This window comes from Lactuca virosa, chromosome 2 (genome assembly GCF_052849685.1).
Source record: "Lactuca virosa cultivar CGN04683 chromosome 2, Lactuca_virosa_CGN04683_v6, whole genome shotgun sequence".
Taxonomy (NCBI): domain Eukaryota; kingdom Viridiplantae; phylum Streptophyta; class Magnoliopsida; order Asterales; family Asteraceae; genus Lactuca; species Lactuca virosa.
This window is the reverse complement of record NC_136427.1, coordinates 228,797,832-228,869,920: the sequence shown is the minus strand read 5'-3', so window position 1 is coordinate 228,869,920 and position 72,089 is coordinate 228,797,832. Positions and strand designations below refer to the sequence as shown.

Below are 72,089 nucleotides of genomic sequence, written 5' to 3'. Positions count from 1 at the left end.
ATCTATATTGGTTCAAGGACTTTCAACCAATTGATGATGGATCTGTTGTGAAGATGGGAAATGTTGCAACTGAACCAATCAAGGGGCTAGGATCTGTTTTACTTACCTTTACTTCTGGGAAATGTTTGTGTTTGAACAATTTTTTATATGTTCCGGGGATTCGTAAGAATCTTTTGTCTGAAATTGTATTAAATAATTGTGGTTACAAACAACTATTAGAAAGTGACAAGTATATCTTGTCAAGACATGGTTCTTTTATGGGATTTGGATATGTATGTAATGGAATGATTAGGCTTAATATTAATTATCCTTCTATTGATAATTCTATTTGCATGGCTTCTACTAGTACTAGCAATAATTTTAATAAATATGAATTATGGCATGCTAGACTAGGACACATTCATTATAAGAGATTAAAAGACATGTCTAAAATGAGTTTAATTCCTGCTTTTGATATGCAAAATAATGGAAAATGTAAAACATGCATGCTAACTAAAATCACTAGACAACCTTTCAAAGATGTTGTTAGGGAAAGCAAGGTATTGGATCTTATACATAGTGATTTATGTGATTTCCATGCAACACCTTCCCTTGGAAACAAAAAGTATGTTGTTACTTTTATTGATGATGCATCTAGATATTGTTATGTCTATTTGCTACATTCTAAGGATGAAGCACTTGATAAATTTAAAATTTATAAACAACAAGTTGAGCTTCATAAAAATGAATTAATAAAAGTATCGCGTACTGATAGAGGTGGTGAGTTTTATGATCCAATTTATTTTGAATCAACTGTAATAATACATCAAACCACAGCTCCATATACACCACAACAAAATGGTGTAGCTGAAAGGAAGAATAGGACTTTGAAAGAAATGGTTAATTCCATGTTGTCATATTCTGGTTTAAGTGAAGGGTTTTGGGGTCAGGCAATGTTAACTGCATGTTACATCTTGAACAGAACTCCAAATAAAAGGAGTAAGAATACTGCTTATGAACTTTGGTGTAAAAAGGTACCAAATATGAGTTATCTCAAAGTTTGGAGTTGTAGAGCAGTTGTAAGGCTCACTGAACCCAAAAGGAAAACATTGGGTGAGAGAGGTGTAGATTGTATCTTTATTAAAATATGCTGAGCATTCCAAAGCATATAGATTCTATGTTTTAGAATCTAATGACTATGTGTCTGTAAACAAAGTGATAGAGTCAATAGATGCTATCTTTGATGAAGAAAGATTTACATCTATACCTAGACCAAGGGACATGATTCATCAATCTTCCAACAACAGTACTACTCAAGCTGAAGATGTTTCTGGTGGTGCAAGTTCTGTACCTGAACCTAGGAAAAGCACAAGAGCTAGAAAAGCTAAGTCTTTTGGATCCGATTTTCAACTTTATCTGGTTGAAGGAACAAGGAATGAGACTATATGTCAACATCAATATTGTTTTAATATTGAGGAGGATCAAAAGACTTTTAGTGAAGCTATGGCCTCTAGGGATGTTCATTTCTGGAAAGAAGCGATTCAGGATGAATTGATTCTATCATGCATAACAATACTTGGGTATTGTCTGATTTACCTCCTGGTTGCAAGGCATTGGGAAATAAGTGGATCCTCAAAAGGAAAATGAAGATGGATGGCACAATTGATAATTATAAAGCCAGATTGGTTATCCAAGGCTTTAGGCAAAAGGAAGGCATTGACTTCTTTGATACTTATGCTCCTGTTGCTAGAATTTCCACAATTAGATTATTGTTAGTGTTGGGTTTTAAGCACTATAACACTCCTATGGTGCACATGCAACCCTAGATGCTTTGGAACTATGTTTTCTCTAATTATACATGCATTTTCAAATTTCCAAAGCATATAACTTAACTAGAATACAATTCAAAGTAACAACTAGTTAGATATCTTACCTTTTGTGTGGTTCTTGACCTTGGAAGCTTGAGCACCTCAAATGTTGTGCCTCTAATGTGTCACAAACACCAATATGCAAAGGAGGCTTAAGATAATAAGACTTGTAGCTTCAAAATCGGTTCTATGCTCTTGTGTACATGTGTGTAGCCGATTTTGTCACAAAGGGGAGGCTTTTATAGTGTTTCTCAAGGCTAGGGTTTCATCCATGAAACCCTAATGCACCATGACCTTCCATATCCCTTAGGATCCATGGGTTAAAGCTCCATGGACTATCCATGAACCATTTAGCCCACCCTAATGGATCTTTGCCCACACTATAGGAATGTATGATTTACATAATCAACCCCCTAGATTTAATTAGTCACTTTTGATCACAAAATTCATTCCAAATTAATTCTTAACCAACACTAATTAAATAATATGATTTCTCAATTAATATACTATACTTATAATATATTAATAAATCACCAATAATTTTATTCTCAAAAGTCCATCCTATCAAATTGCATTGGTGAAGGCAACCCCAAAAGGACCATGCTACAATCGGGTCAAGTACATACCAGATATAGTTATGGGCTTAGACACCAAATCCAACAGTCTCCCACTTGGATAAGTCTAATAACTATATAACTGCCAATGTAACTTCAAGATCCGATTAGCAATCGTAGCTTCCAAAAGCCGTTGTCAAACTCTGATCCAGTCAGTGACTGTCCTTAGATAAGTGATCATATACTCCTCTGTTCTACAAGATATCAGCGGACAAATACAAGGAACACAGTCATACTTATTGTCTTGCAATTAGTTTCGCGATTTCCAATTAGTTTGACATAGAACATAACTAAACATATCAATTTCGTTATGACCGGGCCTGGTACATAGGTCAAAACAAATCATCGAGGGGCCCAAATATCGCTTTTAATCCTTATTAGGATAAAAGGAACAAATAAACTTCAACTCTATATGCTTGTACTAACTACTCGTTGAGTCATGCACAACGATACGTTTTATGACATCAAGTTACTGATGCATTTACGCATCATCAATGCACAACCAATTTGTAGTCAACAACTCATATATCTTGGTTTGAAGATTATATGATTTTATCATCTCACAATCCCTCGTGATATATTCCATGAAGTGATTCTGATGAGTGCGGGTTGATCCAATGCTCAAATTCTTATTTCACAAGCACTCATGAATGGCACAACAGACTCTTGCCATGTCTAACTCCTTAGAAATCTACTACCAACTCATGACAGTCTAGCCTCATACCTACTTCTAATGTATGATCGACTGTGGAGGGTTCGAATAATTATATTATTCAGGAAGTCAAAACATGCAAAATGAAACAATAGTAAATAATTGACACAAGACAGTAACTTTACTTATAAATAAAACTCCTTTTATTCAATCATCAAAATGTCAATTACAATTTAGCTATTACAAGTTTCTAATTTATCTAATTACTAAAACTAATATCGTCTCTTAGCCCAATGCCTCTTGCATGCTGCAAGAGTTTAACCCTATTCAATCCCTTTGTAAGGGGATCTGATGGGTTGTCTTGTGACGATATCCTCTTCACCACGAGGTGTCTTTCTTCTACCTGATGTCTTATGAAGTGGTACTTTCTGTCGATATGCCTTGATCTACCATGATCTCTCGGTTCCTTGGTTAAAGCAACTGCCCCTTCATTATCGCAGAAAACTTCTATGTGCTCCTTTACGGATGGCATAACTCCAAGGTCTCCGATGAAGTTCTTCAACCATATCGCCTCTTTCGATGCTTTGCTTGCTGCAATGTGTTCTGATTCTCACGTTGAATCAGCCACAGTCTCCTGCTTGGAACTTTTCCATGTTATTGCTCCTCCATTTAGGGTAAACACCCAGCCCGACTGAGAACGCATATTGGCTCTGTCAGTTTGAAACCCGACGTCACAATACCCTAATATTCTCAAGGCATCACTCCCACCAAGGGTAAGGATCCAATCCTTAGTCCTCCGCAGGTACTTAAGAATGTTATTAACTACAGTCCAGTGAGCTTTACCCGGGTTCCCTTGATATCTACTGACCATGCTCAAAGCAAAGGCCACATCAGGGGGAGTACAAGTCATAACATACATGATTGAGCCAACTGCGGAAGCATATGGTATCCGACTCATCTATGCTATATCAGCTTCTGTACTCGGACTCTAAGTCTTACTCAGATTGGTATTGCACTAGATAGGCAAGTCACCTTTCTTGGAGTTCTCCATGCTGAAACGCTTCAGCACCTTGTCCAAATAGGCACTTTGACTAAGTCCTATTAGTCTCTTACTCCTGTCTCTCAAAATCCTTATCCCTAAGATATAGGTAGCTTCTCCAAGGTCCTTCATATCAAAACACTTCCCAAGCCAGGACTTAACCTCCTACAAGGTCGGGATGTCATTTCCTATGAGTAGTATGTCATCCACATACAACATGAGAAAACTAACTATACTCCCACTAGCCTTGACATACACACAGGACTCATCCTCGATTCTCGAAAATCCAAACTCCTTGACTTTCTCATCGAAACAAAGATTCCAACTGCGAGATGCTTGTTTCAATCCATATATGGACTCTCAAGCTTACACACTCTATTAGGGTATCTTGCATTGACAAAACCCTCTGGCTGACTCATGTATACATATTCAACCAACTTTCCATTAAGGAAAGCGGTTTTGACATCCATCTGCCATATTTCATAATCATGAAATGCAGTTATGGCCAACATAACCCTTATAGATTTAATCTTCGCTACTGGTGAAAAGGTCTCATCATAGTCAACTCCCTGAGTTTGAGTAAAGCCCTTTGCAACCAGTCGCGCCTTATATGTGTGTACCTTTCCATCCATGCCGGTCTTCTTCTTAAAGATCCATTTGCACCCAACTGTTTTTCGACCTGGTTCATGGACTGAATCTCGCTATCCATAGCCTCTTTCCATTTAGCAGACTCAGGGCCTGCCATGGCTTCCGCGTAGTTATTAGGCTCATGCAAATTTACCAATGTACTATCACTGATAAATGTATCACCTTCTGTAGTAATATGGAAACCATAATAAAACTCAGGTGTAGTCCTAACTCTGGTGGAACGCCTCAGAGGTACAGATTCGTCAATAAGTTCAACAGGAGTTTCCTCCTTGGGTTGATTGCTAGTGTTTGAGGTTCCTTCACAGCTTGACTCTTGAAGCTCTTCAAGGTCAATTTGCCTCCCACTCTCCCCTTGGCATATTAGCTCTCTCTCATGAAAGACCCATCTTCTCGCGATGAAGACAACATTGTCACTTGGTCGATAGAAGAGATATCCAAAGGATTTCTGTGGGTAGCCGATGAAAATACATCTCTCACTCCGAGATTCGAGCTTGTCGTGAGTCTCGCGCCTCACAAAAGCCTCGCAACCCTAAAATTTGATGTGGTCTAAAGTGGGAACCTTCCCATTCCACATCTCGTGAGTTGTTTTGGTAACGTTTTTGGTATGGACTAGATTAAGAATATGGGCGGCAGTCTCTAAGGCATACCCCTAAAATGAGATTGGTAACGAAGCCCGACTCATCATGGATCGAACCATGTCCAACAACGTTCGATTGCGCCTCTCAGCCATACCATTCAGCTGTGGTGTCCTAGGAGGTGTCAATTGTGAAACAATTCCACATTCCTTAAGATAGTTGTGGAACTCGATATTAAGATATTCTCCTCCTCGATCGGATCGGAGTACCTTTATCTTCCTGCCCAATTGATTCTCCATTTCTACCTTAAACTCTTTGAACTTTTCAAAGGTTTTTGACTTATGCTTGATTAAGTAGATATAACCATACCTACTATAATCATCAGTAAAAGTCACATAGAAGCGGCTAGCATCTCTTGTGACAGATCAGAAGGGCCCACACACATCAGTGTGTATGAGATCCAACAAACCCTCACCCCTTTCACAAGTACCAGTAAAGGGTGACTTAGTCATCTTTCCAAGTAAACAAGATTTGCAAGGATCATCAGATTTCAAGCCGAATGATTCCAAGACTCCAACCTTTTGGAGTTGGCCTATGCGCTTCTTGTTGACATGTCCAAGACGACAATGCCATAAGCATGCTTTATCTAAATCATTGGATGAATCAATTGATGGGTTTTGAGCATTCTAACACTCCTATGGTGTACATGCAACCCTATAAACCTTGGATCTATGTTTTCTCTATTATACATGCAAATATTCAATATTCCAAGGTTTTATCCTAACTAGCATAATATGAAGCAACTATACTACAAAAGCCTAGTTAGATGACATACCTTTTAATTGAGCTTGAAGTCTTGAACTTTAAGAGCTTAGCCCCAATAGTGTGGAAGCCTCAAGTGGAATCATAAATCACCAAAAACACTCTTGTATACTCACACACTAGTGTCATTTCATGTGCCAAATACCTCTTTATATAGTATGGAGGATTAGGGTTACATTCATGTAAACCCTAATACCCATGACCTTTCATTTCCATAGGATCCATGGGTTAAAACTCCATGGACTATCCATGAAAGCTTAGCCGAACCTAAATGAACTTGGCCCATGCTATATATATATATATATATATATATATATATATATATATATATATATATATATATATATATATATATATATATATATATATATAAATATAAGAGTCCATATTTAATTAGTTTCTTTTGATCACTAAATTAATTCTAAATTAATTCTTGATCAATACTAATTAAATAATATGATTCCATATTAATATATTAGAACTTATAATATATTACTATAAATCATAAACATACTATTCTCAAAAGACTATCCATATAAATTGTTCCGGTGAAGTACAACCCAAATGGACCATGCTACTCTCGGGTCGAATACATACCAATAATAGTTATGGGCTTAGACATCTAATCCAACAGTCCCCCACATGGATAAGTCTAAAACTATTATTGCATATGACTCCAAGATCCCGACTAGCAATCGTAGCTCTTAAAGCCGCTGCCGCACTCTGACCTAGTCAAATGACGTGTCCATTAGATAAGGGATCATATATTCCTCCATTCTAGATATCATATGGACTGAGACATGGATTATAATCATTCTCTCTGTGCATTTGTTGTTTCCCAATTTCCGATTTATGATGACTGACTAATTGAACAAATCAAATCAGTCCAGGCTTGGCCAAGCACTTAGGGGTGTCATCACTAAATCATTGAGGGGCCCACAGATATCGCTTTTATCCTTCCAAGGGTAAAAGGAATGGATAAACTTCGACTCATATGCTTGTCCTACTACTTGTTGAATCATACACAAAGGCACGTTTTATAACATCAAGTTACTGATGCGTTTTCGTGCAATCAATGTATAACCAACTCATAGTCAACAAGTCATATCTCTAGGTTTGAAGAATATAAGATATTATCGTCTCATGATCACTCGTGATAAAATCCATGAAGTGATTCAAATGAGCGTGGGTTTCATCCAATACTCAGAACTTATGAGCACTCATGAATGTTGTAGCAACTCTTGCTATGTCCAACACCTTAGACATCTACAAGCCAACTTCATGACAGTCTTGATTCATACCTACTTCCAACATATGACCGACTGTGGAGATTTTGAATAACCGAGTTATTCGGGAAGTCAAAACATGCAAAGTGAAACACAAGAATAATACTAATTTAATATGGCCCCAAGCACCTTTGATAGTAAATAGAACACCTTTTATTTAAACACCATATTGATTACACATTATTCATTATATAATGTTTCAATTAATCAACTTTATACTTGAATCAAAACAATAGTCATGCCATGCTCTAAGCATGCACACTATGTTTGTCCAAACAATAGTTATGCCATACACCAAGTATGCACACTATGTTTGTCTATGATCCTTACTTTGTGGAATAGATCAATTGCACATAATTCCAATGATTCTCATTTCACAATCCCAAATCCTTACCGTAAATGTAAGAATTCCAAATTCCTTCCATTTACCGAAATCTGTTAGATTCTAAACTTATATGCATTGATCCTCTTGTAATGACTATGCACAAAAGTCACAAAGACTTGTCATCAGACATTACAGAGTATTCCAATGGAGATCAATTCCATGGAAACGAAGTCTCAAATTCAAAGTACATTGCTTTGAACATCCTTCTTGCATTAAGTTTTCTAATCTTACACAGATTTAATGAATAACTTCCACCTATGGAAACATTTCCATATTCCCATTTTGACTATCACTTCTTGTCACACCCCCAAACTAGAACGGCGGAAACGTTTGGGGGCGGAGGACGTCATGTAAGTATCACAACACATGCAATCTAGTAATCAAAGTACAAACAACCATTGCATTAATAAGTATAAGTTTTACATAAGTGTTTAAACATTACATATTCAAACATCAAAGTAGATACAGTAGAAGACAAGAGTCGTAGTACGGTACAAGGTAGTCTTCTCAAAAGCTTCGGGAGTGTACCTGTCTACTGGATTCCTAAGAATACAAGTTATTTTGAAAGAGTAGATCAGCATTTAAGCTGGTGAGTTCATAAGTATTTTAGTTCTATAAAGTATACTCTAAAGTTCTTGGAAAAGTTCGCTGATTCCTCCAAAAAATCCTATATTTCCTGATGTGATAAAATGATAACCTCAATAGTTCCCTCTGCAATTACTTAGTTTATACCAGTTATATATAACCTAATATCGAATGGACAGTTAAATGGGTGAATCTGCCCTAAGCCCACAACCAAACAAGGAACAAGAAGTAAGGCGGATGTCACACAGTTCACTGTCAATCGGATATTACTTATATATAACTCTGATGTATAAACTAAGGAATTATAGAATTAGCCACTAAAGTTCCTTTATGTTATACTAGTTTAAAGAGTGAATGACTAAGTTCCATCTGATAATTAGTTTTTAATCCCCATAAAACCGTTCTGATAAGTAGTTTTAAATCCCCATAAAACCGTTTCTGAATAGTAGTTTTAAATCCCCATAAAACCGTTTCTGAATAGTACTTTTAAATCCCCATAAAATCGTTCAGTTTTATTTATGGAAGGAGATAAATACAGTAGTATTTCTTAAAAATAAACTACCGATGAACAACTACCCTAATATTAACCTGGTTAATTAGGGTTTAAAATGTGATAAAGTTGTAACCATGCTGGACTAGAATGTACACGACGACCTACTGGTGTCGAAACTGAATATGTGACATTTGTCACCCCATGGCTGGTCTGTCGGATTGTAGCTAGCACTTGGGATGTGGGATTGTCGATCCCGTATAGATCTATACACACAATGCCCGCTCTCCCTCCAGGAGATTCTGGTTACAAGGATATAACATAGCAAGTATTGCTATGTCCTGAAGACGTACCATCACATTTTAGTTTGAGTAAAGATTGAATTATAACCTTTTCTTGACAAAGCAATTTAAATCTCGTATACTTATCTAGAAAATAGATTTCCCGTTGTTTTCATAAATTATACTTATTATCATTTATACGTTCTATCTGATTAGCATGATCTATCATGAAAGTACCCATTTGCTCAGCATGATACAAAGGTAATGATTCCGACTGAAGTCATCTTTTATATTTCCGTATGTATAATATATATAATTAAGAAGGAAACGACCTTCAGACAAATAACCTCGCCTCAAATCCACATCCAAACAAGGAACAGGAGATAAGGCAACTCATTAGTCCTAAGCCATTTAAGTCCTATTTATATACTTATAGAAATATTACATGCTTTTGACAATTATAAATTTAAAGATTTATAAACATATTTAAAAGAGTTTATCGGTATTTTAAAAAGGGTCTATGTGATTTTGAAAAGAGTATGCATGACTTTAAAGATTTTACATGACTTTAAGTCATTTTGGAAGCATTTGGTAATTAAAAGCATAAGGAAATCGTTTATGTGATTGATATCACATGTAATTATTAACACAATTAGCTTGTGTTCAACTTGTATTCCCCCTAAAAAGCATTTAAAACCATTAAAAGGGTAGATTAAATGGGTATGAACTCACCTGATAAGTGGTGATTTGGGCAACGTTTCGTTTCTATAAATGATCTTTCTCGAAGAAACCGCGAGTTTTTGATTAAAACCGGGCTTTACGCGGGCAGCACTTCGACTGGAAAGAGGTTAGCTTCTCGAGAATTTTGGGGCTTCGGGGCTTGCTTAGGGTTTTAGATTTGATACCGGGGCTTTGGGGGTTGTAGGTGAGGTTGTGGTAGTGAAAGAGATGAAAGTGTGTGAAATTTGGTGTAAAAATGAAGTTAAAACCGGAGAGTCTCACAAGCCTTTTATAGGCCGAAGTTCGGATCCGAAGGGAGGAGTCGGTAGGCGAGGTGGCAGCGAGGGAAGGGGGACGCGTGGCTCGGCTCGCAGGCGGACACGGGTCCGAGCTCAGAGGCGCCACCGTGCGAGGGGTGTCGGATGCGCACTGGACCACAAATTTGGTCCAATCAGAAGCTGACACGTGGCGACACGCGGAAGCCTTGCATGCGAGGGGACGTGGCCGATTCTCACCCTTGCGATTTTTCACGGTTTTCAATATTTTTCGATTTTTGTGCCCAAAACTTGAGAAATTCATAACTTTTGCATACGAGCTCCGTTTTCGATGTTCTTTATATGCACGCGTAGGTAAAATTATACTCTACGACTTTCGTTTAGACTTAGTCAGCTAATTTTGCATTTATTTTTAATATTATTATTTTTAACAGACCGGGACAGGAAAATCCGTTAAAAATTCATAACTTCTTCATCCGACGTCCGTTTTGTCTGTCTTTTTACCGTTGTACTACTATTGACGAGACCTTCAATTATCGTTTAGGTTGTGTTGGCTAAAAATCACTCGATCTTTATTTCGAGTTTTTAGCTGTATACTGCTATACTGAAACTTAGAAAAATCATAACTTCCTCATACGAAGTCATATTTTGACGTTCTTTTTATGAAAGTTCTCGGTTTATCATAATCTACAACTTTCATTTAGATTGTTATGGATAAAAAGCCTTTTATTGAAAATTCTTTTTTTACACTGAACAGTGTTTTGCCGGTTTTGTCGCGGATCTTCGATTGGTCATAACTTCTTCGTTATAACTCGGATTTCAGTGTTCTTTATGTTTTTGGAAACCCTGTTACAATCTCTACCACTTTGTTCGTACCAATTAAGATTATTGAACAATTTATTTTTGACACTAAATTTGACCGATGTTACATTATCCCCCCGTTAGAGGGAATTTCCTCCCGAAATTAAGTCTAAGTGATACTCATGGACTAGGGAAAAGATGTGGATATTTTCGTTTCATCTAATCTTCTCGTTCCCAAGTGAATTCAGGTCCCCGATTTGCAATCCAGCGAACCTTCACTATCGGGATAAGACTTTGCTTGGTTCTTTTGATTTCCCTATCCATGATTTCTATTGGTTCTTCTAGAAAGTGTAGACTTTTATTTAACTTGATTTCATCGAGTGAAATAACAAGTGTTTCATCAGATAGACACTTCTTTAGATTAGATATGTGAAAGGTGGGATGAATGTTATTAGGTTTTTGTGGTAGTTTAAGTTTATAAGTAACTGAACCGATTCTAGCAAGAATCTCGAATGGTCCTATGTACCTTGGATTTAGTATTCCACGCTTTCTGAAGCGTATCTTGCCCTTTCAGGGTGAGACATTCATATGACAAGGTCATCAACCTGGAATTCCAAGGGTTTTCTTTTATCGAAGCTGTAGCTTCTCTGATTAACTTTGGAAGCTTTATGTCGCTTCCTGATTCGTATTCTCTTTTCGATAGTTTCTCGGATGAATTCCGGACCAGCGAAGGTGTTGTGTGGAAATTGGACTTCTAGCTAGTTGCGTGTCACTTAATTTAGTCCAATGCAGATAGGATCTGCACTTGCGACCACAGAAGGTTTCGAATGGAGCAACTTAAATGCTAGCATGATAAAGGACTTGACTAATTGGTAAATGGGTATCCCAAACTTTACCAAAGTCGATCACATATGCTCATGACTACTCTAGTTCCCATAGATTTATGAAGTGACTGCCTGAACTGGGAGATGATTCTATTATCTCAACGGAGATAACAGATATTGGAACACCGTCACTCCGACTAATCTCTCTAACACACGTTCTAGTTATCTTCTCTATTTTCCCGTTTCTTCAAAATTGTAGGAAGTGTGTGGACTTGGCTAATCTGTCGACGATCACCCAAAATGGCATCAAGTCCACCTGTTGCCTTGGTAACTTGATTATAAAGCCCATTGTAATCCGCTACCACTTCCACTCAGGTATCTCCGGTTGCTGTAGTAAGCCTGCGAGATTTTTCTTTGATAAGACTCATACTTGGCTCATCTATCATCACCTCGTGTATACGAGTCATATATAATTTAGATTAACAAAACGTTCGGTTGGGTGGCTCTGCCCCAAGTCCACAACCAAACAAAGAACATGAAATAGGGCGGAATCACACATCCTAAATCTTGTTGAGTCTAAATTATATGTCACTCTTGCGTATACATTTAGCAGCGATAGATTAGTCTAATGAGTTCTTTATACTTTATTCTTGAACTTTAGTCTTCTTCAGAGGTCTATTCGGTATACTACGAGTGGTTACTGACTTCTGGAACTTCTTTGGTGCTTTTCGATTCAAGTTTTCTTGTTATAGCATCCTAAAATACTCCTATAGTATTTTTAACCTTTATGTTTGGTTCTAGAATTCTTCTGGTAACTAGGTAAGTTTTAGATTTGTTGCAACACTAAAATCACTCCCAAACACATGTTGGTCATGTCTCAAATACATATAGTTGATCAGGCTATATTGATCACATATATGATTACATAACTGTCTAGGTTTAACTGTAATGTCCAACATCCAAATACTTTTGTTTTGTTCTTCTTGTGATACTCGTTCTAGTATATATATTTTGCATGTACTTATACTTTTATAAAATATTGTTATATTTTTAAAGTATAATTCTTGGTCAGAGTGTTTTATCCCAATGTGTTTATAGTTGTATATCTTTTATGACTGATATACTGAGTTCACTATAAACAATGCTTTGATACCAATCTGTCACACCCCCAAACCAGAACGGCGGAAACGTTCGGGGGCGGAGGACGTCATGTAAGTATCACAACACATGCAATATAGTAATCAAAGTACAAACAACCATTGCATTAATAAGTATAAGTTTTACATAAGTGTTTAACATTACATATTCAAACATCAAAGTAGATACAGTAGAAGACAAGAGTCGCAGTACGGTACAAGGTAGTCTTCTCAAAAGCTTCGGTAGTGTACCTGTCTACTGGATTCCTGAGAATACAAGTTATTTTGAAAGAGTAGATCAGCATTTAAGCTGGTGTGTTCATAAGTATTTTAGTTCTATCAAGTATACTCTAAAGTTCTTGGAAAAGTTCGCTGGTTCCTCCAGAAAATCCTATATTTCCTGATGTGATAAAATGATAACCTCAATAGTTCCCTCTGCAATTACTTAGTTTATACCAGTTATATATAACCTAATATCGAATGGACAGTTAAATGGGTGAATCTGCCCTAAGCCCACAACCAAACAGGGAACAGAAAGTAAGGCGAAAGTCACACATTTCACTGTCAATCGGATATTACTTATATATAACTCTGATGTATAAACTAAGGAATTATAGGATTAGCCACTAAAGGTCCTTTATGTTATACTAGTTTAAAGAGAGTGAATGACTAAGTTCCATCTGATAAGTAGTTTTAAATCCCCATAAAAACGTTCTGATAAGTAGTTTTAAATCCCCATAAAACCGTTTCTGAATAGTTGTTTTAAATCCCCATAAAACCGTTTCTGAATAGTAGTTTTAAATCGTCATAAAACCATGTCTGAATAGTAGTTTTAAATCCCCATAAAACCGTTCAGTTTTATTTATGGAAGGAGATTAATACAATAGTATTTCTTAAAAATAAACTACTCATGAATAACTACCCTAATATTAACCTGGTTAATTAGGGCTTAAAATGTGATAAAGTTGTAACCATGCTGTACTAGAATGTACATGACGACCTACTGGTGTCGAAACTGAATATGTGACATTTGTCACCTCATGACTGTACTACCGGATTGTAGCTAACACTCGGGGTGTAGGATTGTCGATCCCGTATAGATCTAGACACACAATGCCCGCTCTCCCTCCAGGAGATTCCGGTTACAAGGATATAACATAGCAAGTATTGCTATGTCCTGAAGACGTACCATCACATTTTAGTTTGAGTAAAGATTGAATTATAACCTTTTCTTGACAAAGTAATTTAAATCTCGTATACTTATCTAGAAAATAGATTTCCCGTTGTTTTCATAAATTATACTTATTATCATTTATACGTTCTATCTGATTAGCATGATCTATCATGAAAGTACCCATTTGCTCAGCATGATACAAAGGTAATGATTCCGACCGAAGTCATCTTTTATATTTCCATATGTATAATATATATAATTAAGAAGGAAACGACCTTCGGACAAATAACCTCGCCTCAAATCCACATCCAAACAAGGAACATGAGATAAGGCAACTCATTAGTCCTAAGCCATTTAAGTCCTATTTATATACTTATAGAAATATGAACATGCTTTTGACAATTATAAATTTAAAGATTTATAAACATATTTAAAAGAGTTTATCGGTATTTTAAAAAGGGTCTATGTGATTTTGAAAAGAGTATGCATGACTTTAAAGATTTTACATGACTTTAAGTCATTTTGGAAGCATTTGGTAATTAAAAGCATAAGGAAATCGTTTATGTGATTGATATCACATGTAATTATTAACACAATTAGCTTGTGTTCAACTTGTATTCCCCCTAAAAAGCATTTAAAACCATTAAAAAGGTAGATTATAGGGGTATGAACTCACCTGATAAGTGGTGATTTGGGCAGCCTTTCGTTTCTATAAATGATCTTTCTCGAAGAAACCGTGAGTTTTTGATTAAAACTGGGCTTTACGCGGGCAGCACTTCGACTGGAAAGAGGTTAGCTTCTCGAGAATTTTGGGGCTTCGGGGCTTGCTTAGGGTTTTAGATTTGATACCGGGGCTTTGGGGGTTGTAGGTGAGGTTGTGGAAGTCAAAGAGATGAAAGTGTGTGAAATTTGGTGTAAAAATGAAGTTAAAACCGGAGAGTCTCGCAGGCCTTTTATAGGCCGAAGTTCGGATCCGAAGGGAGGAGTCAACAGGCGAGGTGGCAGCGACGGAAGTGGGACGCGTGGCTCGGCTCCTATACGGACACGGGTCCGAGCTCGGAGGCGCCACCGTGCTAGGGGTGTCAGATGCGCACTGGACCGCGACTTTGGTCCAATCAGAAGCTGACACGAGCCGACACGCGGCAACCTCGCATGCGAGGGGACGTGGCCGATTCCCAGCTTTGCGATTTTTCCCGGTTTTCAATATTTTTCGATTTTTGTGCCCAAAACTTGCAAAATTCATAACTTTCGCATACGAGCTTCGTTTTAGACGTTCTTTATATGTAAGCGTAGGTAAAATTATACTCTACGACTTTTGTTTAGACTTCGTCAGCTAAATTTGGCTTTATTTTTAATATTATTATTTTTAACAGACCGGGACCGGAAAATCTGTTAAAAATTCATAACTTCTTCATCCGACGTCCGTTTTTGTCTGTCTTTTTACCGTTGTACTAGTAGTGACGAGACCTTCAATTCTCGTTTAGGTTGTGTTGGCTAAAAATCACTCGATCTTTATTTCGAGTTTTTAGTTGTATATTGTTATATTGAAACTTAGAAAAATCATAACTTTCTCATACGAAGTCAGATTTTGACGTTTTTTTTATGAAAGTTCTCGGTTTAACATAATCTAAAACTTTCATTTAGATTGTTATGGATAAAAAGCCTTTTATTGAAAATTCACTTTTTACACTGAACAGTGTTTTGACGGTTTTGTCACGGATCTTCGATTGGTCATAACTTCTTCGTTATAACTCGGATTTCAGCGTTCTTTATATTTTTGGAAACATTGTTACAATCTCTACCACTTTGTTCGTCCCAATTAAGATTATTGAACAATTTATTTTTGACACTAAATTTGACTGGTGTTACACTTCTGAACAAGAGTTGCCTCTTTTCAGAATATGTGAATATGGTCCTTCCAAAATTAACACTATATTTCCAACTGTCCATGAGCAACCAATCTTTGGTAAACCTTAGATTGTCCTCGACAATTGCTTAATCACTTTAGTCATATCTAATTCTATACCATTTCCTCTCTTAATGCCCTATGCATTTGGAAAATTTAGAAATGATAAATATTATAGCACATGTAATCGATCCTATATCCGAAGCATATGGGACACGATTCATGATGTCTCACATAAAGACATGATCATGGACCAGTCTTTTGCTACAATATTTTTTATTTGCCATGTTTTCATAATTTGACTATGAAGAGGGATGTCGTAATCATAATCGAATTTGAGAACGCAATATATATAGAATTTCCTCATGTTGAACCATTCCAACAAAATTCATATATATATATATATATATATATATATATATATATATATATATATATATATCCTTGACTAAAGATGATTAAAATCTCAATCTACGCTTTTAGAATTGAAACGAAGTATAATTTCCTCTCCCTTAATTATAGCAAAACAACTTTTCCCAATTGAAACTTTGTTTTCTATAATTAACATTGCTAACTTGCAAGACTTATCATAATTATCATGCTCCCACTAACATGATAATTGTTAGCATAATACTTATGCTCCCACTAGCTTTGACATGTATCCAGAAATCAACTGGACTTCTAGAAATCAATACTTTATTGACTTTCTTTCCAAAGTTCAGATTTCTGATACGAGATGCTTTGATAAAACTTTATCAAAATCATACACCTTTCCTTAGATAGCTCACATGAGTGTCTAAACAATTTTAGAACTATGAAGAGGGATGCCGTAATCATAGTCTCAACTGTTTAGACCTTTACCATTTCTCATAAGTCTATGTTAGTGTGCCGGTTACCCACACACGCTCCACTAATGACTTTGAGAATGCAAATATCACAATTGGTATCTACTTAAAATCTACTTAGTGAAAGAGTTTCCTCACCATGATTTTCATGAATGGAGAGAAACCTTATGACACTTAGATTTTATGGTGTATGTGTTCCTATCCATGTGAATTTGTCAAAACCATAATCACAAGACAAGGTTAGTGACTAGTTCAAATTCATATGGGCTGAACTTGTTCAATCTTAATTTTTTGCCATCTGCCAGCCCAAGGGCCTACCATGTCTTCCAAGTTGTTATGCAAGCAACCGATAACTCATATAACTCACATGCATAGTCAACTTTAAATGGAATGTGCATAGAAACAAGAATATGTCAACACGATAGGTTACAAACCTCAAGTCGTGTGCTAGGGATAAACTACAAGTTTTATTCTTGATTAGTTCTTGAAACTCTTTCAGGATCTTTAAGACTCCCACTGTACTCTTGACATATAAGATTCTCTTGTCAAGAACCATTCCTTGACAAAAAAAATATTCAACAAATAGTGCGGATTCTTATCAAGACAAACACTTCACACAATTGGCCTTAGTTGGTCTTTGTTTTATCCAAAACATCACAGCTTACCAATTTCAAATGAACAAGAGTAGAACACATTTTACTCTTACATTTGACAAGTGTTATAAACCTTCTTAAAGATATGTCACTCAAGTTACAATCTTGGAGTATGACTCTAAGAATTGTTTTGGAACGAAGTATGACTTATCTTCTTGATTTAACCAGTTCAACAATTCATGATTCCTCTTCTTAGTCATAAGAATGCAGTAAGATGCCCTTAGAGGATGAGTTGTGATATGGTTTCATAATCATTAAGATGATCATAAAACATGATACTAAAGTACTCTTCCATCTTTTCAGATTTGAGAAACTTTTATCTTTCTGCCTAATTTGATTCTTCTCATTCGTTCTGCCATACACTGAAACTTTCCAATGTTTCAGAATTATACTTAAGCTTGTAAGTATAACCATATTTACTTTAGTAAATCATGACGAATAGTCTTATCGATCTTTGTCGTGGACTTTGACCAGTGCAAAAGAAGGTGTACTCGATCCCTTAGTCCTTCACTTGACTCATATATACATGTGAACAAGGAATTAGTCTTAATTTTCCAAAGATGAAAATTCTCATTTATCATACAATATAACTTGCATGATTCCAAGTTTCGGTCCAATTGAAACTTGGGTGAAGAGAATCTTTCCTTATTTGGTAAATTTAGACACTACCACAAATGAAAGAATCAAATCCATTTTCCAATATTGCTATCAATGGAATCATATAAACAATAATTTTTTTTTTCACAAATGCCATTGTAAGGATACTTAAAATAAATAAAATCAAAACTTTTCTTTTATTTTAAAACTTGCGGAAAACTTATCCTTACAATGCAAATGCATATGGAAACTTATTGTTATCTATTCCCAATCAAAATATCATAACTCTTAAGCAACAACTCAAAATTCTGATCACCGAATCATGCGATCGAAATCCATCTTCGCGATCAGAATCAACATATTCTTCCTTTAAGCTTCCTCTTTTCTTTGATTCTTAAAACATCAACATGTGACCTAGTCACATCATGTATAAGAATCTACAATTAGGAACTTAACAAAGTTTAGATGGTGGACTTACCTGAAGCAGAGTCAAAAATTTTCATTCTTCTTTCTCTCAGATCTTTCAGGTAGTTAGGGCAGCTTCGCAACCAATGCCCCTTCCTTTGGCAATAGAAACATATGGACCCTTTGGGAATGGTACACGGGACAATCTCAGACTTAGCCTTTCTCTTTACCATTTGGTCAACCGAATTGACTATGGTCGATCCCTTTCCATTGGGAAGAGAAAGCTTTTCTGGATTTCCAATGTTACCATTGTCAATGTCCATGGAAGTTTTGGAAGTCGATCTTCCAATCAAATTTGCTTTACCAGTGCTCCAAATCATTGCTGATTCAGCAGCATCAAGCAAATAGGTAAGATCATTAAGGGTCATGTCATAGTCTGTTACATAGTAGTCCTTAAAGAACTCACTTATGTGACATAGAAAGTGATTGGAGAACCTAGTCAACAACCAACTTCCTCAAGACTTTGACACCCAACTCTCTCGGCTTGTCAATATGTGACTTCATCTCCAAGAGGTGAGCACACATAGACTTTGCTTGCCAATAGGGCTTGAGTGACCTTGAACTATTCAAGAACTTGTGGGTTAGGGAGAATAATTGGAGGAAGTGGAGGAAGAGAAGTATAATTTCCATTATCCAACCACGGAAGATCATCTTCATTAGGAAAGCTTGTTTCATGACATTTGGGAAGATCATAATTGTCTGAACCAGACATCTACAATGGGATAAATCCAAGTTAGTTGATTTTAAGTCCTTAATATAACACCCAATATGAAATATTAAGGCTAGGACCCAACACAATATTTTCTAACTTGGAAGAGGGATGCCGTAATCCAAGCTATAAAATATTTGAAGGTAGGCGAATGATGATTCACCAATTTCCACCATGAAAAACGAAATAGGAATTAGGTTTTAATTGGTTTGAAACTCCTAGATCTTTTGAGATTCATTGAACTTTTCAATGGCATGTTTAAATCTCGATTGTCCCCTCTCAAGTTTGTGACTGGGATGTCCAGGATCACAAACAAGGTGTGAATAACCATGCAAATTAACTTGGTACTCTTAATGTTTATTACCTAATCGATGTGTCGGTTAACCACACGCACTCCACCGATCTATGACAAACCTTAAGACACCATTTGCCAACCTTGTTAAATCCAAGTTAGTGTGCCGGTTAACCACACACGCTCCACTAACGACTTAAGCAAGGTGCAAAGTGTAATTTCATGGGTTAGCACCAAATTCACATTTTCCTAAAGTAACTAAGATTGGGAATTTATAAAAGGTTTAGTTACTTTATATTTATCATTATACTTATAATGGGAATTATAGTCCTTGTCCTACCCGTTCGGCTAACGACCCTCCACCAGTCAAGGAAGCGGTGGGTGAGAGTGGACACCCATTAAGCTGCCATTTTATAGGAAACAACCTTATACCTCCTTATAGACCGACTTCGTGAATGAGGCCTACTAACGGTAAGACTGACTTGCTCTTATACATATATATATTATTAACTTATAATACTATAAAGTATAAGGGTTGAATTTTAACCTTTAAAACTCTAGGGTTTAACTTGGAATTAAAGTATTCATGAGGGGAAACTTTACAAATTCCAAAACTTGAGGGCAAGTTTTGAACAATTCAAAAAACTTTTGGATTTTCATAACTTATGAGTTTAATTAAGGTTTTAAAAAAGTTTAATAAAGAGACTCTTGAACATCCATAACTTGAGGACAAGTTATGGAGTCCATAAAACTATTTACGAGAAAGACTCTTCAATCATGTAACCTATGAGTTTTTAATGGATCTTTGAAAGAAATGACTTTTGGTAATCCATAACTTGAGGACAAATTATGGACTCCATTAAAAAAAATACATTTAGATCAAGAATTAACTAACAAACAATTTTCAAATAATTCCTATGATCTACCAAAACTCATAAGTGTATGAACAATCGTATCAACAATTTCAAAAATTACATAAACACACATAAAACTTGAAATTTTGATAATAACCTTGAAATTTGGTTTACCATAATCATTACCACATCAAAAACAGGTTTTATAAGTCCAAAACAGTTTAAGGTAACGATTCTAAACCAATTCCAGCCTTAAAACTCGAAGATATGTCGTCAGGGGGTCCAACTCGTCGAGTGCATGAACAAACTCGACGAGTTGGATGATTTTAGACATGGACTCGTCGGGTCCCTCCCTGGACTCGTCGAGTCAGCTGTCCAGACAACATATAAACTTCGATTTTCAGCCTATATCAGCAAGTATAATTGAAAACAAGCCTAGGCTCTGATACCACTGATGGGTTTTGAGCATTCTAACACTCCTATGGTGTACATGCAACCCTATAAACCTTGGATCTATGTTTTCTCTATTATACATGTAAATATTCAATATTCCAAGGTTTTATCCTAACTAGCATAATATGAAGCAACTATACTACAAAAGCCTAGTTAGATGACATACCTTTTAATTGAGCTTGAAGTCTTGAACTTTAAGAGCTTAGCCCCAATAGTGTGGAAGCTGCAAGTGGAATCACAAATCACCAAAAACACCTTGGAAAACTTGAGAGAATAGAATGCACACTAGAAATCGGCCCACTCTTGTATACTCACACACTAGTGTCATTTCATGTGCCAAAGACCTCTTTATATAGTATGGAGGATTAGGGTTACATTCATGTAAACCCTAATACCCATGACCTTTCATTTCCATAGGATCCATGGGTTAAAACTCCATTGACTATCTATGAAAGCTTAGCCCAACCTAAATGAACTTGGCCCATGCTATATATATAAGAGTCCATATTTAATTAATTCCTTTTGATCACTAAATTAATTCTAAATTAATTCTTGATCAATACTAATCAAATAATATGATTGCATATTAATATATTAGAACTTATAATATATTACTATAAATCATAAACATACTATTCTCAAAAGACTATCCATATAAATTGTTCCGGTGAAGTGCAACCCAAATGGACCATGCTACTCTCGGGTCGAATACATACCAATAATAGTTATGGGCTTAGACATCTAATCCAACATCAATATGTAACACATTATTTCCGAGGTTATCTACAACATTCACAGTTTCATACACACCATTGCAAGGTAAAGCTTCAAAATAAAAAACATCAATATAATAAGCACAAATACCACCATTATTATTATTAAAAGCAAAGGTAAAACCTTGTTTATACAAACTGTGAAAGGAAATAACATTTCTCGCCATATCGGCCGAGAAATAACAATTATTCAAATCTAAATTTAGACCATTACTAAGCAATAAAGAGTAAACTCCAATCTTGGTCACAGACGACACTTTCCTATTTCCCATGATTAAGTTTATCTTCCCGTGCTCCACATCCTTACTTCTTTTTAGTCCCTGCAAATCAGAACAAATGTGAATACCACAACCTGTATCAAGGACCCAAGAATTAGCATGTGATGTATCATTAGAATGAATAGTGTAAATACCTGCAAAGGAGGGCTTGATTTTCCCATCCTTAATATCCTGCAAGTACTTTGGGCAGCTTCGCTTCCAGTGCCCCTTTTCATGGAAATGGAAGCACTCTGCTTCCTTTGGATTGGTAGAGGGCACAACAGAACCAACTTTGGTTCCGCTAGAAGAAGATCCATCCCGGGACTTTCCCTTGGAAGGAGCCTTCCTCTTTTTACCCTTACCATGTCCAATTGCCAGGACAGGGGCAACAGTAGGAGTAGGAGTAGTAGCAACAAATTTGCCTTTCATGTTGCTTTCAGCGATTCTGAGGAGTCCTTGAAGCTTGCTAAGAGTGACCTCCTCCTTATTCATATGATAGGTCATACGAAACTGATCATAAAAAGGAGGTAGGGAATGAAGAATAATATCAATAACTAATTCTTCATCAAAGTTGACATTCAATTTTAGCAAGCGGTCCACATATCTTTGCATTTTCTGCACGTGTCCCGTGATGGACTCTCCATCCTTCATTTTAGTGGTGATCATGGAGGGTATGATCTCATACCTTTCCTGCCGAGCTGATTGATGGTACCTTTCCATCAAATCATAATACATTTCATATGGGTAGTAGTCCTCATAGGACTTCTGTAGCTCAGCAGTTATGGTTGCAATCATTTGACACGACACCTTTGTCGCATCCCTCTCATGAGTTGTGTGTTCAATAATTTGTTCAGGAGTAGCAATAGTGACATCAATCTCCTTGAGCTCTTTTTCTAGGACATATTCTTTGTCCTCATAACGAATAGCCATCCTGATGTTTCAAATCCAATCATTGAAATTCGAACCATTGAAAATGACCCTCCCACATAGGTTCATGAGGGAGAAAGAGCCTGAAGAGATTGGGTTGGAAGCATTATTTGGGATAGACATATGTAAAAAAAGAAAGAACAAAGTTTAGATTAGATGAAAATCCTCAATAAATCACCCAAATGAAATATTAAGGCTAGGATCCAACACAATATTCTACAATTGCGAAGAGGGATGCCATAATCCAATTGTAAAATATTTGAAGGTAGGTAAATGACGATTTACCAATTTCCACCATGAAAAACAAAATTATTTATTAGGTTTTAATTGGATTTGAAATTCCTAGATTCTTTTGAGATTCATTGAACTTTCAATGGCATGTTTAAATCTCGATTGTGCCTTCTCAAGTTTGTGACTGGGATGTCGAGGATCACAAACAAGGTGTGAATAACCATGCAAATATACTTGGTACTCATACCTAACCAATGCGCCGGTTAACCACACACGCTCCATTGATCTATGATTAACATTAAGCTACCCTTTGCCACTCTTTATTAGTCCCAGATTAGTGTGCCGGTTAACCACACACGCTCCACTAACGACTCAATAAAGTGCAAAGTGTAATTTCATGGATTAGCACCTATTCACATTTTTCCTAAAGTAACTAAGATTGAGAATTTAATAATAGGTTTAGTTACTTTGTAATTTCATTATACTTTTAACGAGAATTAATGTCCTGTCCTACCCATTCGGCTAACAACCCTCCACCAGTCAAGGAAGCGGTGGGTGAGAATGGACACCCATTAAACTGCCATTTTATAGGCAGTAACCTTATACCCCTCTTATAGTCCGGCTTCGTGAATGAGGCCTACTAACGGTAAGACTGACTTTTTCTTATACATATATATAAGTATTAAAATTTAATATTATAATAGTATACGGTAGAATTTTAATCTTTTAAAACTCTAGGGTTTTGAAATTAATGTCTTATTAATGTGACTTTACAAATTCCAAAACTTGAGGGCAAGTTTTGAAACTTTTCAAGACTTTTCATATTCATAACCTATGAACCATTATGAGTTTTAATATCCATGAATGTGACTTTTCATATAACTTGAGGACAAGTTACAATAACACATTTTATTAACAATCAGATCAAATTTTGGATCAAACACAACTCTCATATAATTTTTTCTATTGATCTAAACAAACTCATAGCAAGACAATTCATATCAAATACTACATATAATTACTTTATTATCTAAACATTTGACAATTGTCTTTTAAATGGATGAAGACAATCATTACCAATTCAGAAAATACAATTTTTATGATTACAAAACAGTTTGTGGTAATGACTTTATCCATTTTTGCCAAGAACTCGAATTTTCTGCACACAGGAGCACCAACTCGTCGAGTACATGAACTGGAATCGCCAGGTTGATGCCTTACTGAGTGGACTCGACGAGTCTGTTCATGGGACTCGGCGAGCTCATCTGTCAAAGTGCAAAAAAGTCGATTTTTCAGCTTTGAAAACAAGTATGCATCAAATATAATAGAAAGCAATCCTAGGCTCTAATACCACTCTTGGGTTTTAAGCACTATAACACTCCTATGGTGCACATGCAACCCTAGATGCTTTGGAACTATGTTTTCTCTAATTATACATGCATTTTCAAATTTCTAAAGCATATAACTTAACTAGCATACAATTCATAGTAACAAAAAGTTAGATATCTTACCTTTTGTGTGGTTCTTGACCTTGGAAGCTTGAGCACCTCAAATGTTGAGCCTCTAATGTGTCACAAACACCAATATGCAAATGAGGCTTAAGAGAATAAGACTTGTAGCTTCAAAATCGGTTCTATGCTCTTGTGTACATGTGTGTAGCCGATTTTGTCACAAATGGGAGGCTTTTATAGTGTTTCTCAAGGCTAGGGTTTCATCCATGAAACCCTAATGCACCATGACCTTCCATATCCCTTAGGATCCATGGGTTAAAGCTCCATGGACTATCCATGAACCATTTAGCCCACCCTAATGGATCTTTGGCCCACACTATAGGAATGGATGATTTACATAATCAACCCCCTAGATTTAATTAGTCACTTTTGATCACAAAATTAATTCCAAATTAATTCTTAACCAACACTAGTTAAATAATATAATTTCTCAATTAATATATTATACTTATAATATATTAATAAATCAGTAATAATCTTATTCTCAAAAGTCCATCCTATCAAATTGCACTGGTGAAGGCAACCCCAAAAGGACCATGCTACAATCAGGTCAAGTACATACCAGATATAGTTATGGGCTTAGACACCAAATCCAACAGTTAGCTCTTGCAGCTATACATAATCTTGTGATTCACCAAATGGATGTGAAAACTGCATTCTTGAATGGTGAATTAGATGAGAAAATTTACATGAAACAACCTGAAGGGTTTGTGATGCCTGGTAATGAACATAAGGTGTGTAAGTTGAAGAAATCATTATATGGTTTGAAACAAGCACCAAAACAATGGCATCAAAAGTTTGATGATGTGATATTGTCTAACGGTTTTGCATTAAACCAGGCTGACAAATGTGTATATAGCAAATTTGATTCTTCTGGTAAAGGAGTTATAATTTGTCTATATGTTGATGGTATGTTAACCTTTGGTACCGATCAAGGTGAAGTTGATAAAACCAAGAAATTCTTATCATCTAGTTTTGACATGAAAGACATGGGGGAGGCTGAAGTAATACTTGGTATAAGAATTAGAAAAGGAAACAATGAGATTTCAATTTCTCAATCTCATTACATTGAGAAGATATTGAAGAAGTTTAACTTTGAGAATTGTTCTCCTGTTAGCACTCCTATAGATCCTAGTCTTAAGCTTCTACCTAATAAAGGATCTCCAGTGTCTCAACTTGAATACTCAAGGGCTATTGGTTGTCAAATGTATGCCATGATTAGTACTAGGCCTGATATAACATATGTTGTGGGAAGGCTTAGTCGATATACTAGTAATCCTAGTTCACATCATTGGGAAGTTGTGAGTAGAGTATTCAAGTATTTGAAAGGGACCATGAATTATGGTTTAACTTATAGTGGATATCCTTCTGTTTTAGAAGGTTATTCAGATGCCAGTTGGATTAACAACTTAGATGATCACTCTTCTACAAGTGGTTGGGCGTTTCTTCATGGAGGAGGTGTCATTTCTTGGGCATCTAAGAAACAGACTTGTATTACTAACTCAACCATGGAGTCTGAGTTTTTTGCATTGTCTGCTGCTGGTAAAGAAGCTGAGTGGCTAAGGAATTTGATTTATGAAATTTCATTATGGCCCAAACCGATATCTACCATTTCTATCAGATGTGATAGTGCTGCAACCTTGGCTAAGCCTTATAGTCAAGTGTACAATGGAAAGTCTAGACATTTAGGTGTTAGACATAACATGATTCTGTTGGGTTATAAGCATTCTAACACTCCTAAGTGTACATGCAACCCTAAATACCTTGGATCTATGTTTTCTCTATTATACATACAATTATGAACATCCAAGGTATTATCCTAATCTAGAATACAAAATAATAAATATAACAAGATATAATACATACCTCTTTGATGTAGAATGTCTTCATGAAGCTTGAGTGCCTAGTGCCCCAAGTGTGACACCTCAAATGGTTCACACAACACCAAATACACTTGGAATAACTTGAGAGAAACTTGAACACTCCTTGAAATCGTCTAGCCCTCACACTCACACATTAGTGCACGATTTCTTGAGCCATGGGATTCTTTTATATGGTGGCTATTAGGGTTACACCATGTAACTCATAACTTTACACATTCCTTATGCTCCATGGATTTTAACCTCCATGGAGTATCCATGGGTCACCCCATGGACTTAGTCCAACATAAGGAATCTTGGATCACAAGCCCACATATATAAGAATGAATGATTTACACAATCAACCCATATATTTAATTAGTCTCCTTTTGATCACTCAATTAATTCCAAATTAATTCTTGATCAATACTAATTAAATAACCTTATTAATATATTAGAACTTATAATATATTAACCAACCTTAAGTGTTATTTCTCTCATTATAGTTTATCCAAATGCATGATGTCATGCAACCCAAATGGACCATGCCGGGTCGGGTCAAGTCTTACCAATTATAGTTATGGACTTAGACATTAATCCAACAGTCTCCCACTTGGATAAGTCTAAAACTATTATTGCGTATGACTTCAGGAACCGATCAGCAATCGTAGCTCTCAAAAGCTTCTGTCGAACTCTGACCTTGTCGATGAACTCTCACCTTTATCAATGACTTGTCCATTAGATAAGGGATCATATATTCCTCCATTCTAGATATCCTATGGACTGAGACATGGATTATCAATCATTCTCTCTGTCCATTTGTTGTTTCCCGATTTCCGATTCATGATGACTGACTGATTGAACAAATCAAATCAGTCCTGGCTTGGCCAAGCACTCACATGTATCATCTTTAAATCATCGAGGGGCCCACAGATATCGCTTTTATCCCGAAGGTAAAAGGAATGGATAAACTTCAACTCATATGGCTTGTTCTACTACTTGTTGAATCATACACAAAGGCACGTTTTATAACATCGAGTTACCAATGCGTTTTCATGCAATCAATGTATAACCAACTCATAGTAACAACTTATATCTCTAGGTTTGAAGAATATAAGATATTATCGTCTCATGATCACTCGTGATAAAATCCATGAAGTGATTCAAATGAGCGCGGGTTGAATCCAATACTCAGAACTTATGAGCACTCATGAGTGTTGTAGCACCACTTTGTCCACCAACTTGGACCTCTACAAACCAACCCATGACAGTCTTGATTCATATCTACTTCCAACATATGACCGACTGTGGATGGTTTGAATAACTTAATCATTCAGGAAGAGCGACTTAGTTATTCTGGAAGTCAAAACATGCAAAGTGAAACACAAGAATAAATGAATCAAATATGGTATCAAACCCTATGAATATAAATAAACACTTTTATTTATCACCATACTGATTACTCATTATTCATTGTTTCGGTTTTATCAACTTTATACTTGAATTTAAAACAATAGTTGTCCCATGCTCCAAGCATGTACACTATGTTTTCTAAACACTAGTCATGCCATACACCAAGTATGCATACTATGTTTGTCTATGATCTTTACTTTGTAAAATAGATCAATTGAACATCACTCCAATGATCCTCTTTTCACAGTCCCAAATCCTTACTGTAAATGCAAGAATTCCAAATTCATGCCATTTACTGAAATCTGTTAGATTCTAAACTTATATGCATTGATCCTCTTAATGATTATGCACAAAGTCAGAAAGACTTGACAACAATCATTACAGAGCATTCCAAAGGAGATCAGCTCCTTGGAAACATCCTTCTTTCATTAAGTTTCCTAATCTTACACAGATTGAATAATTTCTAACTTTGAAACATTTCCATATTCCATTTTGGCTATCACTTCTGAACAAGAGTTGCCTCCTTACAAATTATGTCAATATGGTCCTTCCAGAATTAACATTATACTTCCAACTGTCCTTAAGCAACCAATCTTTGGTAAACCTTAGATTGTCCTCGATAATTGCTTAATCATTTTAGTCATATCCAATTCTAGACCTTTTCCCTTCATAATGCCCCAGGCATTTGGAAAATTTTAGAAAGGATGAATATAGCACATGTAATCGATCCTATATCCGAAGCATATGGGACACGATTCATGATGTCTCACATAAAGACTAAACTAGTCTTTTGCTATAATATTTCCATTTCAATTTGCCAAGTTCTCAAAATTCATATTATGAAAAGGGATGCCGTAATCATAATCGAATTTTAGAACGCAAATAATGGACCCATATATAGAATTTCCTTATGTTGAGCCATTCCAACATGAAATTCATATATATATCCTTGATTAAATACGATTAAAATCTCAATCAAATCTTTTAGAATTGAAATGAAGTATAATTTCCTCTCCCTTAATTATAGCAAAACAACTTTTTCAACCCCCGCAACCTCACGAATTGAAACTTTTGTTTTCTATAATTAACATTGCTAACTTGCAACCTTTGTCATAATTATCATGCTCCCACTAACATGATGATTATTAGCATAACAATTATGCTCCCACTAGCTTTGACATGTACTCAGAAATCAGCTGACTTTCTTACCAAAGTTCAGATTTCTGATACTAGATTGTTTTGATAAAACTTTATCAAAATCATACACCTCTCTTAGATAGCTCACATGTGTGTCTAAACAATTTTAGAACTATGAAAAGGGATGTCGTAATCATAGTCTCAATTGTTTAGACCTTTGCCACTTCTCACAAGTCCATGTTAGTGTGCCGGTAAACCACACACGCTCCACTAACGACTTTGAGAATGCAAATATCATAATTGCTATCTAGCTAAAGTCTACTTAGTGAAAGTGTTTCCTCACCATCATTTTCATGAATCGGAGAGAAACCTTATGACACTTAGATTTAATAGTGTATGTGTGCTTATCCATGTGAATTTGTCAAAACCATAATCACAAGACAAGGTTAGTGACAAATCCAAACTCATATTGATTAAACTTGTGCAATCTTAAATTCTTGCCATTTGGTAGCTCAGGTGCCTGCCATTGCTTCCAAGTAGTTGTGCAACCAATTGAGATCTCTCAGAACTCCTATGCAAAGCCAACTTGAATAGGCACAAAAATTTCAACACGATAGGTTATAAACCTCAAGTCGTGTGCTAGTGAAGGACTTTAGGTTTTATTCTTGATTAAGTCTTGAAACTTTCAAGAGCTTTAAGACTCCCACTGTCCTCTTGACATATAAGACTCCCTTGTCAAATATTCAAGAGATAGTGCGGATTCTTTATCAAGACTAACACTTTACACAATTGGCCTAAGTTGGTCTCTGTTTTATCCAAAACATCACAACTTACCAATTTCAAATGTACAAGAGTAGATAACCTTTTACTCTTACATTTGACTAGTGTTAACAAACCCTCTTTAAGATATGTCACTCAAGTTACAATCTTGGAGTATGACTCTAAGAATTGTTTTGGAACGAAGTATGACTCATCTTTTTGATTTAACCATTTCAACAATTCATGACTCCTCTTCTTAGTCATAAGAATGCACTAAGATGACTTTAGAGGACCAATTGTGATATGGTATCTTAATCATTAAGATGATCATAAACATGATACTAAAGTACTCTCCTATCTTTTCAGATTTGAGAAACTTTTATCTTTCTGCCATACTTTGATTCTTCTTATTCGTTCTGTCTCACATTGAAACTTCTCCAATGCTACAGACTTATACTTAAACTTATAAGTATAACCATATTTACTGAACTTAAGTAAATCATGGCGAATAGTCTTCTTGATCTTTTGTGGTGGACTTGACCAGTGCACAAGAATGTGTACTCGATCCCTTAGTCCTTTCCTTATTCACATAAGGAATTAGTCTTAATTTTCCAAGCTGAAAGTTCTCATTCATCATACTATACAACTTGCATGATTCCAAGTTTCGGTCCAATTGAACCTGGGGTGATGAAAATCTTTCCTTATTTGGTAATATTAGACACTACCACAACCGAAAGAATCAAATCCATTTTTCCAATATTGCTATCAATGGAATCTTATAAGCAACAACTTTTCACAAATGCCATTGTAAGGATACTTAAAATAAATAAAATCAAAACCTTTTTCTTTTATTTTAAAACTTTGCGGAAAAACTTATCCTTACAATCCATATGAAAACCTTGTTGTTATCTATTCCTAAGCAATATACATATCATAACTCTTAAGTAATAGCCCAAAATTCTGATCACCGAACCATGCGATTGAAATCCATCTTCGCGATCAGAATCAGCATGTACTTAATAGAATTAGACAATGGACTTTACCTGAAGTAGAGCCAAACTTATTGACTTTAACATCCTTAGGTAAATTTGGCAGCTTCGTAACCAATGCCCCTTCCTTTGGCAATAGTTACCTATGGACCCTTGATAATGGGACTATCTCAGACTTCGCCTCTCTCTTTACCATTGGGTCAACCGAGTTGACTATGGCCGATCCCTTTCCATTGGGAAGAGAGAGCTTTACTGGATATCCAATGTCATCATTGTCAATGTCCATAGCGTTTTAGGAAGTTGATCTTAGCAAATAGATAAGATCATTAAGGGTCTTGTCTTAGTCTGTTTCATAGGATTCCCAAAAGAACTCACTATGTGACTTAGAAAGTAGTTGAGCCACCAACTTTCTCAAGACTTTGACACCCAACTCTCCCGGCTTGTCAATATGTGACTACATCTCCAAGATGTGATCACACCTAGACCTTGCCTTGCCAATAGGGCTTGAGTGACCTTAAACTTTTTAGGAACTTGTGGGTTAGGGAGAATAATTGGAGGAGGTGAAAAGAAGTATGATATCCATGGGACATCATCTTCATTTAGGAAAGCTTGTTTCAAGAGATTTGGGAAGATCATAAATGTCTAGACCAGACATCTTTTTGGGAGATATTCAAGATAGTTGATTTAAAGTCCTTAATATGACACCCAATATGAAATATTAAGGCTAGGACCCAACAAACTATTTTATAACTTAGAAGAGGGATGCCGTAATCCAAGCTATAAAATATTTGAAGGTAGGTGAATGACGATTCACCAATTTCCACCATGAAAAACGAAATAATTTATTAGGTTTTAATTGGATTTGAAAGACTTAGATCTTTGAGATTCATTGAACTGTTCAAAGGCATGTTTCAATCTCGAGTGTGCCCTTCAGGTTTTGTGACTGGGATGCCGAGGATCACAAAACAAGGTGTGAATAACCATGCAAATATACTTGGTACCCTTAATATTTACCCCTTAATCAGTGTGCCGGTTAACCACACACGCTCCACCGATACTATGATAAATATTAAGTTACCCTTTGCCTACCTTGTTAAGTCCAGGTTAGTGTGCCGGTTAACCACACACGCTCCACTAACGACTTAAGCAAAGTGCAAAGTGTAATTTCATGGGTTAGCACCAAATTCACATTTTCCTAAGTAACTAAGATTGGGTATTAATAAGAGTTTAGTTACTTAGTATTTATCATTAATACTTTTAATGAAAGGAGAATTATAGTCCTTGTCCTACCCGTTCGGCTAACGACCCTCCACCAGTCAAGGAAGCGGTGGGTGAGAGTGGACACCCATTAAACTGCCATTTTATAGGCAGTAACCTTATACCCCCCCTTATAGACCGGCTTCGTGAATGAGGCCTACTAACGGTAAGACTGACTTGCTCTTATACATATATTTATTATTAACTTATAATACTATAAAGTATAAGGGTTGAATTTTAACTTTTAAAATTCTAAGGGCTAACTTGGAATTAAAGTATTCATGGGGAAAACTTTACAAATTCCAAAACTTGAGGGCAAGTTTTGAAAATATTCAAAACTAATTAATTCCATAACTTATGTGTTTAAAGTAGTTTTAATTAAAAAAAAACTCTTCAAGTTCCATAACTTGAGGACAAGTTATGGAAGACTTTAAACTAATTAATAAAAAAAAATAACTTTTTTTTATTGTAACTTATGGAACTAATTAATGTTACACTTTTTTTTTTAATTTAATGAAGAGACTCTTGAACCTCCATAACTTGAGGACAAGTTACGGAGTCATAAAACCATTTAATTAGAACTAGACTCTTCATTTTGTAACATTTGCCAACTTTTATGAGTTTTATGATTCTTAAATGTGACTTTTCATATAACTTGAGGACAAGTTACAAAAACACACTTTGGAATCAACTCTTAGATTAAAATGGATTGAAAACAACTATTTCACACAACTTTTCTATTAATCTAAGAACCTCATAAGAACAAGATAATTCAAATCATCAATCTTCAAGAAATTAGCATGAACATACAAACTAATACAAATCTTGAAATTATGACAATTATCTTAGAAATTGGATTAGCATGAACATTACCACATCAAAAACAAGTTTATAAGTCCAAAAACATCTTTGGGTAATGTTCCTAGTCCAATTCCAGCCAAAACAATCGAATATATGCATCCAACTCGATTTTTCAGCTACTTTTGCAAGTATAACAAGAAAACAAGCCTAGGCTCTGATACCACTGTTGGGTTATGAGCATTCTAACACTCCTAAGTGTACATGCAACCCTAAATACCTTGGATCTATGTTTTCTCTATTATACATACAATTATGAACATCCAAGGTATTATCCTAATCTAGCATACAAAATAATAAATATAACAAGATAGAATACATACCTCTTTGATGTAGAATGTCTTCATGAAGCTTGAGTGCCTAGTGCCCCAAGTGTGACACCTCAAATGGTTCACACAACACCAAATACACTTGGAATAACTTGAGAGAAACTTGAACACTCCTTGAAATCGTCTAGCCCTCACACTCACACATTAGTGCACGATTTCTTGAGCCATGGGATTCTTTTATATGGTGGCTATTAGGGTTACACCATGTAACTCATAACTTTACACATTCCTTATGCTCCATGGATTTTAACCTCTATGGAGTATCCATGGGTCACCCCATGGACTTAGTCCAACATAAGGAATCTTGGATCACAAGCCCACATATATAAGAATGAATGATTTACACAATCAACCCATATATTTAATTAGTCTCCTTTTGATCACTTAATTAATTCCAAATTAATTCTTGATCAATACTAATTAAATAACCTTATTAATATATTAGAACTTATAATATATTAACCAACCTTAAGTGTTATTTCTCTCATTATAGTCTATCCAAATGCATGATGCCATGCAACCCAAATGGACCATGCCGGGTCGGGTCAAGTCTTACCAATTATAGTTATGGACTTAGACATTAATCCAACAGATTTGTGGGCTCATCATGACTGGTGTGATATGTGTGGAGTTTGTAAGAACTCAATTGAATTTAGCCGATCATCTAACCAAAGGGTTAGCAAGAGATCTTGTGCACAAGGCGGCTGTAGGGATGGGTTTAAAGTCCACTTAAAATCTTTTATATTGAGATACCCAATTCCCATCTAATGTAATATTAGATGTTGAATTCAATATGGAAAGCTTGATATTTGAATATTGGAACACATTATTATCATCATCCCAAGGTATGTGTTCAGTACTGCAAGTTAAGGAGGTTGAATTTATATTCTTAATAGTTCTTTTGAAAAATTGCATTTGCAGGTGCAAGAATAAAAGGACTACCTATATAAGCATGAAGTTTAGCTGCTTCAAGAAGTTAGGACTTGGCTTTGATATGCTTATTGAAGGATGGGACACAAGCTAGTATAATATAGTGTCAAGTTAGAACTTTGAGAATGTAAACTGTTGTGTATATTATCTTCATGTATTCACTTAGAATAGAAAGGGTTCAATCCTTAGTGACACCCTGATATTCGAATATTTGGAATGAGTAATATACTAATGTGAAATTCAATCGTCATGATATTTCATTTATGCATAAGTTTGTTGTTGTTATGATTTTAATGTTAAGTTAATCAAGATTACACTTAAATGGGGGAGGTTTGTTGGTGATTTTATATCACTAATGTTATTTAAGTGTAATGGGGTTAATTTGTTGATCAATGTCACCTTGACAATTATTGAACAAATCGGTATGGTGCGGAGTGCATATTTGTTTAATTTTGTCTTTGTTGAAAGTATACTGCTATTTAGGGGCAGCGCCCCTGAACCGACAGGGGTCCGGGGGCAGCACCCCTGGGAGCGAGGTCCAAGGGGCAGAGCCCCTGGATGGGGTCGATATTCTAGACCCGAATTTAAGTTAGTTTATGACGTTTTGACAGTTTTAGGACATAAAACTGTCATGTGGCAGTTTTAAGACTGGAAGTTTTTCTGATTATATGATCATATCCGAAATCTGTTGTTGGTACATTTCTTCTTCATAACATCTTGAACATTTTCTCTTATGTTTTCTCAATTCTGAGTCTTATCCGATTAAAGAATGGGAGTACCACCCAAATACTTTAATCTGAAAGTGAAAACCACAATTCTCAGAATTTTCAAGCCTTTTCTATACCCCAATTCTTACATTTTAGATAGTATTAGTAATGATACGATTGTGGACATATATCAAGATTTTAGACCTCTTCGGGTATAATTGTAATATCTTTAAAAAAAAAATTGCTTATATGAATCGACCAATTACTAGTATTTTTTAGCTATGTTATTTCTATGAGGTTCACTTAAATAGTGACCCACGTAGGTTGCTGTTCTAGACTCGCCACTGGCTAAAATTATCAAATCTAAAAAAATTAGAAAAGTTAAAGGTTTATTTTAAAAAAAAAAAAGTTAAATGTTTAATCATGAAAACCCCAATATATGAGGTCTATTATTATTATTATTATTATTATTTCAAAAGTTTCAAAATAGTCCCACTCACTTAGATCATAAAAGATATTCATGTCTACCAAGTAGTAATTGCTATTTATTTGTTTTACCTATCCAACTCCAATCATATGCATCGATTGCTTCTGAAGTCAATATGCAAAAAGAAATAGACATAGACATACGACCCGACCTGCAATAACTTCTTAAAAACACGAACTTAATATGACTTTATTTTAGTAATGGTGATCTTAGATAGAGCTTATGAAGTTGAGTATGCCGAGTTTCTACAAAATATCGTACGATTAATAATCATATAGTCATGATCTTGCATTTTGAATATTTCTTTGTAACTCAAAGATGGTTTATTATATGTTTTATTTTTATCATATAGGAACTGATATGAACATAATCAAAGTTATGAGCAAAAACAAGACTCAAAATTATAAAATTGTGCTTATGTTTCCCTATGTATAATTGAGCCAGGTTTCAAGCTTTGGGGTTAACTTGAATCTCACCTTTTCAAGCTTCATAAGTAACAAAACAAAGGAAACCTACAACTGTTTATCAAGATCCGAACAATATCTAATCAACAAAAATATAATGGTGACACCAAAATGTAGCTGGAGGCAATTGTAGTACATGGTCAGGGTCATAGTACTTGACTTGAAAAAGTTTTCTTCAAGAAAGATGATTTGCACCAAAAGAACATCTTTTCTAATCCTTTTGGTGAGATATAAACATCATGGAGGTTTATCGATATAAACATCTTGTTTTAAAGTTTTCACTGCTATAGTTAAGATATGTTAGAGAAAAAAATCAACAGGACGTAAGTGTAATATCTAAAATTTGGATGCACAATTGCACATGATATTGTTTATCATCCTCAACTAATAGTAATTTATAATTTATAAAGTTAAATTGTTAACATAAAAAAAATAAAAAATAAAATAACTATTATGATGATGTCAAAAAATGAGGATGACATGATGAATGGAGGGGTATATGGGGCATCTAATGATTAGCCATCACTTTATTATATGCATGTTACACCCTACATTGGCAGCTAAGTTGTGATTGGGACCATATCCATATTTCACTTTTCCCCCTTTTTTTCTTTCCAAATGAATATCTTATTTTCTCTTCCACATAGTAACGAAAGTAGATAATGCAAGATTTTAATTCGATTCAAATATGACAAATCCACTTTTTTTCCAATAAAAACATGAATATTTTAGAAGTTTTGTTGTCTGGTTGCTGATATAGTAGTTACAATCTATGGACATATTAAAGATAAAATATAGTATTAAGACTTACAAGTATAGTATAAAAATGTATGAACCAATTTGACCATATAACAATTTTCTCGTGTATTTGTTTTTTTTTCTTTGGAACGGCAGAAATATATCAAAAAAACCTAGCAACGTGTTAGATAAAGTATGAGAATTACATTGTTTATGACCTGAATTGGGTTTTAAAGCCGCCATAACCAATTAATCTTTAACTTTGTACTCTTATTATAAACCTAAAAATACCAATGAATCACTAAATAAAATATTATGGTCTTCTTTTGTTTGTCCGTTTCAAATATCATATTGTTATGAAACTTCCAAATCGTCCAACATGTCGTAAGAATCACTGCATCAAGACATTTTTTTCTGCACCTTAGTTGATTTATCCAAACAATATACTCAGTGTAGTTGCTGAGGTTTGACATGTCAATACCCCACCAACTGAAAAAGAGCAAGGAATGCTCCAATGTTTCAATGGCCGACTCACAAGTCGCACAAAAGAGCGAATCCAAGCCTATGCCTCGTTTGTCAAGATTCAACTTGACTTGAAGTTTTTCCAATTTTATTCTCCATGCAAAAATATTAACTTTAATGGGGACAATGTTATTCCTTCTAGTAGGTAACTCATCAAGAAGAAGCATGTTTTTATCAATCAACGTCTTGTCTTGCGTAAAAGACCATGTACTCCCCACTAAAATGTAACTCCCTCCTCTACCTATAGTTGATTCATTTGGCTCGTGTACATGTTATAATTCATTTGGCTCAAAGTATCGTCAAAGGTCAACCTAGATTTGTGATTGATTGTCTAAAAACACAAAAGGTAACCAGAATAATAAATTGATTCTAACCAAAGTACGATCGGTAACATTATAAATTTTAATTTGTTACTTTGATCATTTTTTGTATCAAATTTATCTTTTGTCATTATCACTTAAAATTTTAATCTTTTTATTCATTTATCTTACTTAATATATTTTTTTTGGGAGAATTTCGTATATACCCTTATTAAACGCTAAAATATCATATTTATCCTACCTAATTTGAATATATCATATTTATCCAAATCATTTTTTTAAACATTTGTGAATCATTTTTCATATTTAAAAACCATTATTATTGAAAATAAAACCTAAATGGACAATGTTGCCCCTACCTTCTAAATTGCAGATTTGCAGGAATGGATGTATATCACGATACACATCACATCATGCCACGTTAATCCCTATCGTTGTCTTTCTTCTATGCGTGATCAATCGTCCTTCCCACCGTTGAGCATCATGAAGGAACATGAACAATCATAAAATTATCTCTAGTTTGTTGATAGTTGATTTAATTATAATCATAAGCGAATTAATTGTTTGATATCCCTTGGTTATATGATGTTTTCTAAATCAAACATGATCAGAAAAGTTTCTATAGGATGCATATTAGATTCATCTGGTTCGTTTATAACAGAGTTTGCAAGATATAAAAACCTTTCATTCCCAATTTAATCAAATACAGAATGCACGTATGTGATTTACTACTAAGTCAAGACCTATCACTTTTTCGTGGAAAATGTTGGTTGTGTAAAAAATTACACAGTTTCGTTGTAAAATATTGTTTTAGTCTTATTCATGCCTACTAGATTGATTAATTTCAATTAAACATCATTATTATAGATCATCTCACTGCATTCGTTAGACAGTTATTTGTATTGTTTGCTTTAAGATATTTCAGATGAATTTAGACAATATCTATGGTTTTCCTTCCTTTTGTGCGTGATTAAACTTCTTCCTTCCCATTGTCGAGCATCACCTGATTGCCCTCTTCATTATCATGTTTTTCAATGTTTATTTCGTTTATTCTTCCAATTCTATACAATGGCATTATCCGATTAACCTAATTCTAAGATTTTCTCAATCAATATGTACATGCAATATGTATCTATTTAATTGTATGTTATAACCTTCTCGAGATTCTTCTACGAATGTATGCATACTCCAACAGGATATTTATTCGATTTTTTGTATGCAGCGGGTAGACTGGTTTACATGAGAGATGGAAAAAAATGGATTCTTTTTCCCTCTAAATAGTTTTCAAAATGGGTATGAACATCCTCAATTTGAACTATATTTGATTCAATTGCTTTTTGAGTGTTCAAAAGGATTTGTTTCAATGCATTTTGAGATTTTAACACGAGTAATGTTTGTTTGTGGTAAAACTACAACCTTTGTTCCCTTAATTCTCATATCATTGTTTGATTGTAGGGATTTACACTCTTATCTTTCCGATCTTATGCTTTCCTTAGACGCCTAAAACGAAGATATTTAAATATGGTGGATAATCAACCATTGGTGGAAGACTTGGTGTATTGGCATGCACAACGTGGCAGGAGTTGATAGTTACCAAGGTTAATAATAATTCTTTAATTAATGGAGACTCCAGTCCATTGTTACTGCAAGCTTACATTCTTAATGCTCATAGTGGAAAGGAAGATGGCGCGCACAAATGGAAGACGACGAAAGGGATTAACATGTCCTTATGCGTATATGATATATATCCGACTTCTGCAATTTAGAAGATAAAGGGCAGTATTGTCCATTTAGTTTTTTTTTAATAATAATGATTTTTAAATATAAAAAATGATTTAAAAAAATGATTCGGGTAAATTTGATATTTTAAAAGCTTAATAAGGATAAATATGATATTTTGAAATTAAATTGGGCAAATATGATATTTTAACGTTTAATAAGGATATATATGAAATTCTCCCTATTTTTTTTTAATCAAACACCAATTTTTTAACATCTTTGTTAATAATCCTATATACCCATTAACAATATTTATTCAAAATAAATAGACCAAACTCACTTTTTCATTAAAAGGCGAATTGCGAGATTGGAACTTGCAATATAACAATCAAAGAAACATTTATGTCAACATAATAACTTAAACTTATTATAATAGATAGGATATTAAACATTTATGTTAAGACCTATGTCACAGGCTCGCAGCAAGATATTGGAAAAGATGAAATACCGACCCATTTACTATGGTCTTTTTTTTTTTTTTTTTTTTTTTTTTGGGTTTATGCTTAAAAGGAACATGGGCCTGGCTTCGACCTTCCACAGCCACGTTTCAGAAGGCCTGTTAATGGAAATAGTAACGCTAGATAAGTAGATGGCCGCTCTTTTTTCTATTCTTGAAAGGCTTGCAACTTGCAAGTAAGACATGACCCAATAATTCCTATAAAAACACTGATTTTTATTGTAAGGATAGAAGTCTCGTGCTTACGTGGAGAGGGAAGACGAATTCATGGAAATTCAAGTGCTTACGTGGCTTATGACATGGCAATGAGTAACCGGTTTATACCTTAAAAACTACAAAAAGACATTTTAAACTTAAAAAACTGCATCTTATACCCAGAGCTAGAAAATAACTTTGGGAAACTTTCAAACCTATTCGAGAAAGTTTGATGAGCAACAGTGACATTAACCCTATCTTTTTAGTCACATTTTTTATATAACTAGGGCTAACATCGCTAGTCTTTTACCGTTTAATCCATATAAAATCACTCTTTTATCATGTTTTGCTTCAACTACTTTAATAATTAAGTTGTTACATATTGTTTACAATATATATATATATATATATATATATATATATAAACCTTACTATTTCTTAAAATAGATTTAAGACGTCCAAAAGATTAAACAATAAGTACAAGTATTTAATACACAAACATTATCTTTGAATTCTTATCTTTCTATAATTGGTCGACAAAATAAAAAAAAATCAACAAAAATGCGGGATTCAAGGGATTAAAAAGTTGACTTGCTCAATTTGGCTCTTAAAACACGTTTTGAATATTATTGAAATTTCATTGATCTTCTATTTTTCTACAAATTCCCCTGCATAATTTGAGGAAAGTAGATTAGGAATTTGAAAAATCCCTTCATCATCCCCTTATCTCGGGCGTCCTTATTCTACAAATCTGTATTTACATCCTCCAATTTATCAATGCTCTCTCTCTCTCTCTCTCTCTCTCTCTCTCTCTCTCTCTCTCTCACAGCTAATGAACTCGAAAATCCCTAATCTATAATCTCGATTCTTGAATATGGGTTTCATGTCGGCCTCCTCTCCATCGGTGATTGTAGCCTTTTCATGGTTATCGCCTAAACCTCCACCGTGATCAAGAAGAAGTCATGTTTGCGTTTAGTTCAGCATGTGTGTTTATTTACCGATTTTATATTTTTTCTTTAGGGCAAACTGAAGCATACCATATCTCCTCTCTATCTCACTCGATCTATGTCTCTGGAAGAACTACCGTACCACTTCCTTCTCTGTACAAATCTCAGGTAAAACAACTTCTTTTTCATCTCTTATATTTAAGAAATTACAACTAAATTTCCTTTTCATCTCTTATATTGAAGAAATTACAACTAGATTTCCTTTTCATCTCTATTCTCGAGCTTGAAGGAAAAGGCGAACCCATGTTCTCTCTCGCCAATTGACCAAGATTTCTTACAACCGGTTTAAAAACCAATGTGGTACTTTTTGCTAATAATTTCCAACTTTGTGTGTATCTGATGGTTACTTTACTTATTGTTGACCTATTTTAGTTTTTGGATCTGATCGTATGCGATTTTGTCATTTTTACTCACTACCTGTCTCTCGCTTTTCTAATTAACCAAAAGATAAACGATTTCAGGGATTTTCAATGACCATGGATTGGTCTAATTTTGGGGTTTCTATCAAGAACAAGTTTCTTCGTCTCCTCTTTTTCTAACCAAACCCTATAGCTGATTGTGTGGTCAAATCTTTCACAACCGACACCAACTGGTAACAGATCAGTTTCATGGGTTTCCTAAACATGATGGGGATAGTTCCTTTTCTTTTAACTGTGATGATTTTTGTAAGAAGACTTGATGAATTTGTTAGATCTACAAAATTATTTTTTCTTTTTGTAGGTTTAATGGTACATATCGTTTCTATACAATTCGAAAATTTGTGAGTGAACCAAGTCTTGCAAACATGGCTTCAGAAGCTATGGACCTTGTAAGTCGATATATGAAGGGTAATGTGGTATATGCTTAAACATTCATGAGATCTTGAACTTTTAAGCTCGAATGGTTTGAAAATGAGATATGTTTTTTTTATGTTGTAGGGAAACTACATGTCTGAGACAAATACATGGTTGTATGATTTTGTAATGTGGGATTTTGCATCTGGAAACAGGTAGAAAACTTCTAATTATTATACATTTTGAAACATTTTTGGTGATTGTTTCTTATATGATTTTAGTTTTATTTATCCTGTTTCATGAAAAATCTCAAATGCTTGGATTTAACTTTTAATATAGTTCTTAAAAAAATAAATGGTCTTACTCTCTTGTTTTTGTTTGATGCAACGCCTTCATCTCATAAGCAACTTACAACTAAGTATTTGAGAACTTTGGGTTTGTTGATCTATACCCAATTAATAGAATTACTTTTTTATAAATTTCCAATTCATCAGGTAATTTTAATGGGCTAAATGCAAGAATTGACAATGTATTTTTGCATTTATCTCATTTAAAGCAGCTTTAATAAAAATAAAATTATAGCAAGCTTACTTTCGTTTTGCAATAAAAGTACATTGTTATTTCTTGCCCTTTTAAAGTAAGTTGCTATACTTAACAATAAAATGAAGTTCATTGATATTTTTGCATCCAACTCCTTTTAAATAAATTTTATAAAAATATCAAAAAATACAAATCAAACTACGATGCTTTATTAAACAAAAAAGTCAAAGCACATTTTTTTTTGCATTTAGTCCTTCATTGAGCGAAATGCAAAAAATAGCAATGTACTTTCATTTTATTATATAATATAGCATCTTATTTTGATTTATATATCTTAGTTTTTGTTCTTTTTTCAAAAAAAGTACTATATTGTTTAATATAGCAACTTACTGCCATTTTGCACTGAAATTTGATGCTTATTTAATGCATTAGAAGTCAATGTGCATACAATGGCTTTACTTTGTTTTCTGCAGGTCAAAACATGGCTCAAGATTGAAAAAACATCGGAAGAAGAATATACTGCAAAATATCTCAAACAGATGTTCCGGCAACTTTCATGACCTTTTTCTTGATTTTGTATTTATTATTTATTATTTATTATTAAATCTAATTTGGATTTGAATGTTAATTGTGAAGTTTATATATTTTTATATATTTTTTTGGTGAAACGATAGGTCATCAAGTGATTGGTGTTGTCATGGTACAAAACAAAATATATGTGCATAAATCTGAAAGGATTACATATTTTTCGGTGAAATGACAAGTTTTGTGGTACTGAACACAAATTTGATGAAATCGTGAATTCAAGAGGGTCATTTAATCAAATAAATAATTTTGTAAGTTAAATGACGTTTTAGCATTTTTATATTTGCTTTAAGAATTAATTTTAAATGTGAAGTAAATGTTATTTTTTGAATCTTTTTACAAATCTTGATAAACTTATCAATATATTGTTCCAAACTTTTATTTTAGAACACATGGATTCCACTCTCAAAACTTCTTTAAAATGGTTTTATAGTAAAATAATTAATCAAAGGGGAAAATGGATAATTGGTTTGTGACTTTGTTCTTATGGCTACCAGGGCATTTAAGAGAAATTATGTCATATGAAACTAAGCAACATTCCAAGTTTGTTCCCATCTATAATTTGGACATATTTATTTGGAAAAAAAATAAAATCAATACCTCGATAAAACATATATCCTTATTAGTATATATTCAGATGATAAAAATCTTCTAAACATATTAAATAAGTAGTAACTGAATAGATGTATTTTTTAAGAATAATTTTTGTCTACTATAAATGATATGATTAATGACAAAATTGGAAAAAATGGTCATATAAATAATTTTAGATGTACCACAAGTCCTAAAAGTAAAAATGTGTGAGATTAATGTGTATAACAGGACACTAAATAAGGGTTTAATTGAGTTTTTTTCCTACTCAATCTAATATATAAGAATTGCACAAAGATCCTAACTCTCATTTATCCAAATATACAAGAGTTCATGAAAGAAACATATTAATTTATGGTATATAGTGATTAACTGAAAAACCAAAATAAGAGTTGGCTAATCCAATTGCATTAATAATGTTTGTCAATAACTATCTATTCCAGTATTAACCTAAAACGCCAACCTGTTTTTATTTGTTACCCAAAACAACGTACTTCCATTTTTAACCCAAATGTCAAACATAGATCTTAATGGAAAATATCATATAGTGTTTGATTGAATTACAAAAATCAAGATAAGATAAAACCTTATGTATTATAACTTTGTAGTAATTGAAAGAAACATATAAGTTTAAGGAATATAGTGATTAACTAAATAAGAGTTGACTAAATCAATTGCATTAATAATGTTTGTCGATAATTATCTATTCCAATATTAACCTAAAACGCCAACCTATTTTTATTTGTTACCCAAAACAAGACCTAATTTTCAAAGGGGGCGAGACTGGAATGGGTCGCCTAACGATGAAATAGCTATCCTCCGACAGATGCCAAAAGAAAACTATTCACCTCTCGTTGCAGTGCAGTTTGTGATATTTGTCAATACATTGTGTCTTATTTTTATATTACATGTTTCCTAAAAAAAAACTAATTGTTGAATTGACACTAATCATTGTTCAAAAACTAATTGTCGGAAAAAAAAACTATCCGCCGTCCGCCGCTTTGCGCGGGTAACGGCTAGTATATATATATATATATATATATATATATATATATATATATATATATATATATATATATATATATATATATATATATATAATTTCTTTAGTGGTTTTTATTCTATTTAGTATTCAATGCCCTTGTAATTATGCAAGAGAAATTCATGAAACATACTATTTTTTTTAGTTTTTTATGATTCTATATAAGATCATCCATAATCTACAGTTTAATGGAAGAGTTAAATCAGGGCCGGTTCAAAAGATATGGTGGACACATGACGAAAGAAAAAAATCGACCCCCAAAGTTATAAATATAATAAAAAATAAATCGAAAAAAGACACATCATTATAAAGTTCACTATTACTATTAAAAAACACAAATATTGTCAAAAAATTACAAAAACAACTAATTTAAATAAAAATATATCTCATAACATTTTTAGATAATTTAGTTTTTTTTCTATATATAATTATACCATATACTCTAAGAATTTTAGGCCCAATGGAGACATGGGCCCTAGGCGACCGCCCGAGTTGCCCACTGTCAGAGTCGGGCCTGAGTTTAATGAGGTTGCATATCATTGACATTCAATGGATTAAATTAACCTTACCATTATGGGATGTCATGTTAAATGATCCAATGAATTAAATTAACCTTACCGTTATAGTATGTCATATTGACATTCAATGAATATGGAGTTAATAGTCATGGAACTCTTCAAAATGAAAAAAGAAAACCTTTTAATTATTAAATATATGTTTCATTACATTTTGTAGTTTAATGCATTGTAGAAAAACTTTGATAGAATTGAATGAAGATTAGAATAATGATATGTCAATTCATTAAACTCTAATGAGTTCAATGCATTATGGATGCCTAAAAAACCATGAGTTTTCTTTATATGATCATCAAACATTTTTGAGCATTTATGACCTGTGGGTATTGGTATTTTTAGTAAATGATACATATAAATCAACAGTGGTATCAGAATCTATCAAGACTTAATTAGGAGTGAAAAAGAACAAAATAGATAGAGCATAAATTTAGGTCACATATTACCCTCAAGATCAAATGTTGAGTTGTACCATCATTTATAGTTTAGTTTATCTCGTGACCAAACATACATTTTTTATGTCGTTAATATTGTTATCCACTTGTTTTCATGTCTCACAGTTTCCTCATAGTGATCTTGTTTCATCCCTCCTTGTCAAGAGCTCAACAGCCCGTCGCATATTTGCCCTCCTTATATGTTGATGATATGATTACTATTAGTAATAATTTTTATGCAATTGAAGCATTAAAATCTAAATTAGCATCTTGTTCAAGATGAAGGACCTAAATTTGTTTAGATAGTTTTCGGGTTTAAAATTATTTTCTATCCAAAAAAGTTATCTTATTTCCTTATGTAATGTGTATCGTCAATATTGTTAGCCAGTTCTTGCATCTCCCACTGCACTTCAATGGGTATCTTTCTTTGGCACTCTATATCATCTGTGGGGTACCATGTTTCAAAGCATACTGCTACCTCCATATCTTGCTTGGAGTTGTATGGATACTTTTATGCGTATGATGTTCTTGATCCTACTGACCGATCTTGTCCATATGCATGTTCCCATCAATCATCACACCCCCATGTATTGTGACAACAGAAGTAACATATTCAAATTAATTGTTCATGAGCACACAAAGCATTTTAAGATAGATTGTCATTTTAGTGTCATTGATTCGCTAAAGCTTGGGACAATTACCTTATATATAGTGTATGTTCCATCTTCCATGCAACTTGTGGACCTACCAATTCTCGTTAATTTGATTTTTCATTTTTGTTTTCCTTGTAAATTAACAAACTATTTATGCTTTTTCGGTTCAAACTATTTATGTTTTTTCGGTTCATATTGTACGTTTGAGGGGGAATGTTAGAATAATGAGAGTATCATTTTGTTAAATGAACATATTTAAGGGTAGATTGGGTAGTTTTTCAAATGTGTATTTTCCTTATACTTTAACTTTTAGGTTAATTCTCCTTTTCTTGTAGTATAATACGCAAAATTTCAATTGAGTTGCCATGTTAACTTCTTCCCAAAGCTTTGCATAATTATCTTTATCTTTTTCAATTTAGTGGATAATTATCATTCTAAACTTAACTATTTAGACCAACACCACCATAATTAGTGAGCTAAAACCAAAATATAACACCCCCACTACACATTCATACAAATCTTCAAAAATCAATAGACCAACAACCTCGGGATAAATCTATGATGAATCAATCAGTAGTCAACTCTAAGATATCTCTCATACGGTGTTCCAGTAAGAGACTTCTTGACATCCTCCCAATTTTTAATATGTTCTGATAAGGGTCCATTGTGTATCTTTACCTGTCGGCTACTTAATTCCATTCGGGGTAGCTCCAGAAAGTCTTCTACTTGTATCAGTTTCTATAACAATAATAAAGTTGACTCAAGAAGAGTTCCAAGATCAACACATGGAGATTTAAAGATAGAACAAGTATCTACTTACATAAGGGTTCTTGACGAGATCTTCATAATATACTATGATGTGTCTTGTACTATTGAAGTATTTAAGCGCCTTCATAACGATTGATTCCATCTCACCCAAATCTGATTTCAATGAACTTACGTTGATCGTGGGTTTGAATTTCGACAATGTCAAAGCCTAAACATAAGGAAAACCGTAACATGATCATGAATGCATATGATGAATATCACAAGTAGGTATTTAGTGTGTCCTTAGGGTGTGTTTGTTTCATGGATTCCAACAAATTTTGATGGACTTGGTATTCGATTTTTTGTTGCTAAATGACATAATTCACTTCTATCGAGGATTCTTTCATTCATGGAAACATTTCATCATTCCTTTTTATTTATCAAGTCTGAAATACTGATTTTTATAAGAGTATCCAATTTTATTAAATTTCATTCAATTGTCCTGCCAACCAAATGTGCAACAGATCACAATTCCTTGAAGTTTCAATTCATTTGAAAATTTTAATTTATTTTAAGGGAAATCTCCAGAAAAGTCCTAAAATTTTACCCTAATTTACGAAAAAGTCCCAAACTAAAATTTGTTTACGAAAAAGCATGAATTACCGGTAAAAATGACGATTTGACCCCCTTTTTCCGGTTTACTGGTTTCATTACTTACCAGTTTCACTAAAGTCTCATTATTTTACCCTAATTTGCGAATAAGTCCCAAACTATAATTTTGTGATGATTTGGCCCTTTTCTTCATGTAACATACATTTTATCGGTTTCATTGCTGACTTAGACACCTAGTCATTAACTTAGTTGATAAGATGGATATGATGGGTTATATAATGCTACATTTATTGTAAAATTTGATATCCATCTCATCGGCTCATTTATGACTATGTATCTAGGTCAGCAATGAAACCAATAAAATGTGTGTTTCCAGGAAAAAAGGGCAGAAAATGAGTTGATGTCTCATGAGATGGATATATTGGGTTACATAAGATTAGATAGACAATTTGATATTTCTTATAAACGTAAAAAATAACGCAGTTGTTGCTAGTTTATGTAATTATTGCAATCTTTGTTGGATGTATTTTATGTTCCAAAAGAATATACAATACATTAGGATATCAAGTTTTATGCTAAACATAGCATTATATAACTCAACATATCCATCTCATCATCTCATTTAATGACTAGGCGTCCGGGTCAGCAATGAAACCAATAAAATGTATGTTACATAGAGAAAATGGCCAAATCATCACTAATTTTTAGTTTAGGACTTATTCGTAAATTAGGATAAAATAATGGGACTTTAATGAAACGGGTAAGTAATGAAACAGGTAAACCGGGAAAAATGGGTCAAATCGCCATTTTTACCGGTAATTCATGCTTTTTCGTAAACAAAATTTAGTTTGGGACTTTTTCGTAAATTAGGGTAAAATTTTAGAACTTTTCTGGAGATTTCCCTTATTTTAATAGGTATCTTTGAACAAACCACTCAATATTACTCATCTGCAACAGATTCGATCCATCACAAAAAATAGACTAGCAACGAACTTTTGTTCAAAAAGATATCAACATATTCATCCATAAATGTACCCGAGTTTCCAATAACGAGATTCCTCACTAAAAACGTAAAAGTATTATGTACCTCTTCGGGCGAGTGTACATGAGATACATGCATGCCATTTAGAAGCTTAGCATGTTTATCAAATGAGTTGGCAAGGATAGAAACCAATCTACGTAGCATATTTCTTCTTAGGAAGAAAATGACAGAAACGCCCCTCTTAGAGAAGTAACGAAGAATCTCTTTACGGTGTTCCATCAAACCCTGCATCATCAAGATTGTCTTCTGAGAACATCAACAACTAATGATAAATATGGAGATCAAATATTACCTGATTAAGCATCCATTTGAATCCGATCGCTGTTGAACAACCATTCTTGGATGAACGAGTAATCAAATCCAAACTGTAAACCCTATCGAGGGTATTAATAATCGATGAAAGATTTTGTCTCCTGTTTTTTTGACCGAATATCTCGCCATTCGAGCTTATATTCATATGATTGTTCAACAGGGTTTCAAACCAACCGCTTCCCGATCTTTGCATCGACATAATGACAAACAAACGCACAGGGTTTCTATTAAACCTACAAAAGGTATTTATATATTTATATACACACCAAAAACTAGAAAAAAAAAGTATAAATATTATACCTGTTAAAAGGTTTGGGTTTCGGATAATGCAAGTAAGTGTTTGAAGACTGATCAAGGACATTGTTATGATGTGACGTCTTGATTACTTGAAAATCTACATGTTCCATCTTTTTTTCATTGTGTATATGATTTGAATACTTATAATATGCATAAACATAGAATACCGTTACACATATTAACACCAACAACTTCAGTGCCCGCAAAGACTTTTTTGGACGTCTGAGTATAATGGCATCCTGTTAAATTATTCATGAAAAATGATCAATTGTTTTGATTATCAAGCGTTAAAAGAGTAAATAAACCTTATATGGTCAATAGTTAGTATATGAAATAACCAAAATTAGTAATCAGGATCACAAAACAAGCATTAATCGAAATACCTTGCAAAACAAGTTGACGAATTTAGCCATTGTAATGATAGCCAGACACTGTGTACATAAATTTATAGAAAATTACAAATTATCATCTTCTTAAACATGTTTAGTTTGTTGGTGAAGATATGATTTCGAATAGACATATGATAGAGATTAGGATACATGAAGCTTGTACAAAGATTAATAAAATTTCCATACTAAATCTAATAGGTCTCCCACCTAAAATTAGGATTGTATTCTATAAGTTTGTTAAAAATTCATTATTTGAGTTTTCTTGGTTGTTGGAAGATTAGATGATATCAATATTCATTACAAGATAATAAATGAATTTTTTTTTTGACTTTTTTACATAAGTTTTAAAATTTTGGTCTTTTGGTTTGCTACAAATCATATATTGTTCCGTGTTAGAGAGTCACTTGCATGTTAATGACCCAAATAAGTAATTCCAATAAGAACAAATTAAGTGAATAAACTCATATAGCGATTTCAAAGGCACATGTAATGCCCGAAAATTCGGGCTAAATATTTAAGTATAATACTAATAATTATACATTTTATGGAACAATTAAAATCGTTAAATAGAGTAATTGTTCTTCGTACGCGTTTCGAGCTAATATATATATATATATATATATATATATATATATATATATATATATATATATAAACAAATATTAATATTATATAATATTTGTAGAAACCTTAATATAAAATTTATCGTTAAGCGATAAAATAAAGTGTAAAAATAAAATATTATTTAGGATAAATAATCTAAACGAAAGTCATAGAGACCGTAACCATGAGCATCTAGATATAAATAACGCTTAGATCTGACTTTGTATAAAAAAAATTATGATTTTTCGAAGTTTCATGTTCGACACGATAAAATTTATGTGTCATAAAAAGTGTGATAGAGATCAGTTGCTCGTTAGACAAAACATTCTAAATGAAAGTTGTTGTACTATAGGATACGAAACCGACGATATAAATAATGTCGATAACGGAGCTCGTAAGCGAAAGATACGAAGGAAACTTGGTCCTTAAGGTTGATATTTTTGGATATAGTGTCTAAGTCCATAACTATATTTGGTATGTACTTGACCCGACCCGGCATGGTCCATTTGGGTTGCACTTCACCCGAACAATTTATGGATAATCGTTTGAGAATAGTATAAGTTATGATTTATTAATATATTATAAGTCCTAATATATTAATATAAAATCATATTATTTAATTAGTATTGATCTATAATTAATCTAGAATTAATTTAGAGATCAAAAGTATGACTAATTAAATATGGGGTCTTGTATTTATATAGTGTGGGCTAATGCTTATTTGGAATGGGCTAGGCTTGCATGAAAAGTCCATTGATACTCCATGGAGCTTTAACCCATGGATCTCATGGAAATGAAAAGACATGGGTATTAGGGTTTACATGAATGTAACCCTAATCCACCACACTATATAAATGAGGCTTTGGTTCTTGAAATCACACGAGTTGTGGTGAGTAAAGTAAGGGGGCCGATTTCAAGAAGGTGATTACTATTCTCTCAAAGTTCCAAGTTTGTGGTGATTTGTGATTTCCATTTGAGGCATCCACACTATTGGTGCTAGGCTCTAAAACTCCAAGCAATCAACTACAACTACAAGGTAAGTAATTGTACTAGCTTTATTTGATTCAAGTTCCCCATGCCATGCTAGATAGGATAAGAACCTTGGAAAAATAATTATTTGCATGTATCATAGTCAAACATAGATCCAAGGTTTCTAGGGTTGCATGTACACCATAGGAGTGTTAGAATGCTCAAAACCCATCAGTGGTATCAGAGCCAGGTTTGTTTATTTGATACTTGATGCAAAAAAAAAAAAAAAAAAAAAACTTGAAAATCGAAGTTTTGTTCAAAAGCTCGTATCAAAATTTCAAGTTTTGTATATGTACTTACGATTCTTGAAATTTTTGATATGAACATTCATAAACATATGAGTTTAGAAGATCATAGAAATTATGTGCTAATAATTGATTAGATTAATTCTTGATCTTTATGTGTTTTAATGGAGTCCATAACTAGTTCTTAAGTTATGGATAACCAAAAGTCACATTTATAAATAACCATTAAAAGAACACATAGGTTACAAAAAATGAAGAGTCTTCATTTTTAATAACCATTAACTCATAAGTTATGAGAAATGAAAAGTTTTGAAAGTTTACAAAACTTGCCCTCAAGTTTTGGAACATGTAAAGTCATATTAAAAACTTTAGTTCCAACCCCTAGAATTTTAAAAGTTAAAATTCAACCCTTATACTTTATAATATTATAAGTTTAATAATATTTATATATGTATAAGATCAAGTCGTCTTACCGCTAGTACGCCTCATTCACGAAGCCGGTCTATAAGGGGGGTATAAGGTTGTTGCCTATAAAATGGCAACTTAATGGGTGTCCACTCTCACCCACCGCTTCCTTGATCGGTGGAGGGTCGTTAGCCGAACGGGTAGGACAAGGACTTATAAATTCTCATTAAAAGTATAATGATAATACTAAAGTAACTAAACTTTATTGAATTCCCAATCTTAGTTATTTTAGGAAAATGTGAATAAGGTGCTAATCCATGAAATTACACTTTACACTTTGTTTAAGTCGTTAGTGGAGCGTGTGTGGTTAACCGGCACACTAACTTGAACTTAACAAGGTAGGTAAAGGGTGACTTAATGTTTATCATAGTATCGATGGAGCGTGTGTGGTTAACCGACACATCGATTGAGGGGTAATACATTAAGGGTACCAAGTAATTTGCATGGTTACTTCACACCTTGTTTTGTGATCCTCGGCATCCCAGTCACAAAACTTGAAGGGCACACTCGATATTGAAACATGCCATTGAAGAAAGTTCAATGAATCTCAAAGAATCTAGGAGTTTCTAAACCAATTAAAACCTAATTAAATATTTCGTTTTTCATGGTGGAAATTGGTGAATCGTCATTCACCTACCTTCAAATATCTTATAACTTAGATTACGGCATCCCTCTTCTAAGTTATAAAATATTGTGTTGGGTCCTACCCTTAATATTACATTTGGGTGTTTTGTTAAGGACTATCTCTATATCTAATCTAATCTATTCCCTCTTCTTTTCAGATGTCTTCCAATAACAATGCTTCTGGCTCAAACCCTACTAGCTCCTTCTCTCTCATGAATCTTTGTGGGAGAGTCATCTTTGATGGGTCCAACTTTACAGATTGGATCAGAAACATCAGGATGGTCACTCGGTATGAGAACAAAGAATATGTTCTCGACAAGGAGCTGAAGGTACCCGAGCCAACTGCTACTCCTGAAGAGCTTGCTGAATATGAGGTACATGAAAGAGATGCTACAAAAGTGGCATGCATCATGATGGCCACCATGACAGCCGAGCTCCAAAAGTCCTATGAGGACTATTATCCTTTTGAGATGCACCAGGACTTGATGGACCGCTACCATCAAAGTGCTCGTCAAGAGCGATATGAAATAATCTCCTCCATGATAACAACCCGAATGAAGGATGGTGAACCCATCACAGGCCACATGCAGAAAATGCAAAGGTATGTGGACCGTTTACTGAAGCTGAATGTGAACTTCCCTGAGGAGTTAGCAATAGACATCATTTTGCACTCCTTGCCATCATGTTATGATCAATTCCGCATGACATATCACATGAACAAGGAAGAAGTCACCCTCAGCAAACTTCAATGACTCTTGAAGACCGCCGAAAGTGGTCTAAAGGGTAAGTCGGTTGTTACTACTCCTACTCCTACTCCAACTGCGGCCAATGTCTTGGCAATCGGGCATGGCAAAGGGAAGAAGAGAAAGAACCCTTCTAAGGGTACCAAGGGTAAGACCCTTGAAGGCTCCTCTTCAAGCAAAACCAGGAAAGGTTTTGTCACTCCTTCTGCTAACCCTAATGAGGCTGAATGCTTCTATTGCCATGAAAAGTCGCACTGGAAGCGAAACTGCCCAAAGTACCAGCAAGATTTGAAGGATGGGAAAGTAAAACCCAACCATGCAGGTATATACACTATATTGTCTAATAACTCACCTCATTCTAAGTCTTGGGTCCTTGATACAGGTTGTGGTATTCACATATGTTGTGATTTGCATGGACTAAAAAGAAGTGAGAATGTGGAGCAGGGAAAGATAAACTTGATCATGGGAAACAGGAAAGCTTCACCTGTCACCAAGATAGGAGTTTATTCCTTAGTGCTAAATAGTGGGTTTACATTAGATTTGAATAAATGTTATTATTCGCCAGAAATGGCAAGAAATGTTATTTCCTTTCATGCATTGTATAAACAAGGTTTTACCTTTTATTTTGATAATAATAATGGTAGTATTGATGCTTTCTTTAATAATGTTCTTTATTTTAAAGCATTACCTTGTGATGGCGTGTATGAAACTGTATCTGTTGTAGATAATCTAGGAAATAATGTATTGTGTATTAACTCTTCCACTAGCTTAGATAAAGCATCCTTATGGCATTGTCGTCTTGGACATGTAAGCAAGAAACGCATAGGCCAACTACAAAAGGATGGAGTCTTGGAGTCATTTGACCTAAAGTCAGATGATAGTTGTGAATCTTGTTTGCTTGGTAAAATAACAAAGTCACCTTTTACTGGCACTTGTGCTAGGGGTGAAGGTTTGTTGGACCTCATACACACGGATGTGTGTGGACCCTTCAGAACCGCCACAAGAGATGCTAATCAGTTCTATGTGACTTTTACTGATGATTTTAGTAGATATGGATATGTCTACCTAATCAAGCATAAGTCAGAAACCTTTGAGAAATTCAAAGAGTTTAAGCAAGAAGTGGAGAATCAGTTGGGCAGGAACATTAAGATGCTTCGATCCGATCGTGGTGGTGAGTATCTTAGTACTGAGTTCCTTGACTATCTTAAGGAATGTGGGATTGTCTCACAATTGACACCTCCTAGGACACCATAGTTGAATGGTGTAGCTGAGAGGCGCAATTAGACCTTGTTGGACATGGTTCGTTCCATGATGAGCCGAGCTTCGCTACCAATCTCATTTTGGGGGTATGCCTTAGAGACTGCCGCCCATATCCTTAATCTAGTCCCTACAAAGAAGGTTGCCAAAACACCTCACGAGGTGTGGACTGGAAAAGTTCCCAATCTAGACCACATCAAGATTTGGGGTTGCGAGGCTTTCGTGAGACGCGAGACTCAGGATAAGCTCGAACCCCAAAGCGAAAGGTGTATTTTCATCGGCTACCCACAGAAATCCTTTGGTTACATCTTCTACAGACCCATTGATAATGTGGTCTTTGTAGCATGAAGAGGATTCTTTCGAGAGAGAGAATTCATGAGCCAAGGAGACAGTGGGAGGCAAATTGACCTTGAGGAAATTCAAGAGTCAAATGGTGAAGGAACCTCAAACCCTAGCCCTCAACCTGAGGAGAAAACTCCTGTTGAGCCGACTGAAGAATCTATACCTCTGAGGCGTTCCACCAGAGTTAGGAATGCACCTGAGCATTATTATGGTTTTCATATTACTGCAGAAAGTGAGACACTTATCAGTGATAACACACTGGTAAATCTGGATGAGCCTAACAGCTACACGGAAGCCATGGCAGGCCCTGAGGCTGCTAAATGGAAAGAGGCTATGGATAGCGAGATACAGTCCATGTATGACAATCAAGTTTGGAACTTGGTTGACAATGTACCTGATCGTAAGATAGTTGGGTGCAAATGGATCTTCAAGAAGAAGACCGACATGGATGGTAATGTACACACTTATAAGGTGCGGCTGGTTGCAAAGGGTTATTCTCAAACTCCGGGAGTTGATTATGATGAGACCTTTTCACCAATGGCCAAGATTAAGTCTATTAGGGTTTTGTTAGCCATTGCTGCATTTCATGATTATGAAATATGGCAAATGGATGTCAAAACCGCTTTCCTTAATGGAAAGTTGGCTGAAGATGTTTACATGGTTTAGCCAGAGGGTTTTGTCAGTACAGAGTACCCCAGTAGAGTGTGTAAGCTCGAGAAATCCATTTATGGATTAAAACAGGCACCTCGCAGATGGAATCTTTGCTTTGATGAGAAAATCAAAGAATTTGGCTTTTCAAGGAGTGAAAATGAATCTTGTGTCTATATCAAGGCTAGTGGGAGTATAGTCAGCTTTTTGGTACTGTATGTGGATGACATACTACTCATAGGAAATGACATCCCAACCCTGCATGAAGTAAAGTCCTGGCTTGGGAAGTGTTTCGCTATGAAGGACCTTGGAGAAGCTGCCTATATCCTAGGGATAAGGATTTTGAGAAACATGAGTAAAAGACTAATTGGACTTAGTCAAAGCACGTATGTGGACAAAGTGTTGAAAAGGTTCAACATGCATAACTCCAAGAAAGGAGAGTTACCCATCCAGAGTAACGCCAGATTGAGTAAGACACAAAGCCATAGTACTGAGGCTGAGATAGCAGAAATGAGTCGAATACCTTATGTTTCAGCTGTAGGATCGATCATGTATGCTATGACGTGTACTCGACCTGATGTAGCCTTTGCTTTGAGCATGGTTAGCAGGTATCAGGGGAACCCTGGCAAGGCACACTGGACTGCGGTAAAGAATATCCTCAAGTACCTACGGAGGACTAAGGACTGGGTCCTTACCCTTGGTGGCAGTGAGGACTTGAGAGTTGTAGGGTACAATGATGCTAGCTTTCAGACTGACAGGGATAATTTCCGCTCTCAGTCGGGCTGGGTCTTTACTCTAAACGGAGGGGCAATTACTTGGAAAAGTTCCAAGCAGGAGACAGTGGCTGATTCCACTTGTGAATCAGAGTATATAGCAGCAAGCGAGGCAGCAAAGGAGGCTATATGGCTAAAGAACTTCATCGGAGACCTTGGAGTTGTACCAGCTATAAAGGAGCTAATGGAGATTTTCTGTGACAGCAATAGTGCGGTTGCCTTAGCCAAGGAACCAAGAGATCATGGGAGATCCAGACACATTGACAGAAAATATCACTTCATGAGACATCGAATAGAAGAAGGAATCCTCGTGGCAAAGAGGGTATCATCGGGTGAGAACCCAGCAGATCCCTTCACGAAGGGACTGACTCGGGCTAAGCATCTCCAGCATGCTCGGAGCATAGGGCTGAAGGATGATATTAGTTTTAGTAGTTAGATAATCTTGAAATTTGTAAAATGTAATTGACATTTGATGATAAATAAAAGCTGTTATTTATGAGTAAAGTGTTGCTATCTCTTGTCAATCGTTTACTATTATTTCTTTTTGCATGTTTTGACTTCCAGAATAATTATGTTATGGTTTATATCATATTATTCAAACTCTCCACAGTCGGTCGTATGTTGGAAGTAGATATGAATCAAGACTGTCATGGGTTGGCTTGTAGAGGTCTAAGATGTTAGACAAAGCGGAGCTACAGCTCTCATGAGTGCTCATAAGTTCTGAGTATTGGATTCAACCCACACTCACTTGTATCACTTCATGGAATTTATCTCGAGTGATCGTGAGACGGTAATATCATATAAATCTTCAAACCTAGAGATATGATTTGTTTCCTATGAGTTGGTTATGCATTGATTGCACGAAAACGCATTGGTAACTCGATGTTATAAACCGTGCTTTTGTGTGTAATTCAACAAGTAGTAGAGCAAACATATGAGTCAAAGTTTATCTGTTCCTTCTAGGATTAGAAGCGATATCTGGGCCCCTCGATGATTTTGTTTTGACCTATGTACCGGTCCCGGTCAAAACTAAATTGATGTGTTCAGTTAAGTTCTATGTCAAACAAATCGGAAATCGGGAAACAAATGCTGGACAATAAGCAAGACCATGTTACATGTATTTGTACAGCTGATATCTAGAACAGAGGATTATATGATCACTTATCTAAAATGGCGCTTCATAGTTCAACAGAGTTTAAAGAGCTACGATTGCTGATCGGTTCCTGAAGACATACTTGCAACTATAGTTATTAGACTTATCCAAGTGGGAGACTGTTGGATATAGTGTCTAAGTCCATAACTATATTTGGTATGTACTTGACCCGACCCGGCATGGTCCATTTGGGTTGCACTTCACCCGAACAATTTATGGATAATCGTTTGAGAATAGTATAAGTTATGATTTATTAATATATTATAAGTCCTAATATATTAATATAAAATCATATTATTTAATTAGTATTAATCTATAATTAATCTAGAATTAATTTAGAGATCAAAAGTATGACTAATTAAATATGGGCTCTTGTATTTATATAGTGTTGGCTAATGCTTATTTGGAATGGGCTAGGCTTGCATGGAAAGTCCATGGATACTCCATGGAGCTTTAACCCATGGATCTCATGGAAATGAAAAGACATGGGTATTAGGGTTTACATGAATGTAACCCTAATCCACCACACTATACAAAGGAGGGTTTGGTTCTTGAAATCACATGAGTTGTGGTGAGTAAAGTAAGAGGGCCGATTTCAAGAAGGTGATTACTATTCTCTCAAAGTTCCAAGTTTGTGGTGATTTGTGATTTCCATTTGAGGCATCCACACTATTGGTGCTAGGCTCTAAAACTCCAAGCAATCAACTACAACTACAAGGTAAGTAATTCTACTAGCTTTATTTGATTCAAGTTCCCCAGGCCATGCTAGATAGGATAAGAACCTTGGAAAAATAATTATTTGCATGTATCATAGTCAAATATAGATCCAAGGTTTCTAGGGTTGCATGTACACCATAGGAGTGGTAGAATGCTCAAAACCCATCAGATATGCAGCGTCTTTCGAAGTGTAATATTACGGATTTGTAAATTTAAAATAGAACGAAAATTAGTTGACGGAGTCTAAATGAATGTTCTAGTATTTGTCGATACAAAGTCGGGGATATAAAGAACATAAAAATGAAGCTCGTATGCGAAAGATACGAAGCAAACTTAGCGCTTAAGGTTGAGGCGCGACGCATATAAATACAAGTCCGATTTTGGTTCATTATTGCTCAACTTTTCTCCAAATTCTCTCTAAAATTTATTTCATTCCATGTCCGATTTTTCTTAAGTTATTTGAATACTTTAGCAAGGTTCTGCGATGTCAAAGAGAACGACGGAAATAAGTTTCAGAGTCAAAGTTATGTCTGCAACTTTCCAAGATTTTCGTTGAACACTTGTAAGTTGAGTTATGCTTATCGTTATTTAAGTATAACTTATATTTATGTTCGTAATCGTTATAATGAAATTATAAATAAGATTTATTAGTAATACCAGTCATTATAATGATTGATCTACTTACATAAGTGATATGTAGGCTAGATCTATGAGGTGTTTAAAGTGGATTAGAAACATATCTCTGTTACGATCGTACCTGGTTGTTCTTTATCAGCTATACGTTCGTATTATTTTGGGATTATTTATAAATACGATAAAAACATTATAACAATTAAACTTTATAAATACGAACGAATACTAAAGCTTAGTAATATTTGTATCTATGTCATTTTTAAGTGAAATCTGAAGTGTCAGTCAAAGAACTGGTTTTCCCGCGAATCTTCCACCTAAATCAGCTGATTGTATAATTACTTTCATGAACACAATTTAAAACACGTAGCTATTAAAAAGTATTAAATATATGTTAGAAAGTTTATATGTGAATTAAATGTTTATTATCCGGAATATTTGATAACATATATTGTGTGAACCAGATATGATTATTTATTTGTTAAAAATGTTTATATGATATTATTACATGATAATCTTAAAAATAAGTATTATTACTTAAAAGATTTATATATATATATATATATATATATATATATATATTAAAATCTCTGATACTCTTTGTTAAATATACACACTAAGTTATGATAGTGTTGTCTAAACAAAGTTAGTATTAAAAGTTGATTTTAGGGATTTTAATTTTGTCTAAGTTTAAAACTAAGACTTATAAAGGATGATTAGTTCCACTTAAGTTGGATAAAATTATAGTCGTATATTGTATTGCGATAATATGGTAGAAACCGGAAAATGGTTTTGTAGGTTGATTATAAGTATTATAGTCTTTCCTAATAATGAAATAAGACTTATAATGGATGCTTATTTAAATTAAGTTTGGATTTTAGGTAGCATCATATTAAGGGTGTGTGCGATAGGAACAGAGAGTAGAACTCTGTTCTGTGACACTATCAGGTGTCGATGTACGAACTACATACTGGAGTAAGATATAGTATTCCTTCGGACAGCCATATATGGTGGGTCTGATAAGGTAACTGAAATGGTATGTCTGGTCATCTCCCAAAGTAGGATGACAATACTTGATTATTGTAGACGGTCTTATGAATTACGTTGATAGTGTGGACTTATAACCCATAGGCGTAGATGAAATGGGATACCATATTCATCAAATACTTTGATGGCTTAATATGCCTTTATGACTTACACCGACCAAGGAATCCCCTAGCTATGTAGTCAAACCATTGCTCTAAACGATTCGCCAGAGGAGTTAATTCTTCCTGATAATCATGGACTAGGATTTGTGAGAATCAGTTGGGTATGTATGGGTGTGATGTTTTATAGATATCTAGGTTATGGGATATATTTTTTTTATTTCGTAATAGTTGGGTTTGCAGGTTTAATAATTATATATTATTATCATAATAATATCGTGGGATTGAAAACCCCATGTGTCTCACCAGGTTTCCCAACCTGACCCACTTAAATTATATGCATCACAAGTAACATGGCTAAAGTTTTTGGAACTTGATTAGGATGACGAGTGATTAAGAGACAACCTGAAATAGAGTTTAGGACAGTTAGGTCTCTACGCTGTAACATATATTGTGTATTGATTATGACATCCTTAAGATTTTTTATTTTTGTATTTTGAAACATCTTTACTCAAGATATTTTAATAAAATGAGACAGTTTCCGCAAAAACGTTAATTGTACTGGGATTTTCTACAAACAAAGATATTACGATTTTTAAAGCGTAAAGAATTTTTTTTCGATTCTAAAAATAGGGATGTCATAGTTGGTATCATAGCATTAGTTTAAGCGAACTAGGAATAATGATTATTTCTAGTCTTAAACATAGATATTAAGCGATGGTGGTGAGAGATGTGTCTAGTGTATTTTAGTTTGTATACCTAAATTAATATCATATAGACACAAGCACTACAATATTTTAGGGTATATGCATTAATTGGTAGTATGTGCTATTAAAGTTATTTTATATCATGCCTTAGGTTGTATACCTTACTTGCTATTTTATGCACTAGCATACTATTAGGAGAAATGTCTTATATGCTAATACGTGCTAAATGATATGTGTTATAGCATGCTTTAGGTTGCCTACCTAGGATGCAAATAGTTAAAAGGATTTGAGGTCTATTGCTTACCTTGATTTGGAAAAGGAAAACTTTATGTATACATGCTTCTAAACATTTATTTACTTTATTAAAATTGCCATGTAACTTTTTGAAGAAATAAGGAGACTTACGGTAGTTAACATCAATAACTTCGTAAACAATGTATTAATACCTATAGAGTGGTATCATACCTTTAGAGTATGTTTGGTAAATTAATAATACCTTCGAAGGAGTATTATACCTATGAAATACATTTTAAATTGGCGGGATGATAGAACTTTGGCAAGATCCATGAAGTCGTCCCACCACCTGGCGATTCTGCCACCGACTAGATTGAAGCAGTTATCGCTTACGGAGTTAGAAGTTCTGAAGATGTTGAATACTTCAAAGATATCAAAGTTGAAGTTATGTGAGATGCTATGAAGAATTCAGAGGTTTTGTGAAAGACAAAAGGAAAGGCCGACAAAGTTTTCAGACTTATTAGGCTGAGACTTTGTCTATCTTTACGATGTAGTATATAGTTCGAGTGGTGTGGTAAGAGCTGATCTTTACCATGTACAAGATGCTCTGACTTAGTATTTAGTAATACTGAGTGACAATTAACTCATATTGTAACGTCCCAAAAATAATGACATAAACTTTTCGTTTTTAGATTAATAAATCATTGATACATATCATTTCCATAAAACCAAGGTAATCATGATTTAACAAAACATCATCAAATCAGAGTAAATCACGAAATGTGGAAACATGTGGTGTGTGCTCTGCAATCATCCCGAGCTCTTCCATTTGGAAATCTGAAGTACCTGAAACATAAACTGAAAACCGTAAGCACAAAGCTTAGTGAGTTCCCTAAGATACCACATACCATACATACATAGCACATAACGAGCCCCGCCCACTAAGATACGGGCCCCACCCACACTCGCATAACGGGCCCCGCCCAATGAGATACGGACCTCACCCACACTCGCATAACGAGCCCCGCCCACTGATATACGGGCCCCGCCCACACTCGAATAACAGGCCCCTCCTACACTCGAATAGTGGGCCCCGCCCACTAGAAATATAACCATATAATCATATACATTCAAATACATGCGAAAATCACAAAGATAGTAGCATACAATATAACCATCAGGCCCCGCCCAGTAAACATTAAACGCATAACACATGCAAGAGTCACGCAGACAATAAGCATACTAATAATAACAAACCATGGGTCGACATTGGTGCCTTCGACCTGCTAAACATAGTGAGGAGACTCACCTCGCACTGTCGAAACAATCAGAAAAATCCCTGGTTGCTGGCTAACAGATCCCCGAACTATCAAAGTCAAAACATCACCCAATCAGCAATTGGGTTCCAATCCATAACCATAAATACATTACTTGGGTAAATGACCAATTTTCCCCTCAGCTACTTTTGGACCAAGACTTAGGCCCAAACCTAATAATACATAAGGCCCAAATACCAAAAACTACTCAAGGCCCAATCTATGGCCTAATTTTCCAAATTGGGCCAAATTTATAGTGGGCCTCCACAAATAAATATCAACCCAAGACCTGATGGCCCAACAGGGCCCAAAACAACAAAGCCCAAAAGATGGCCCAACCCGAATCCTAAAAACCAAAATCCCATTTTGCTGAGTATGCGGGGCGTACTCAGCTTGTACGTTAAGTGTACTAGCTTAAGAGCTTGTACGTTGCGCGTACAGGCTTGTACGCCCAACGTACTCCTCCTGTTTGACCAACTCTCAGTTCTAGCTCTTATTCCAGTAAGCCAAAACATCCAAAACCTCAGGATAGCTAAAAAGTGACTTGATCCATAAAGTCGAAGGCTTTAAGCCTTTGCATGGCTTAATGAAGCCCAATCACCAAAGATGAACTCCAAAAGGTAAAAATCACTCCAAAAATTTCTTAAAACTTCTTAATACCTTAGGACCTCAGTCCGAAATTCCAGATCTGATTTCAAGGGACTTCTTAAGTCGTAAAGTTTCCAACTTTATGACTTAACATAATTCAATGGGACCCAAATCAAAATCCTAAGTCCCAAACTTCATCAAATGACTACTAAATCGTGAATGGAAGGTTAATACCCATCAAGATCCAAACTTTATGACTCCATAACCCCAACAAAGGCAAAATATGAAGCTCAAAGGTTCTAGAGTAACTTCTACTCACAAGAACCACCTCAAAGGGACCAAAATCATAACAAAGTACCACTTAGCTAGATCTACATGAAAGAGTTGTCAAGGTTGAGACTTTATACCACTAGAAGTTAGATCTAGGTGCACAAAGCCTGGATCCAAAAGCTCCAAGTCAAGCAATGACTCTTCAAGAAGTTCCTTCTTCCTCCTCAAGCACCAAAACACACATAAATCACTTTGAAGCTCAAGAATCACTCAAATGGGGGCTAAGGGTCGATTTCTAGGGTTTAAAGGGATAGAGGCTGAAGATATTGGGTTAGGTTATGCGATAAGGAGCTTAAATAGGGTCCAAGACCGTAAAATAGGGTTTGGGTCTGATTGGAGTATGCCCAACGTACATATGGTACGCCCAACGTACTCCGAAGAGCACCCGTGACCATCCTGGTCAGTACGCCCAACGTAGGCCAAGGTATGCCCTGCGTACTCCCCTTTTCACTAGTACGCTGCGCGTACACCTGTGTATGCCCCGCGTACCCGGCTAAACCTTAAAACCACCAAACTTCCGAAGGCCATAACTTCTTCGTTATAAGTCCATTTCCAACGAACTTTATATCCAAGGAAAGGTGACGAGAAGCCCTACACATCTATCAACTCACATCCGCCTAAGAACTTCCCGAACAAAACCCAAAATTCATAAAGGACCGAGTTATCAAATTACGATTATACCCTTGGGCTCCGAACACAAACGAACACCCGGATCACTTAGACTATAACACCCACATCCAAAAAGGACAAAATCCTTTCTTCCCCAAGGCCCAAAGTCTTAATATGACTGATGACCAGGCTATGGCCCCAAACGATGAAACGATTCGAAACTGAGTGTAACAACTCTCTCCCACTTAAATTTGATTTCGTCCTCGAAATCATTCCTTACCATTCCCGGCATGCCTGACAGCCCGAGGGACACAATCATAAACTTGAGCATACAACGACCTTCCCAAGGCAACCGAACCCAACCCAAGCAGAACTTTCCAACCCGAAGAAGACGAATCCATAATCCCATGCAGAAAAACAACCCTACTTTTCCTGAAATATGAAATATCGAATTGGTCTGACTCCCCGACAAACCGCCCATACAGAACCATTGCTAAATCCATTCCACTTATCCCCCAACTGACTACTCATCTTCTAATAACTTGAGGTCCCTATTAGAAAACAACATTACCGCCAATTATTGTTGCAGAACACTTTTACTTGACAGAAGGCTCAAATAATCATTCGAGTAGAGGACTCATCCCTGCAACGGTTAGACTCAAATGAGAGTTGTGCAATAGGGTCAAATCCTTTACTCTAAGATTATTTAACCCAAACTACAAGTGACCTAACATATTCTCCGAATAACAAGCGACTCCACCCACGAGATCCAATTCATTAATACCGTCTTGACTTATCTTGATGCCCTTCACAAATGGAACAAATCGAAGACACTATCATAAGAGCTTGATCTACTATCAAAACTGAACCCATTCGTTACCCTTGAACCCTTCGATTGATGCCCTCGGCGCATAGATACCCCGATTCTTATCCCACTAAAAACGAAAAATGCTGCACAAAACACTTGCGATACCCGACTCGAGATCTTACCTAAAAATCAACCCGATACTCAACTCATAACCCGAGATCCACAAATTTGCACTTGTATTTCACTCAATACCTTTTGATAATGACAACCCCTTGCTAAACCGAGATAATAAGGCTCCTAAACCATCGCCGAGACTACCAGTCTCGCACCTGGTCCAACCACCAGGTTCCCAAGAGTCCAAATAACAAGGCTACCCAGCCTATAAACCCTCCGCGTCGCACACTGACCATCCATATAATCCTGCCACCCAAGATCCAAACCTTGACCCAACGGTCTCCACCAGGTCCCACCTGAATTACTATAATCACACGGGCCTCGCCCACGGATCCCACCCATCTAGATCTACACAGGATCGACTCCGCCTAGGACCCCAATGGTCCTCAACCCATAACAGAAAAATACTCCTTGACAATCATGAACGTCATTCCCATGACACGAACTGATTCCCTCTTGGTGCTCATGGCCACCTCCAATGGTAGTCTATCTCAGAATGGTGAATGATACGATCCCACCGCAGTCTTACAGCACTCCTAACCAACAATGGTTACCACCCATGGCCTTACCACCCCTAACCAAACTTCTAGAATTTATGATCGATTCTCCCCCCACTTGGATTCGGCGAATCTCTCTCATCTCTTAAATCCCGATGGATTCCCAACCCAACAACCTCATATAGCGTTCCATTACTAGTCAAACTCAATGATCGCCCAACTCCTAAAGTCCTGAAGAATACTCTTGAAATCTTAACCAGTCTGTTATTCCAATCACCTCCCATGATACCAAACCAATTCCTAAGTTCTTATGCTGGCGACCAAAAATCATAACCCTTGCCCTGAACTGACGAATCTTCACCCCAACTTCCATTGTCAAAGAACCACTGAACTCTAACTGTCTACAACCCATGCGAATATACAACTCCCCTGACACATCCAATGACCAAGCAACTCATGTAACTGGCACCACTATCTTCCTGCTACCGCTCCTTTCCTAGTAACGATAGTCTTTGAACCCAAAAGTTCTTCCATAGGCAATCACGGATCATACCAGAACAAATGATAAAACCACTGAGTCCTGACTTCACTGGAGAACTAACCCACTAACCCTGACTAAAGATCCTCCAATCAATACTTCTGAATTGCTCCTGACAAAGACTCGGATCAACAATTGAACACGTTGAAACCCGCTCAACAAGATAAAGATACGACCCTCTAATGTTTCACTAAAGGCTTTCAGCATGCAAAATGGCATATCACAATCCTTGATAACCCAGAAAATAGCAGAGAACCAACCCGAGACACAACTTACCCATAGCCAAGCAAAATTCCAACGCAAAACAAATTCCCGATATCAACCCAGAAGAAATCAGATGTGACATCCCCAATTTCAAGGCCAGAAAAGACCGATTTCGTTTATGATTTTTAAAATCAAATCAGAGTAATCCTTTTTAAAAGATGTTGCGGAATTTGTTCCCAAAACAAAACATGATAAAAGTTTATCAAAACCTTTCTTTAAGAAATATATATTTTCATTTTATATCAAAACCTCGGGATGTCATGTTCCGATACAGATCAAAAGCATAAACAAGACATTATAAGCCTTACAACAGTTATTTACAAATACTGGCCTATAATCCAAAAATCTCTCATCATCATCTGACTATGCTCAGGGTCTACTACCTGTAACATAAAAAGCTGAGTGGGTCAGGCTTGGGAGCCTGGTGAGCATATAGGGTTTTCAACCCACAATAAATAATAAACTTATTAAGTTCATCAATCAACAATAATTTTATTAATTTCATCAACCAAAATAACCCTAATTACCCATTCCCGTTATCCTCACTTTATGTCCCTAAAACAACTATCACAAGGGACCTAGCCTAAGGATTTTCATTAGGGGGACAACATTGCTTCGGAGGTTCCTCAACAATTTATGTCAAATAAGGCAACCATCGGGGTGACAACACTGCTTTCCTCAGCAATTTATGTCAAATAAGACAACCAATGGGGTGACAACATTGCTTTCCTCAACAATTTATGTCAAAAAAGACAACCAATAAGGTGACAACATTGCTTTCCTCAACAATTTATGTCAAACAAGACAACCTGACATAAAACAACCAATAAGGTGACAACATTGCTTTCCTTAGCAATTTATGTCAAACAAGACAACCAATGGGGTGACAACACTGCTTTTCCTCAGCAATTTATGTCAAACAGGCACGAAGTCACATCGTCGCCAAGGTTTATACAACAGGCACTAAGTCCATAGCTGCCAACGTACTAAATCCATAGCTACCAGCGTACATCTATACTGTACTAAATTCATAGCTACCAACGTACATCTATATTGTACTTTTATCCCTCATTCTTTATCTACCCATGTTTTACCCAACATATTTGAAGATAAAATATATATACATTTTAAATTATTTTAAACATGTATATAACATCCATTCAACATCCATTTCAAATAAACAAACAACATATATACACATAGCACGTATTTTATATAAAATACTTCATATCTATGTGTAAGATGAAAGTGACTATACACTCACCTGATTTAACGATAATCGGGCAACACTTCGTTTCCTAAAACGATTGTTTCTAATAAAACCGGGAGTTTATTGAGAAACCGGGCTCTGCGAGGGTCGGGCTTCAAAACCGAAAAGATAAATTTTTCGGGCTTCTCGGGAACTTCGGGACGTGTTTCGGGTGCTAAAATTGATACCGGGGCTTCGGGGGAAGTGAAAATAGTGAAAATATTGAAAAAGGGGTGAAAAAGAGCAAAATCTCAAAACTACCCGAGAAGGCTCGCAAGCCTTGTATTTATAGGGGAAAAATTGCGAGGGCCGGATCCGAGGCTAGGGGAGTTAGCAGATGCGAAGGCCACACGGCAGCAGGAGTTTGGTTCGGACGCCAGACGTCGCGCATGCGAGGAGGTCAGGGGGAGGGTACGAGCTCGGACACGCGTCAGGCGCTGCGAGGCTCGGACGAAGCTGCGAGGCGCGTCAGACGTTGGTTGGCTGCGACTTCGGTCGAATTCGGAAGCGGCACGCGTCTAGGCATACACCGAATGCATGCGAGGATGACTCACGATGTCGGACACGGGGCGCGATCCGGGTGAGGCGGTTACTATTCATGCGAGATTTCTCGGAAAATGAGCCCAAAACTTCTAAAATCCATAACTTTCGGATACGGGCTCCGTTTTTGACGTTCTTTATATGCACGCGTAGGCGGGAATATATTCTACACCTTTCGTTTAGACTTCATCGGCTAATTTTGAATTTATTTTTAATATTATTATTTTTAACAGACCGGGACAGGAAAATCCGTTAAAAATTCATAACTTCTTCATCCGACATTCGTTTTCGTCAGACTTTTTACCGTTGTACTACTATTGACGAGCTCTTCAATTCTCGTTTAGGTTGTGTCGGCTAAATATCGCTCGATCTAAAATTCGAGTTTTTAGCTGTCTACTACTGCTAAGCTGGAACTTAGAAAAATCATAACTTCCTCATACGAAGTCAGATTTGGACGTTATTTTTATACATACTCTCGGTTTAACGAACAATACGACTTTCGTTTAGATCACTAAGGCTAAAAAGTAGTTTATCAAAAACTCACTTTTTACGTCATTCAGCACCGTGCCGGTTTTGTCGCGAAACTTCGACAGATCATAACTTCTTCGTTATAACTCGGATTTCGGCATTTTTTTATATATCCGAAATCCTTGTCACAATCACTACAACTTTCTTAATAGATATCGGCTTTATCTAATATATATTTTCGACGCTCATTTTTATTCTTAATTAATTAAATCCTAATAATTATGCATAAAACACATAATTCACATAATAATCACATAATTCCTCTTCATTTCTTCAAAATGAGTTACAGAGGTTAACCTAGACTATTATGTCAATATTAATGCCTAGCCTAGAAACACGGGCGTTGCATCAGAATATGACATACCCGCAAAAGCTTATGAAGTAATCCTGATTTCCTCCTCCTGAGTTACCCCGAACAACCTGGGAACATGGTGCAAAACTCACCTCCAATCCTAAATGAAAAGAACTAACAATAGGATCCTCCTTCCTGAAGGATTCTAGAGATCCACAAGATTTGGGCTCCAGATGAGCCCCTATTGCCCTGCTACAATCTTGGCCCGAAAGGCCCCGAGATGACCATCCAAGAGCTCCAAAATCCCTTCCTTGCCTGAACCATAGACCACCGAGGTCCATTCCAAAATACCGCAAATAATCTCCGATGAGATGAATTCCCGCATTCACGCATCGATCGACTCAGTACTTGCTACCGAGCCAGAACCTGAATCTGAAACCCATTCCTGAGTGCTCAACACCACCGAAAACAACATGCAAAAGATCTGAATACACCCAAGAATCCTCATCCCACAGGCTTCCTAGATTCTCCAAGACTCTCCCCGATTCAAGTATAGATCCTGTGCTTTCAGTAGTACGGGCCCAATACTACATTCCACACCTATCCATACTTTCCTCAAGAATCCTCCCGAATCCTCTAAGTCACCTTCTCAAATCCATACATCAAACACTCGCTAACCAGCTAAACAAGACCTATTGAAGCAATCCCTAGGCTTTCCTAGGTTCCCGACCTCACCCTGCCATCAGCTACTGAAGAACTCTTCATAATGTTAGTTAGCTACCTCATGAACACAATCACATGTAACATAGATTAGATAATCCTTCGAGTAGCAAACTCATCCCTATAATGGTTAGACTTAAACGAGAGTTGCGTAATAAGGTCAAATCCGTTACTCTGAGATTATCCAACCTTTGCCACATGTGACTTGACATCTTCACTCAATAGCTAACTCACATCAATTATGAGTTCCACGAAGCACAAAGCAAGCACCATTCATGCAGTAGCACTCCAATCCATCGAATAATCACAAGCATCCGAACTCACATACTATAAATCATACTAGGAGCTCCCACTCCCGCTACTAATTGCCTTGCACATACAAATCATACCTAATCCAGCATCTCATGCTTCCTATGCTACCAGGCATCACATATGAGGCCAACTTATCACTAGCTAATCAAAACTAGCATGAAAGTCTACAAGCTCATACAATAGGCATACAAGGCATCTCTCCTAGCATTCTATCATGCAAAAACTGAGCAGATCTTTAACACTAACTAGCGTATGATTCACATATTCACATATCAAAGCATAATAAATAACATGTATGGGTAATTTGGGAAAAATTACTTGAGCTCGGACAATTTCATGCACCACACCCTTTCTTCTTTTAGAAAAATCCCTTTCTAAAAATATTTTTCTTTTTCAAAAAACTTTACCAAATCCTCAGTTTGAGTTCAGACACACCCGAGAGTGTGCCCGAATCCCTCAAACCAAGGCTATGATACCAACTTGTAACCTCCCAAAAATAATGACATAAAATTTTCGTTTTTAGATTAATAAATCATTGATACATATCATTTTCATAAAACCAAGGTAATCAAGATTTAACAAAACATCATCAAATCAGAGTAAATCACGAAATGCGGAAACATGTGGTATGTGCTCTGCAATCATCCCGATCTCTTCCATTTGAAAATCCAAAGTACCTGAAACATAAACTGAACACCGCAAGCACAAAGCTTAGTGAGTTCCCCAAGATACCACATACCATACATACACAGCACATAACATGCCCCGCCCACACTCGTATAACGGGCCCCACCCAATGAGATACAGGCCTCGCCCACACTTGCATAACAGGCCCCGCCCACTGAGATATGGGCCCCACCCACACTCGAATAACGGGCCCCAACCACTAAACATATAACCATATAATCATATACATTAAACACATGCGAAAATCACAAAGATAGTAGCATACTGCACAATCATCGGGCCCGCCCACATACCAATCATATATGCATAACCCGATACTAGCATACAGTATAAGCATCGGGCCCCGCCTAGTAAACATAAAACGCATAACACATGCAAGAGTCATGCAGACAACAAGCATACTAAGCATAACAAACCATGGGTCGGCATTGGTGTCGTCGACCTGCTAAACATTGTGAGGAGACTTACCTCGCACTGCCGAAACAATCAGAAAAATCCATGGCTGCTGGCTGATAGATCCCCAAATTATCAAAGTCAAAACATCACCCAATAAACAATTGGGTTCCACTCCATAACCATAAATCCATTACTAGGGTAAATGACCAATTTACCCCTCACCTACTTTTGGACCAAGACATAGGCCCAAACCTAATAATCCACAAGGCCCAAATACCAAAAACTACTCAAGGCCCAATTCATGGCCCAATTTTCCAAATTGGGCCCAAATCCATAGTGGCCTTCCACAAATAAATATCAACCCAAAACCTGATGGCCCAACAGGGCCCAAACACAACAAAGCCCAAACGATGGCCCAAACCGAAGCCCAAAAACCGAAATCCCATTCTGATGAGTACGCGGGGCGTACTCAGCTTGTACGCTAAGTGTGCTGGCTTAAGAGCTTGTACGCTGCACGTACAGGATTGTACGTGCAGCGTACTCCTCCTGTTTGACCAACTCTCAATTCTAGCTCTTATTCCATTAAGCCAAAGACGTCCAAACCCTCAAGATAGCTAAATATAAGTGACTTGATCAATAAAGTCGAAGGATTTAAGCCTTTGCATGGCTTAATGACGCCTAATCACCAAAGACGAACTCCAAAAGGTCAAAATATCTCCAAAAATGTCTTAAAACTTCTTAATACCTTAGGACCTCAGTCCAAACTTCCAGATCTAATTTCGAGGGACTTTTTAAGTCATAAAGTTTCCAACTTTATGACTTAGCATAATTCGATGAGATCCAAATTAAAACCCTAAGTCCCAAACTTCATCAAATGACTACCAAATCATGCATGGAAGGTTAATACCCATCAAGATCCAAACTTTATGACTCCATAACCCCAATAAAGGCCAAATATGAAGCTCAAATGTTCCGGAGTAACTTCTACTCACAAGAACCACCTAAAAGGGACCAAAATCATAACAAAGTACCACTTATCTAGATCTACATGAAAGAGTTGTCAAGGTTGAGACTTTATACCTCCAGAAGTTAGATCTAGGTGCACAAAGCCTGGATCCCAAAGCTCCAAGTCAAGCAATGACTCTTCAAGAAGTTCCTTCTTCCTCCTCAAGCACCAAAATACACATAAATCACTTTGAAGCTCAAGAATCACTCAAATGGGGGCTAAGGGTCGATTTCTAGGCTTTAGAGGGATCGAGGCTGAAGATATTAGGGTTAGGTTATGAGATAAGGAGCTTAAATAGGGTCTAAGACCCTAAAATAGGGTTTGGGTCTGATTGGAGTACGCTCAGCATACTCCGAAGAGCACCCGCGGCCATCCTGGTCAGTACGCCCAGCGTACGCCAAGGTATGCCCTACGTACTACCCTTTTCACTAGTACGCTGCGTGTACACCTGTGTACGCCTCGCATACCCGGCTAAACCTTAAAACCACCAAACTTCT

General features: G+C 35.6%; 2 protein-coding genes across 15 annotated transcripts; one reads left to right on the top strand and one right to left on the bottom strand.

The window, feature by feature from the left end:
• Positions 1 to 40,456: 40,456 nt before the first annotated feature.
• On the top strand, positions 40,457 to 42,815 carry LOC145160350 (uncharacterized). Of its 14 annotated transcripts, XM_079079502.1 has the most exons (6): positions 40,461 to 40,751; positions 40,848 to 40,942; positions 41,018 to 41,134; positions 41,555 to 41,669; positions 41,752 to 41,822; positions 42,621 to 42,815. In XM_079079502.1, exons 3-6 carry the CDS (start codon positions 41,130 to 41,132, stop codon positions 42,766 to 42,768), a joined length of 339 nt encoding a protein of 112 aa, XP_078935628.1. In that variant the 5' UTR covers positions 40,461 to 40,751; positions 40,848 to 40,942; positions 41,018 to 41,129; the 3' UTR covers positions 42,769 to 42,815. The 14 variants fall into 14 exon arrangements, 8 of the variants coding, with proteins under 8 accessions (XP_078935633.1, XP_078935632.1, XP_078935626.1 ...); XM_079079507.1 differs by lacking the exon at positions 41,018 to 41,134 and having other exon boundaries at positions 40,457 to 40,751; positions 41,555 to 41,642; positions 42,622 to 42,815; XM_079079506.1 differs by lacking the exon at positions 41,018 to 41,134 and having other exon boundaries at positions 40,457 to 40,751; positions 42,622 to 42,815.
• A 3,779-nt stretch (positions 42,816 to 46,594) lies between these two features.
• LOC145158267 (uncharacterized) lies at positions 46,595 to 49,447 on the bottom strand. The gene is made up of 6 exons (XM_079077188.1): positions 49,418 to 49,447; positions 49,038 to 49,273; positions 48,718 to 48,970; positions 48,471 to 48,650; positions 46,845 to 47,000; positions 46,595 to 46,762 (listed from the first exon to the last, which is right to left on the bottom strand). Exons 1-6 carry the CDS (start codon positions 49,445 to 49,447, stop codon positions 46,595 to 46,597), a joined length of 1,023 nt encoding a protein of 340 aa, XP_078933314.1.
• Between the last annotated feature and the right edge of the window lie 22,642 nt (positions 49,448 to 72,089).

Coding starts and splice junctions, on each gene's coding strand:
- LOC145158267 (XM_079077188.1), bottom strand. CDS start 49,447: ATGGCTAAATTCGTCAACTTGTTTTGCAAG. Junction 48,651..48,717: donor TCAAATGGATGCTTAATCAG/GTAATATTTGAT, acceptor TTGATGATGCAG/GGTTTGATGGAACACCGTAA. Junction 47,001..48,470: donor ATGTACACTCGCCCGAAGAG/GTACATAATACT, acceptor CCTTATGTTTAG/GCTTTGACATTGTCGAAATT.
- LOC145160350 (XM_079079499.1), top strand. CDS start 40,893: ATGTCTCTGGAAGAACTACCGTACCACTTCCTTCTCTGTACAAATCTC. Junction 40,943..41,554: donor CTTCTCTGTACAAATCTCAG/GTAAAACAACTT, acceptor TTCTTTTTGTAG/GTTTAATGGTACATATCGTT. Junction 41,670..41,751: donor GATATATGAAGGGTAATGTG/GTATATGCTTAA, acceptor TTTATGTTGTAG/GGAAACTACATGTCTGAGAC.